The sequence below is a fragment of the Ammospiza nelsoni genome, chromosome 13, assembly GCF_027579445.1.
Source record: "Ammospiza nelsoni isolate bAmmNel1 chromosome 13, bAmmNel1.pri, whole genome shotgun sequence".
NCBI lineage: Eukaryota > Metazoa > Chordata > Aves > Passeriformes > Passerellidae > Ammospiza > Ammospiza nelsoni.
The window spans coordinates 19,021,982-19,082,929 of NC_080645.1; the positions used below are offsets into that span (position 1 = coordinate 19,021,982).

Below are 60,948 nucleotides of genomic sequence, written 5' to 3' on the forward strand. Positions count from 1 at the left end.
ATCGTGGTGCCACCTTCAATATCCCCTCCCTGACATTAACATCTACCTGAATCCATTTCCTGCTCTGTATTATTTTGCCACTAATTGCACAATAATTCTTCAATTACTGTGGGCTGCAGAACAGGGAAATCCATCTGTCAGTGCTCTGTGTCCTTACGACTGTTCCTGCCCTGAATTTGGGAGGGCTGCACTTTGCACCTCCTTTCCGTTCCCTTGGGGCATCCCCTGCCAGGCACTAAGGGATTAAATTGAAGCTCCAAGCCCTGCCCTGCCGAGCTCCCAGCAATTCCTGGGCTGGCAGAAGGCACAGATGAGCCACATATGAGGCAGCATCTGAATCAGGCTGTAATTTGTAGCCCAGGATGTTCAAGTTGTGAAACCAGAGCTGTCTGCCTACGTACACAAGGCCAGAAACTGGTGATGTAAAATTCCCTTTCTGCTCGGAGAAAAGCTTTGGATCCCAGGGGATTTCTTTAGGATGAAACTGGGAATTTGAATTAGATGATGCTCCTTTTTTTCCTCACCTGGGCAATCAGAGGGATTTGGACTGTGGGATAAAGAGCAGAGCATGATCCAGGGTCAGAAGGACTCAGCATCCAGCTGTGTTGATGAGTCAGGAGTGGTGTCTGGGATTTATTCCTTTTTAATATATATTTTTACCCTGTAACTTTATGATTCTGTTGACTTTTCAAATACAGTAATAAGCACTGTAACATCTTCAAAGTGCTTACAGATAGTATCTCACTTAATCTCCCAGGGAAGGAACATAAGAAAATAATCAGTAACAGATAAGAAAATGTTTTAATTTTGTAAAAGAACTTGAAGGTTATGACAAATTAAAGACCTGATGTTGAACTAAATCAAAGCAATGGAAATGAGCTGGAACTTGTGTCCATCCAAGGTTTCTGGTATCCACTCTGTGAGTTTGGGCTGGGTGTGGAGTCCCTTGTCTGGTGAAAGGGCAGAAGAAAGAAAGACAGAATTGCACAAAGAGCTGAGCTGATATCCCTGGGGGAAAGGGCTCAGGCTCCAGTGCCAGCAGGATGGTGGTGGCCCTGCAGGAGCAGAGAACTCCTCTCCCTCCAGCCCCTTGCAGTGGCCGTTTGAGCCCTTCCAGCAGGGCAGGGGCTCATGGCTCTCTTGGCAAGTGCCCGCATTGCCCTGGCCAGTGTCACTGTGCTGGGAATAAATGTCACATGAAGGAATAAATTACAGCTGGGAGTGCCCAAATCCCAGAGAACTGCCCAGTTTGCAAATTAACACAAAGATTCTGGCTTATTTTGTTACAGAGGAGGCCAGCTGGATGAAAATATTTCTTTTTGGATAGTAGTTGTAGAAGAATGGGAGGACTAGGGTCATAGAAAGCCAGAATCTTTGCAAGTGCCAAGTGCTGGTTTGAATGCACTCTTTTCTTTCAAGACCTTCAGCTGTTCCCTGCATGCTGGGAAACACTTTCTGAAGGGCCATTTTGAAGTAGCACAGCACAAAAAAAGCATTCCTCCTTCAGAGAGCACGGAATACTAATTTAGGGTTGGTAAGCTGTGAGGAAAAATGCTCCTCATGGTCCCCTTTCACAGGATGTTTTTCTCCTGTCCTTTTTGAATTTAATAATGTGTCAGATTAGGGTTAAAGTGCTCTGTTTCCTGTGCTCTGCTCTGACTTTGATGCTGTACAAGACCTCCCCAATTCTGCTTTTCTCTGGCACTGCTCAGACATGAGAAAGCTCCAAAGGCATTGTGTAAAGCTGCTGGTTGAGCAAAGGAGAGCAGTGAGGGGAGCATGTGAACAAGGCAGGCAGCAGATCCACCCCAGCACCCTGCCCTGCTCTGAGCACTGGCACCAGGTTGGCATCACTGGCTTTGGCTCTGCCTGGCCAGCACATCCCAGTTGGACACAGACTGGCTTGGAACCTTTTTGTCACCTGCTCTTGAATAGATTTTTAGTGAGTCCACTCTCTGATATTAAACATCTGTTTGGATGAAGGATGTCTCTGCTTTAGGTTACAGTCCTTAGATGCTGAGTGTTCAGAATTCTGCTCATCAGAATTCCTTTAGAACAAGATGGATTAAAAGAAAAAATAAAAAATAACAAATTTCCTACATGGCTCCTCAAGCTTTCCACATCTAAAGTTCCCTCTATCCTTGTGGCACAGGTCAGGGTCCTTTTGAAAGCCTCAGTACCACTGCACCTGAGTGGTGCCCATAAAAACCCCCTTGGTGCAGAGCTCAGTCCTGCCCTTCCCCACAGAAATTTCCCCATATTGCCCCAAACCCATACCCACATTGCCTTGCCAATACAGACCCCAGGAAAGTCTAGACTCAAATTGGAAATATTTCTGTGCCAGGCTGGGTTTTATCTTGTAATGATGGTTCACTAAATTATGCCCTTAATGACATCTATGAATCAGTTTAATCTTTCTAAAGAATTAATTATGAAGACATTCTTGATTTGTGGAGTTTAAGTAGGAAAGTGCATCTACAGGTGTCATCCAAAATGTAGGTTATAGGATTATATATTATCTTTGAGAGCCATGAAAACATGGAAATTAGTGTTCAGGTTTTCTCCCTACCACACACAGGACAATCCAAATGTGTGAAATGCCTTGGAAAGGCTTTAACAGTGCTGTGTCTGTGATTGGCCATAAACCATGTACTGATTCACTGTATAAAACACATCCACTGCATCCTGCACCTCCATAAATCTCCAGATATTTACAGGAACAGTTTCCTTTCCTTACCTATGATCAAACAGTGCTTTAGAGCAGGGCTGGCTGCTCCCTGCCCTGTCCAAACCTTTCACACAGACAATAAAACTGATGTACTGTGAGAAGCAGGGACTTAAATCCCTTCTTATGAGATACTGAAATGACTCTAAAGGGCTGTCATTGCCACACTTGGTGTGACCCAGAGCTGAAGGTATATTCAAAAATCAATCAAACTAAAGAAAGCTTTTGGAGGGAGATAGATGTGAACTGGTGTTTGGTTCTTGTGCTCTGCATTTTCCAGGTATGGGATAAATAAAAGGTTGAATGAGGAATGATCAATAAGAGAGTAAATTGCAGGTACCCAAGTAACTCACTAAATCCAAGGCTTTTGGTAACATAATTGTAACTCTGATGTTATAATCTTCTATCCTGCACAAGCAATGTCAGGAATGACACCCTGGTATTCATTATATTGATCTGAACTCATGCACCAAGCATTTCAGATCCTGTAGGTTTGTGGAGATGGATTGTACACTGAGATTAAAGAGAATGACCCTTAAAATCACTGGGCTCTTTGTAAACCTGCACTGCACACGTGGCTGGGGAAAAGTTACCTTACATTTTTCTTTTTCTCTTCTCTGGGGGAATCCATTTTCACACCTGGAAGTGTGTCAAGCCTGGAAATCAATCCTGGAAGTCAATCCTGGAAATGTTTCCCAGTTCTGGATGGTCTCATACTGGAACATGCAGCTTCTAATGTGCACCAAGACTTCTCTGATCTTATCAGAGAGCCTGAAATGGGACCAGAAGGTCTCGTTCTGAAATTCAGAGCCTCTCCCTGGCCTTTGGCATGACTCCCATGTTTATATTCATCACCATATGTAGTTATTACATGAATGATAAATTTATTTACATAGTTAATATCCACATATATAATCTGGAAGGAATCACAGAGAGCAGAATTGTATCATCCCAGTGTTTAAAGCTGCCTTTTGAAATTACATGATGTGCATGAAGATATCCTGAGCTGACAGCAAGGCTCAGCTGGTGTGTCAGGCTGTGGCCTTGGCCTTGTCCTGCTCCCAAGGACAATTACAGGGAGTCTGTGGTACATGGGGAGGAATTGTTTGGGTTAAGAACTTGCTTTTCTTGGTGAAAATCAGAGCCCTGCCCTGACTTAGCTGCAGCAATTGCAGCAGAAATTCCCTTAACCCAGCAGAGTGTGGGTTCAGTTCTGTTCTCTTCCATCTTGCATCTCTCAGTGTTACCTCAGTTCCTTTGGGATCTTTTGAAAAATACAGAAAAAAAACCTCATTCTCTCCTCCAGCCTTTATTTAGGTGTTTTTTTCTTCTTTTTCTCCTAATACCTTTTCAAACTCATTTTCTCTTTTCCTTCTCATTTCATCTAGGCTCTGTTTCATGTTGAATAAAGTACATCCCCTGTAACAGGCAATTTAATTTAAAAAGAGATAACACCTATTTCATTTTTCCTTTTTGTAGCAGTCTCCTTCAAGCAGGCAAAGGTTCTCTGCACTGTGTTCTGTAATTAACTTGTCTTTGAGTCAACCCATATGCTCAACTAATGCAAATTATTTTCTGGCTAAGATCATTTATTGCTTGAAAGAAAATTAATATTTTAATCAAAGTGACATTAAAAAGTAATTCAGCTGGTTTAGTGATTCTGAAAATTTGGTGAAAATAATAAAAAATTTCTAAAGGATGTCAATATTCAGGGAAGCTTTGATTGTGTCTGAATGGGGTTGTGGTTTGCATCCTGCAGTTTTATATAAGCCACATTATATTTCATCTTCCAAAATATTCCATACTGCAGTAGAAAGGATCTTGAGCTTTTCAAAATGTCTTGGAAAGGAATCTGGGGGAGAGATGGGAGAAGTGGCTTTTATCCAGCTCTGACTACTTACTCACTGGCTGGAAGGACACCAATGGCAGCCTCAGGAGGATTAGAGATCCCTTTCCAAACCAAGGATCATTTCAGTGTTTCGTGCTTGCACCAAGGTGGGTGTGGGAGCATCAGCTGCAGCAGTGGGGCACAAACCCTGCAGAGTGGCTTTGTCAGAGAAGGGGGAGGGAGAGTTGAGGACGCTCAGGGTGCTGGTGTGAGCCTGCTCCAGCCCCCATCCCACCTGGATGGCCTCTCCATCATTCTGAGAGAAGGAATGTCCTCTCCTTGAAGCCTCAGGCCAGAAATTCAAGCCACACCAAACCTGGTCCATATGTTCTCACAGAGAGTTCACATTTCAGAGATCAAGTGGGTTTGTTCCAAAAATGAATACAGAGATTTGCTGTTGACTTCAGCCTGACCCAGGTTCCACTTGTAAACTGCCTTAAAATCTCCAGCACTTGGCTGCAGTTCATTTCTCTCACAAATCCCTGAGGTCATGATTCAACAAAACAATAAATCCAGCTTAAGGGCTCCTTGTGCCAGCTCAGAAAAGTCATGACACAGAATCACATCACACTGATCCAGAGCAAGCAAACCTGCCTATTTGAATGTATTAAACAGTAATGAGAAGTTTATGTTGGATCAGAAGTCTCTGTGCTGATGAGGCATCTCCTGTAGCTACTGCTCCAGCATTTTTCCTCTATCAGAAATGCTCTGTCCTCTTCTAGGCAGGAAAAGTGAGAGTGAATTCTGTGTCCTGCACTCAGCATTTCACCAGAAGCATGATCCCAATGGCTGAGCCACATCCAGTGGGTATTGCTGGCTCTGATTATTTCAGAGCTCTGCTATCAATTACCCCAGAACCAGGGCCTTGCCCCAGCAGCCTGGAAAAGGCTTGGAAAAAGCAGCAGTGCTTTCACAGAGAACATCAGGGCACCCATTTCTCCTGCTCCTTCCATCAGGGAAGTCAGCAAAGCTGCCAAGGGCAAATCACTGCAATGAATTCTTCCTGAAGCTCAGAGAGACTCAAGAGTCCAGTGAGATATCCCCAAAAGGGAGAGCAGCTGTGAAACATTCCAGCTGTGGTGGAGCAGGGAGCTTCACTCCCCAGGCCATCCCTGAAGGTTCCCTCAGCTGGCCCTGCCAAACACACCCTAGTAGTAAATCCCTGAAGTCAGGCCTGAAATAGTTTAAATTCTTTGTCCCAGCAAGGAGAAGCTCAGCAAATCCTGGAGATTCGTTTTTTGAAGTTCCAGACTGAGGATTCATTGTTAGAAGTTCCAGACTGAGCTGCTTTTGGGAAACAGGATTGATCCCTGATAGCAAATTTGCTTGTGTTTTCTGGATTTTCTTTTGTAGCCTGAAGCCACATTTGCCTTACCTATTTCAACATTTTTTTTTCTGTGAGTTGTGTTCTTGTGTCATGAATTTTCTTATCCATTTCCATCTGGGCACTTTGACTGACACAGGCACCAGGTGAACATTTCACACTAACTGGGATCATTCTTTGTTGGCCCCTGAACCATGCTGCTAAATCCTCTCCCAGCTAGAGAAATCACAACTAAGACATCTGAGGTCACATGCAGAACAGCCAGAACAATCCCAGAGTCTCTTCCAGAAAATGAGGAATTGCAATAAACAAGGGAGAGGCTTCCCAGAAAGTCATTTCACAGTGAGCTCAGTCCATCCTGAGCCCAGGGAGCTGCAGCAGTTTGTGCCAGCCATCCTGAGGGAGAGTGGGCAGGGAGCTTTGCACATCTGAGCAGGGAGCTTTGCACATCTGAAGGCTTTCAGTGACATTTTTAGGGCCAGAGTCCATTCTGAGCTCTGCTGTTTTTCACCTACAGATGTTTTGGCTTATAGCTGTTAAATATAATCTGTGCTGAAAGGGAAAAAATGGAGATGAATTCATTAGTGATAATGCTCATTGTTTTCTTGCACAGTTTGTGTGCAGAGCACACAGCTCAGTGCAGCCCCAAGGCTTTGCCCACTGGAGAGGAGCTTTCCCATGCCACAGCACTGACCCCCTGCAGCACACAGGGGGGTTTGTTCTGCTCAAGCCAAGGTCAGCAGGCAGATTATCCTAAAACCTTTCCAAAAGCAAACAGAATTAAATTGTGTCATGAAAGACAGTAGTTTAATTTCTTAGAGTCAATCAAAATAGCAGAACTCTTGGAGTGGATGGATTCCTGGTAATAAAGCAAAACCAGAGAGGCAGGGAAAAAAAGAGAGAATGACAGCTGAGCATGTAAAATAATCACAATAAATATTTAGGGAAGGGAAGGGAAGGGAAGGGAAGGGAAGGGAAGGGAAGGGAAGGGAAGGGAAGGGAAGGGAAGGGAAGGGAAGGGAAGGGAAGGGAAGGGAAGGGAAGGGAAGGGAAGGGAAGGGAAGGGAAGGGAAGGGGAAAGGGGATTACAGAAACATTGAGGTGGTCAAGATCTCATTGCAGTCTGCAGCTTCCTCCTAAGGGGAAGGGCAGACACTGATCTCTTCTCTCCAGGCCTGTGCCAGGGCAGGTTTAGGGTGCATATCAGGAAAGGCTCTTCCCCAGAGGGTGCTGGCACTGCCCAGGCTCCCCAGGGAATGGGAACATCCCCAAGGCTGCCAGAGCTCCAAGGAGAGGTTGGACAGCACTCCAGGGATGCACAGGGGGAATTTTGGGGGTGTCTGTGCAGGAGAGTTTAGACAGCACTCCAGGGATGCACAGGGGGAATTTTGGGGTGTCTGTGCAGGGCCAGGAGCTGCACTGGATGATCCTTGTGGGTCCCTTCCAAATCAGGATATTCTGTGAATCTCTGAAAATTGCACCCAAGCTAATTGTACTTCCTTTGGAACTCCTAGGATACCCATATTAACCCCAAATTTTGGGGTGTAGAATGAGTCTCTGTCTAATAGTGAAAACATTAACCAGGGATAAGTATTTTAGAAATCTCCATGGAGATATTGTCATGGCAAATCAACAATGCCTGGTGTGTGACACACTTTCATATTAATACCTCTAATTCATCCAAAATGCCCTTTTGCCATTATTGCAGCGTGCTAGAAAGAGCTGTCACGTGTTGGATGGGATTCTAATTGCAGAATACTCAGCTGTTGACAGACATGGCTTCCTGTTGGAAATAAATGTAAACCAGAATAGGAAAGCTGACCTGATCCAACTGAGGTCTTTTGGAGGTGAAAAATAGAACAATTACCGGATGCAGGTAGATAAAATTTTTCCCTATGGAACAAAAATTCTGTGGGATGTGGTGATTTTGCAGAGCTAAAACCTTTCCTGGGAATGCATCAATTCAGCTTAGCAGGGAAGAAAAAAAGATAAGTTGAATAGTTTACATTTTTTTATAATACTTGTTATTATTAATCTTTGAAGAATTAACAAGGAAAGAAATGTCAGTGGTAAGACAAAATTTCTTATACATAATCAAACAGTGTATAAAAATAAACACAAAATTGTTTGGTTGTGTAAAAAAATATTTGGCTTTGTTTTAAGCATCACAACTTTCTGTGGATTTTTATTTTTCCTCTAAGCAATTTTTTAATTGCTATTTTTTAAAGTTTTGGCTGTGTTTAAAGCTTTCATCTTCTGAAATATAGGCAAAATAAAATAGTCAATATAGAATATATAGTCAATATAGAGTATAAGGTCAATATAGAATAAATAGTCAATATAGAATATATAGTCAATGTAGAATAAGTAGTCAATATAAAATATATAGTCAATATAGAATATATATTCAATATAGAATGTATAGTCAATATAAAATATATAGTCAATATAGAATATATATTCAATATAGAATGTATAGGCAATATAGAATATATAGTCAATATAGAATATATAGTCAATATAGAATGTATAGGCAATATAGAATATATAGTCAATATAGAATATATAGTCAATATAGAATATATGTCCTGTTGTCCTTTTATCTTGTGGGTGCATGGGGCAGAGAGAGCAGAACTGATGAATAAACTGAAAACACTTCCAGTTCCTGTTTCCTGCTACTTTGGGCTGTAGGACAGTACATGAGACCTTGAGCATTTTTCTGTTTGTTGATTTTCCTGCCCCTAAAGGGCCATGAAAGGCTGAAGATTTCCTGGCTGCCCCAGATTGCTCATCTGATGGGGGCTGAGGTTTCTCCTGGGTGTAAAGAGGGAGAGGAGCAGCAGAGGCAGCTCTCAGGAGAGCCCTGGTTTCCAGGAGCTGGTGCTCAGAACACTCAGAGGCCAGAAATAATAAACACCTGCTGAGGGAAAATGTCAAAATGTTCCTTCCTGGCTTTTAAGAAAACAAATTCTGAGGGCTGGAGAGAACATGCCCAAAATCAACATGACAAATAAATTAACAGCTCAATTACCCAAGTGCCTTACATGAACAAGGACAGCTCTCCATGGCACAGAAGGAAATTAAAGCCCCTACCAGAGTGGGATTTTATGTTGCATTCAGACCCACCCAGGAGAGGAGAATATTGAGACCCCAAGAGGGGATTTTCTGTTAAACTGGAGCAGACAAAGCAGGTTCCTCTGCTCCTTACCCTGTCATTGCCTTTGAGAGGTGCAGGAGGGCAAACTGAGGAGCTGTAGCACAGGCTCCAGCCCTTGTTCAGGTCCTTTAGCAACCAAATTAAGTTGACAGCACCCTCAGACAGGTCAGAGCAGGTACAAGGACACTGCAGGGTCAGTGGGAATGGTGTGGAACAGAATAATGAAATTCAGGGGTCTCCAGATGAGCCTCAGTGATTGCCATAACCATAAATCACATAGCTCTGTCACTGCTGTGTCCTGCAGGAGAGAGACAGGCACTGGAATGATCAAACAGGGGTTTTCCACAGCAAAATTCTCTTGTTCTGCTTCCTTTGAAAAGGACTGTAGGTATAGCATTATTTCCACCTTTGCAGAAATATTTTATCTTAAAAAGAGTCCTATTAAATAGTCTCCAGCTGGGATTGGCTTACAGAGGGGCGTTATCTGAGCACTCCAGAGGGCTCTGAAAATAGAAGAGGAAAAATGCTTCAATGAGAGAAAATATATGTCTGCTCATAAAGGTTAATGTGAAATGTCCCAGTGTGCTGGAGACACAGAGAATTGTGGCTATTGAATTCATTTTCTCACTAAAAATATTCCAGTCAATTCCAAATAATCTCCTCTCCTCACTTGAGTTTCCAAAAGCCTTCTAAAGATTTTACCTTTGAAACCAACTTTCTTTTCATCTCCTGCTTTATCATCTTTGCTTTCGGGGTCAGTTTTTCTTTCTTAGTTTCTTTCTTTGCCAGGCTGCCTCACATGGAACCATTGCTGTGTCTTCCATTGAAAACACACATTGCTTGTGGAGGCATCTCCAAGTATGAACCAGCTCCTGAATGAGGAGTTCATTTTGAGGAACTGTGTTGAGAACTTTTATTTTCATGTGTTTTCAAGCTTGGGGATCCCTAACTGATCCCTGACCATGTCAGTGTCCAAAGAGATTATCACAAGCACCCAGAGAAATGTTTAATGCTAATTTAGAGGTTCTGATTGTGTCCTCTGAATTCAGCTGCCTCTCCCCACTGCTCCAAAGGGAATAAAAGCTGGGCAGGAAGGTGATCCAGCCTGTGCCATCATGTCCAGGTGTACAGGAACTCTGGATGTCCTTCCCTTTATCACTGGGCAGCCAGCAAATACAGAAAATACTGATTTCTTTAAAGGCTTCCTCAGGCAAAGCTTGATGACTGAAGAAAACAAAACCCATCATCACTCTGCATTCTTCAGTTAACCTCAAAAACCACTTCCTCATGTAGGATTCTGCTCCAGGAGCTGCATCAAAGAGGAGATTGCAGCTCCAGAGCAATCCCACCCATGGGGATGGCCCTTTGGCAGTCTGAGCCTGAAGTTAATCGACAACTGTCACACAGAAAAGAGGGTGAAAAATGCAACCACACTGCAGTGATGTGCTGCCAATGCCAGAGCAGCATACATCCCTTTGAGGGGTCATTTTTAGGGATCATTTCTTCCCTTTTAGGGATCATTCCTTCCCTTTTAGAGATGATTCCTTCCCTTTCAGGGACCATTTCTTCCCTTTTAGGGATCATTCCCCCCTGAGCTCACCATCTTGTACATCCTGGCCTGGTGCCCTTGCAAACACCATTTCCATTGAATGGATCCCCACATTCTGCACTCACTGCTTGCAAACCAGTTCAGCACCCCTGGCCTGTGCTCCAGATTAATCAGAGCTTGTTTTTAGCCAGAATATCAGGGGAGCTCCATGGCACTGCCATTAATCTTTGATTCTCTGGGCTTTTATTAATGATGGTGACACCAAATGCACCTTCTGGTGTGAGGGGAGCTGCAGGAAAGATAATGTTATTTCTGAATCAAATTATCCTTCCTCTTTATACTTAATTAAGAACACAATCTTGCTGGAGGCTGAAAAGCTTTGGCTTCAGTTTGCACAGACACATCATATTTGTCTGCCTGTCCAAATATTTTACCCTTACATTTTACAGCAATAGCGGGGCCTATAAAAATGATGGCAAAAAGCCTATTGATTTCATCTGAACAGGAGCCAGCAGAAGCTGATTTTACCTGGACAGTGTTCTCTAACAGATGTAGCTCAGTAATAATTCATGTTCTTGAATCCAACACAGAGCTATGAATGCACAATAAATAAAAAAATCACAGTTCTGAGTCTGTTACTTTCCTCTCTGTTTAATCAACAGGAACAGAGAGAAGGAGCAGATGACCTGTAATAAAAGATTTTAGCCATTTCTTCTGCACTTCTTTGCTGAAATGAAATAATCTTTCACTCTCCAGAGTGAGAGGGTAACCCAGCACCCTGTTACTATTTATGAGACATTTTCTTTGGTGATGCTTTCACCACACCACATTTGTAACTGCTGAAAAATAACCTGGAAAGCCTGGAGGAGTAAAAATGTTGTTGTTGTTCTGTAGGAAAGGAGAGAGTGAGGTACAATTTCGGAGCGTATCTCAGATGATGCCAGCAGAGGAGATGTGGCTGTAATTTCCTTGCATGAAATAATTTGCAGAGGCAATTAATTAGTGTGAGTGTGTAAGGAGACAGACGGGAGCTCTCCAGTTGTGTCGTGGAAAATACCAGAGGTCCCTGGGAGAATTTGGGTACTCCCAAATCCCTCAGGAGGAGAATTTTCAGGGTTTCATGTAGGTTTGCCCCAAATCCATCTCATGCCCCAATCAGCCTCACACATCAGGCTGCTGAATGGGAGCTCTCTGTCCCCTCAGTGTTGAGTGAACACAAACTGGGGTTGTTTTTTCCTCCTTTCCCTTGGAACAGAGGAGAAGGGCAGATCTGTCTGTGGGTTCAAATCCTGAATTTCAGTATTTGGTTTGTATGATTTTTCTGTCTATCATTTGTATTGGTCTGTCATGCTTAGAACATGAAAAGTGCTCTGTTTAATGAGAATGGACTCTCTTTCTATTCCAGCTCCCAAAGCCCTGATTCCATCTAGACCCCATTACCCTCACAAAGAACCTTTCAAAAGCAAAGAATTTCAAAAATCACTGCTATGAGTGGTTCAAGAATCTACTCAGTAAAGAAGTCCCAAAATGATCTGTCCTCATGGCAGATTTTTTGTTAGCTTGAATTTCTTGCTCCAGAAATGGGTCAATATTCACACACATACAAAAAGATCTTTTGTTTTCCCAAGTATGTGTGAATTTTGTGGAATTCTTTTAGGATACAGAAAAGCATATCTTTATTTTCAACATCTAACATGCCAGAACCAGTTGCTTTGAAAACATCCTCTCCTCTAACGTGGTTTTCATTAGGAGAATGCACTCCCAAACTGAAATCAGTGCCAGTTTTCAGAAAGCAATCCCGTGTGTTCTTGCCTTGACATCTGTTGGTATAAATAATGTAGTAAAATGAGAATTTGGAAGAATTATTTGTGTATATTTGAGAAGATTTGTAACTGGGTGGTGATTCTGACAACCTGCTGCTACAGGCAGAGCTGCACTCTGTTCAGATATTGAAGGCAGCAAAAAGGAACACTGTGATTATTGCTGGATCACTCTTGCAGCTCAGATTTACAAGTTGCAAGCAAATAAAAACAAGAAATGTCAGACTGGCATGGGAGTGTCACCAGGAGCAGCCTTGGGAGCAGTTAAGCCTGGAAAGGAAGTTTACAGTGAAAGCTGTTTTGTTGCTTGTTGGGATTTACATTTCCAATCAAAAATCAGGAGGATTTTGTCCTGTGGGGGATGTTTGCAAACTGGTGAAAGCAGAATGGGGACTTGCTCCTCTAAGCAGATTTTAAACTCACAAAAAATATCCTTGTGGATTGGAAAGCTGAGAGCTGTGCACTGATATTAGGGATATTTGCATTACCAGGGCAATATTTAATTGGCAGTTGCCCTAAGTGGACCTTTCTGAGCTTAGGTTGACATTTATTCATTATCATTTTGCACAGGATTTGCCATGCAGAGTAACCAGTGAGCACCTGCTGTGCTGCCCAGGGGATGGGTGAGTAACTCCCATTCTTTCTGCAGAGATCAACTTGCTGGGAGCACTTTAAAGCCTTGAATTGAAAAGTCAGAGAATTTAGCAAACATTTCACTGCTTTTCCGTCAGTTTTTGAGCACTGTGCCCTCCTGCCTTGTCCTGTTTGTGATGTCTGGAGCAGGAGTGCAGCAAGAACCCCTCACCAGCTCTACAGACCCTGGAGTGGCTGCTCTGCTTTGTGCCTCTGTTGAGTGAAGGATTTGTTATTTCTTGCTCAGACACTTTCAATTTCTATTCCTGTGCTGAGAGGGGCACTCAGTGATGTGCAGGCAGGTTCTGAGCTGTTTGTCTGGGCTGCCAGGAGGGCAGAGCTGATCAGTTCCATACCTTGTTTTAATCTGTCACAGCTCTTTCCCAGCCCATCTTGCAGATTCTTTTCTACATTTTGGTCCAACATGCACTAAAATCAAACATTGTTGGTTTCTTGCCTGGCTTACATTTAAGGGGATGAGCTTGTGCTGGTTTATTTTCATACAACATCAGTTCTAAAATACTTTTTCCACTGGAAGACTCCAGCTTTTCTGGCTGTGCTGAAAGTAGCATTTGGTATAAGCCATAAACCCTGCTGCAAACAACTTAATCTATTCAAAATGAGGCTGGAAAGGAAAAAGAGCACTACAGCAAACAAAGGCTTGTGTGTCCTTGTTTAAGGCTGGGAATCCCATGGCTCTGAGAGATGAGTTTTGCCCTTGGAGCCCTCTAACAATTTAAGACATTTTTATTCCAGCTGTTTGCCCAGCCTGGAGCAGAGCTGCCTCACCACTGAAAATGCATCTGAGCTCTGTGAAAATGCACTTTGAATCATCTCTTGTGTTATTGCACCTGAGACAGGGAAGATGCTTAAAGTTCATAAGGGAGCTGAGATCAAATTTAATCATCTGTGCACTGCAGACAATTGTATTTCCCATTTGCTAAATCCAATTGTTGGTGTTTCATTCAAGCATCTACTGAAGAGTGTTCTGGCTTTGCCTTGCAGTGAAAAGGTGAATCAGTCAATTGTTTTATTTCCTCCAGAGGTTAATCATCTTTCCTTATAAAATGTTTGTGTCTACTTTGATGTTTCAGTCAATGTGTCTTCAGCCTTTTGCCACTGGTTCTTGGTCTGTCCTGCAAGACACCAGTTCAGCCCCCAGTAAAATTCATCTTCTCTCTTCACCCCCAGCCCGGGTCCCACTTACAGCCTGGTGTCCCACCCCTGCAGGGTTTAATTGGGCAAAATTGTGAGTTGAATCTCCTCTACAGGTCAGTGATTCTCAGAATATTCCACCCCACTCACTGCAATTAAATCAGCAGCCAGGGCAAAAAGTGCTCAATTTATGCCTGACTCCTCTGTGCACCCTGTGATAATCCTCAGCTAAACTGATCATGAGATTGTGCTGCTTAAAGCCAGTGTTTATCTTTGCAAGCACTTAAGGCATTAAGTGTCAGTATGAGAGGAAAATGAAACGTTGGCAGAGAGTTTTTGGAAACAAACATCAACTGGAATATTAAGAGGCTTGATGCAAGGAGCAGATTTATGGTTTCATCTGACAGGTTTGAGTCTTAAATAAGGGAGATAAAGATAATAAATGTTGTAGCATATTTGATTTACAGCTCTGATGTGAGATAAGTTGGCTGCTCTGTGCAGATCACAAATGAGTTTCCCTATCAAATCACTCCATAGCTGTAACTACTTAAACAAATATAATATTCTCGCATTAAGTGAGAATCCAGAATTGGGATTGTCCAGAAACTTTGTTTTTTAGAAGGAAGATACGGCCAGATGCAAGATGCTTCCTGGAAAACATCTTAAAAGAAGAGGAAAGTGCTGATTTCTGACTTAAAAACTAGTTTTGTGATTGAGCCCAAAAAGTTTTTCATCAGCCCTGTCATTTCAACTGAATTAAAGGTGTTAGGGGAAAAAAAGGCAAATAATTCTCAAACAGAATATGGTATCTGGGGACAGCCAGCACATGGATATGGAAAACAGCTGCTGGTCTGGGTAGTGCAGGGAATTTTGACACATAGATTTGGGCACTGCAAATTAGACAAAGTCACTTTGCACCTAGAAAAGAGAACTGTGCTTCTCTTACTCTTACCAGGTGTTTCTAATAGCCCACAGAATAATTTGTGACCTTGTAATAAGAATCTGTTTTAGGACCAGGAGTTATGGTTCTTGCCTGAAAAAATACTGGGAATTTTTGCATAAAACTTTAAGGACTTTTGCAGGATTGTTGCTCTCAAGAATTGTAACAGCTTTTAGTTTTATCTTGGTTTGGAACTCAGCAAAATTGAAACACTGACATTTGAGGTTAAATACACTTCTGGTGCTCTTTGTTATGGTAGCACCCCCTTCAGTGCTACATTCAAGAAGAGAGCTGAAAATTCACACTTTGCCACAGCACACTTTAAATCTTGTCTGAGCCCCGTATTCTGTAGCCAGATTTCACTGAACTTTGCTCACATGGAACTGTTCTTGGCTCGCAGAAACCCAGCAGTCCCGGTGAGGAGCTCACACCTTTGCTCGGGGCTGATCTCACCACAGCTCCTTTGCTCTCAGTCTCACCCTGCTGAGGACACCCCTGAGAGCTCCTGCAGCCCTGATTTTGGCAAAACACTTCTTCCCACGAAAACAGACATCATCCTTCAGTGGGACGAGATTCAACTCTTATTATTTTTAGATCATGTCACCAATCTACTCATTGGAGCCTTGCCCTGGTGTAATAAAACCAAGTTGAAATTGCTGAAGGGCTCAGCTGCTGCCTCCAACAGCTGCCTGGCTGTAATTTGCCAATAGGATGTATTACATCCTGATTACAGCTTCTTTTGAGTGATAGGCCAAAATTACAAGGCCGAAATGTGGCTAATCATGATAAAGGAGATAAGTCTATTCATCTCATGCCTGCATTTAATATTTGCACAGCAGATGCTGTTTGTTCCCTTCAGCTTCATTTCCACAGAAATTTGCTCTCATTCTGAAGAAGTCGTGAGGTTAATGAAAAACTTTATTGGACATTTTGATGGTGGAGAGAGGGAGGAAGGTGGAATATCTTGGAAGGTTTCTCTTTGTTTCTCAGCCCAGATAAACTTACACAAATCAACCAGCCCTTGAAAGAAAAGCAAAGTGAGCAACTCCAGGCCAGAAACAATTTTTTCACTGAAAGGATTGTCAGGCATTGGAAGTGGTGGAGTCACCATGCTTGGAATTGTTCAATAAACAACTGGAGATGGCTCTCAGTGCTCTGGTTTAGGTGACATGGTATTGTTGGACCAAAGGTTGGACCTGATGATCTTGGAAGTCTTTTCCAACCTTAATGATTCTGTGATTCCAGTCTTCCTAAAACACTTGGGAACTCCTGATGAGCAGTGTTGCAGCAAAAATAGGCATTATTAATTCCTTCTTTGCCTCCACCACTGTGGGTGAAAATACAACCCACAGCAGAGTCCCTGATGCATCAGATCAGAGCAGCCACTCACAGACACTCAGCTCCCCTGGGGTCTCAGAACAGAGAAAAATTCCAATTTATTTTGTGTTCTTGTGATATGCCAAGCATGAGACCCCAAACACAGCACAGATAATTGATCTCAAGCTTTTGCTCTTCACATCCCAACCTTTCTGCTGCTCCATTTTTGCCAGTTGTTCTTTGCATTATTAACTGTAAGCCCAGAAGGAGAATGCCTGCAAACACTGTAGTGTAAATATTTTCCAGCCTAGTGGGTGCAGACCCCAGGGATGTGTTTTAGGCTGCAGACAGATTGTGAGTTAGGCCAGGCTTGTGCAGCCCCTGGACCAGCTGAGCTGCTCCCACCACCAGTGTAAGGGTTTGACACAACACCAGTGAAGTCACTCTCCTGTGGGAAATGAAAACCATTCCTACACTGAAATATAGTCAACATTCTAGAAACAAAGCTATTTAATGGCTAATTCAGCTTATTCTTCAGGAATGAGAAGTAAAGAGAAAATGAAACATTTCATTCTGGAAACACATTTTACCCCAAACTCTCCCAGGCATCCCCCTGGGATGTGCATCCATCAGCTTGGGCTGGGTGTGTTTCAGGACGTTCTTTGTGACCAAGAAAATCTCCTGTTTGACTGAGGCTTTGACAGGCAGGGGTTTGATTGACTTGGCTGTGGCAGTGCTGCCAGAGGGACAGGACAGGACAGGACTGCACAAACAGGAGCTCCCTGCTGGTTTGCAGCTCTGACCCAGTGAGGCCGGGGCACAGCAGCAGCAGTGTTCCCGTGCATCTCACCCCAGCTTTTCCCCACAGAGTGCTCCATAGCATCACCAGGGTGGTATCCCTACACAGCCTGCCCTGAAAGATGAAATTGAGGTTGGAAAAAACCCAGCCCCACATGTTCTCTGCTATTACACTCATTCATTATGATTTTCTTTTTTTTTTTCCCACAAGGATTTATCCTCATATTACAAATCAGTAATTCCTTCTCATTTTTCTCATGTGTTACCATGCAAACTTGATATTCCTGTGCTCAGCATCAGAGTCCATGTGCCTGTACACCACAGAAGTTATTCAAAGAGGGAATGTGGGATTTTCCATGCTCTAAGGACTGGATTAAAGATAGCAAAGCAACCAGAGCCAGGGTGATGACTCCTCTGCCTCCATCCCTGGACCCAGCTTGCCAAAGGCAACACAAGTGCTCAATTTGTCTTGCTGAGATTCCTTGGAAGGCTGAGAAAGCTAATTTGCCTCTGCTGAGCTCTTTCTTGAGCCCCCACCACAGCTGGTGCTGATGAACTTCTTGTGATGGTGCTGCCAGGCTTCACAACCAGGCAGAGATTTGTGCCACAGGGTGTCAAATTCGAGTTTATCGTGGTCACTGAACCAGCAAGGCAAAGCCTCAGAGCATCACAAGCTCTCTGCAAAGCCTCTTCCCATTAGTGATGCCTGTCCCTGCTGTCAGTCCTGTAAAAAACACCCATTTCCTTCTTTCAGGGCAAGGTTTAGGAAGTCCTGTCCAGAACTGTAATGCCCCATGTGACCCTGTGCAGGAAGCTGCAAAACTTGTCTGAAAGTGTTGTTCTTGTTCCCAAATCTATTCCTGACCTCTCTACATTTATTTTCCGTGGCTGTGAAATTCTCTTTGACCTAATTACAATTCCCACTTGGTGTTTTAGCACTGGAAATGGAGAAGCAGAGCTGCTGAACAAAAAAGTGTGTCAGGTGCACTGTGGTCACCTCTGCCTCTCGAGCAGAGAGGAGCAGACAAGGGCTGGGATCATTTTACATCTAAGCCAGTGTTTAATTCTCCTAATAGCCCCAAGATTGCAGCAGCTCAAAGCTTCCCACCAAGGATTAAGAAACCTCCTAAATATGGGTTTGTTGCAGGGATGGTAAAAAGAACAACAGAGTCTCTGAGAACTGTTCTTGAAAAACATTTATTCTGTCATGGATTTACAGCTCTGACTCCCAAGCCCCACAGCCTCTCCCAGCAGGTCATTCTGGGCACAGTTACCCTGGATGGAAAAACAAAAGCCATACAAAGGAGCCCCCCAAACAAACAGCTTGGTACCAAAGTGAGCCCAGGTTCTCTCTGTGCTGTTGGATATTTAACCCCAGCTGGGATGGAGCTGCCCTGCCCCATCCCTTGGGCCCAGCTGGAGGATGTTCCCTGCCAAAGGCCCCAAGGAACTGAAGATGTTGTGTTTAACTGCAGAATAACCAGGGGGGACGGGTAGGGAAGGATTCAGCAGCTGCTGTTTTTTTCAGACATCATTGAAAAAGAACATCTATGCATTTCAGTTTCACCTCCTGAGCCCCAGCATTAGCAAAGTCAGATACAAACCCAGAGACCAACGTACACAAAATAGTGACCAAGATCCAGACATTTCTAAGCCCCTCAGTTTACTGTGCTGTGACACCTCCAGAAAGCAACAAAACCCACTTTAGGATTGTGGTGGATCTTATTTTTAAGAGGGAGGGACAGAGATGCAGCACAGAGCATAGCAACTGTCAAGCAATGTTTAAGGCAAATTTATTCCCATTTATCGGGAGTCAAAGAAATGGTTTTGTTTGTTGGCTTTGTTGTTGAAGCTGTTAGATAACATCTCAGCTGGACATTTCTGCTTAGATGATTTAATCAGAGTTTGAGGGAAGTCATCTCAAGCTGATCTGAGCCTGGAACAGCAAATAATGTTATTCCCAAGAATATCAGTCAGAACAAATTTTTCAAAAACTAAAATAATTGATGTTCAGAACTCCCTCAAAACTTTCTTCCCTCAGAGACCAGGTTGAGCCCAAGTAAAACACACAGACATGAAGAAGGACACAGTGGCAAGCCTCTACAAACACAGGGCTGAGTAGGGCCAAAGCAGAGCCAAACCTAAATTCCACAGGTGTGAAACAGAGTTATGAGTAAAAAAAGGGGGAAAAAAGAAAAACAGAGCCCCAGAGAGGAATGTTTCATGACAGAGAATGGAAAATAAAAGTCCTCTGAATGCAAAAAAGGGAGTTCTTAGGTGCAGCCACAGAAAGCTGGGGAGTTCAGTTGCCTCATCTCTCAGGTGTGTTAGTTTGTTGTGCCTTTGCCCTCCCTTGGAGATGCAGGTGATGGTGCCAGGAGGTTCCTGCCTTTACTCAGTCTGTGCATCATAATTAGCCCCCCCTGCTTTCTTCAGCTCGTTCTTGATGTAATCCTCATCCAGCTCTTTGTGGTCACTGATCACAAATTCTTTGGCAAAGTTCTGTAAGAGATAAAGAAAAAGCCTGTTAACAAAGGGGGGTATTTTAAATTAGCTGATTGAAGGTGGGTTATCCAGCTTCCCTGGGTGTCTGAGCTGCATCCCCTGATCTCCTGTGGCTGGGATGATAAATAGCAAGCTGTGGATGAGACAGAGGGCTGGTGAAGGCAAAACCCAACAGTTAACCTGGAAAAATGTTATGTATTCCACAGCCACTGGCTGCAGGCCCAGTGCAGGGGTGCAGGGATGCACAGGCCAGGTTAGGTCAAGTTCCCTAAGCAGTATGAGAACTGAAACCCTCAAAATTACTGACCCCCTGACCACCAGTGACCCTCAGCATAATCTTGGCCAAGTCACTAATCCTCTCTGTGCCCTTTTTAGGGCCTCTTCTCCTAAAAAAAGAACAGCACAACACCAGAGTACACCCCAGTGTCACACCTGAGAAGGACTGAGCAGCACAGGGATGCTCCCAGGAGCAAACACAAGGCAGACATTGCCCCAGACAGGCTGTGCACAGGCTCTGCCCTGTGCTTTGTGTCCCCAGTGAGCTCCTGGATGGATGCACTTGTGCGTGCAGGGCACTTTCCTCCCTCTGGAGAGCTCTGCAGCTCCTGGAGCTGGGCAAGCCCCAGGCAGTGCTGGGATGAGAGGCTGGGACACAGAAAACCTTGCTGGGAGCAGAATGGGACCCAGGGTGCCTTTAGGGCTCCTGTCAGAGCAGTGGCAGCTCAGGGATTTTTTCCCTTGTTGGGGCCTGTCCTTCCTGCCTCCCAGCAGGGCTGGCATGGCATCCATGTGTGTGCACAGCCATTCAGCAAACAGCCTGTCTGCTGCTTGCTTTAGCATTTTCCTCCCCTTCCTAACCACAACTGAGATCACTGCTTGAGCCTCCCTTCCCCCACATGACAAACACAAGCATCCACTGCACTCCACCAAAAACATGAATAAATATCCCAACAGCTTTGCTGAGACATCTCAGGGAATCTGCAATGCCCCAATCCCTGGGCAGTGAGTTCCCCAAAAGGTGATGGAGAAGGAGGGAATGCTTTGGGAGGGCAGCAGGAATCTTGTGTGCGTCTCCCTGGCACTGGCACAGGGGGGCTCCTAATTGGTGTCAGCCTCTAAGCCATGGGAGAGCTCTTTATTGGCAGCATCCCAAGGGTCTGAGTTTGGGATCAGAGTCAGATAAAGGAGGGGATGGAGGAGGATGCAGCTTGAAAGAGCCTCAGCACCCCTTTCATGCGGTGGGAGAGATGGAAAGGAGAGGAAAGCAGCTCCCTCCTCCCCCCTCTGGGCTGGGGCTGATCCTGTTTCACACTCAGGAAATCCTCGGAGCTGCTCGGGAGCCTCGGCTGCTCTGCTGAGCCCGAGGGGCAGCTCCAGAGTGCTCAGCAATAACAGCCCTGCCTGCAGTGCCCGCCTTTCCTGGCCATGGGGACAGCACAGGCACTCACCCACGGCTTGGCAGAGTGCAGGGAAAATGGGAAAGACATTGCTTTGTAGAGAAAAACAAAAACCAAATCCTTTTCTTTTCTTTTCTTTTTTCTTTTTTTTTTTTTTTTTTATAAGACAGAAATAAAGATTTACCCCAAACCATCAGATTTAGTCATGCTCACGAGTGTCCTACTTCCAGGTCTCCAGGGTGACATCTCTGCAAAGCTCAGCCCTTGCTAAGACCCACCCCAGCATTTTCAGCTGTTTGATGCTCCTATGTGAGTTTTGAGCTGAGTCTTTTCAATTCCTTTTCTATGGCACCAGGTTTAACACATTTTCCTCACCTTGGGAGCAGATTATCCAACACTATATGATTTCAGGGTGAGTCTTTGCCCTGCTTTAGTGAGAAGTGAGGCAGGTCCATAAAACCATTTCTGAGAGGGATTCCATGAAAAGTGTATTTTATAAGTGTGGGGAGGGTTTTCTTCAATGCAAAAGTGTATTTTATAATGAAAAGTGTATTTTGTAAGAGTGGGGAGGGTTTTCTTCAATGCCCACTCTGCAGAATCCAGCTGATTCTGAAATTGAAACTACAAGTGCACTCATGCCCAAACAGAGGAGAATTCATCACATGTGCCACACAGTAAATATAATTACTCAATGCCTTCTCAAGCAGACACTTATCCAGATGACTCCTGGGTGATGATCTGTGGGCATCAGCCACCATTTCACCAAAACACCCTGCAATGAATGAACAGTATCCCCCTAGCAGTGGCCAGATGGGTTCTGCTCTCAGCCACTCTTAAATATCCTCTTAGCTGACTGGGCCACCTCTTGTGCCAGATTTGTACCCTCAGAGTGCAATCTGGGTCACTGCTATTAATAACTCTGCTTTATTCCATTCTCTCAGGGTGCTCCTTGGTTCCTCACACCAGCTCTGACCCACCATGGTGTCTCCTCAAGCCTGGCCCCAAGGAGGGAAGATGCTTTTGGTGAGTTTGGTGCCTGGAATTTGTGATTTTAACATCCTGCTTGACCCTCTCCAGCCACAGCCTCCCTCATCACTCTGAATTTACTGTCTGAGCTCTCTGAGCTTTTGTCCAGGCTGCAAATCCTAAGGCACAGTGCATAACTCTGATGCTTGGGCCCTTGATTTGCTGACATGTGTCTTCATCTTACATCCTCCACTTCCTTTTCCCTTCTCCTCCCCCCAACCCCAGGCTTTCCACAACCACAGCAAGCCCTGCCAGTGAATTCTAGCCTTTGTCTTCACCCCAGTCAGCAGCAGCCTCCAGATAACAAAAACAATGATGCCATTTATCTTTATCACTCTCACAACACAGCAGTGACCACAGGCTCTTTGCTTTGCCTCTCAAATCAGTGACCAGCACACAGAAATACTGAGGTTCACTCCTGGTTCTCCAGTGCTCCTCTCTGCCTCCAGCTCCTCTTTGTGCCTGAGGTCACAATTTTGAAATCCCACACCAGGCACAGACTGAGAGGGCTCCAACCATGCAGGAGCAGAGAAGGAGCCTGCACCCTCCATGGGAAACATGAAATTTGTGCAGAAAGCTCAATCCTTCTCTTCCAGCCAACTTAAAGGGGGAAAAAAGGGTGGAGTAGATTTTCTTCCTCTCTTCCAAGCCCTGAATGTTTAGCATATGGGCCATAAAATTTCCCTAAATTGCTCAAGGGAAAATCCATGTGATGCAGATATTGTACCAAACCAGGTCTGCAGAGGCCCTTACAAATCCCAGCTTGGGGAGCTTGAAGCCAGGAGTAAAATCCTTGTATAGTCCACAGACACTTCCCAGCAGCCACAGATGGTGCCAGGTAGCTGAGCAGCTTCTTGCCATTTTTTATTTATTTTATTTTTACTGGGGCTTCCAGCAGCTTCTGCTGATGTTCAGAACCCTCAGTTCTACTCTGCTTAATGTCACCACTCCCATGCACTGGTCACCTCAGCCTCAGTGCAGATGCAGAGCAGAGGAGGTGACATCTCCCAGGTTTCTTTTCCAGCAGGGTCTGAGTCCCAGCCCTACAGCAAACCTGCTCCTGCACTCAGCTGTCAGACTCCAAGCTCAGCAAAAACCCTCTCTTCAAATCCACTGCCTGCCAATTTTACATGGAGCAGTTCCAGACTGTGAGAGAAGCCAGTCCAAACCTCTGGCAAACACTTGTCTCAGCAATGGGAGCTGCATTTCAGCTGCTCTGCAAATTCTCCCTGCTGTGCTCCATCCCACTGCAAGAGTCACAAGTCTGTGTGTCAGACACAGGGAGATGAGAAGCTGCTGATTCTGATCCTCTTCTCTAGACTTGGAGTTCTTGTAAATCCATATCCATTGGGTATGGTCATTACAGTAAACCAGAACAGGAAAAAACAGCCCAAAAGGAGAATTTATTTTGCCTTCCCAGCAGGATCTCACTCACCCTCATGAGTAACTGTACATAGCTTTTCCCTGTGAGTTTGATTTCCTGCCTCTAACAAAGCTGTTAAACTTTCTACTTTAATTCAGCTATTTCATCTTCTGCTCAGGACTCTGTACTCGTATGAGAAAACCAAAGCACATTCAGAGAATTCTGTGGGATCCCAAAATCAGGGACAGGGACCCCATCAGTGGGGCTCCCTCATGGGACACATCATCAGTGCAGTGAGAAATCCAGAGGAGAAGGGAAAGGTGAGCAAAAAAAAAGAACTGGGTATGAGCTGCAAAACAGGAACCCAGTAGAGCTGTTGACATCATGAAAGCCAGATGAATTCCTCACCAAAAATAATGATGAATAAAATGCCTTGAATATTTGCTCACAGAAACAGAGCTGTTTTACCCTGAATATGAATTAGGGAAATAACAGAGCACATGATTTTGTGGGGGAAGGAGTGCTGATGAAAACAGAGTCAAAATCCATGGAAAAATCTGACAAACTGGCAAAGATTGGGCAGTTCCTTTGCTGGGAGAGTCCTGCAGGACATGAATTCAGCCCTGTCAGGAAAAAGACCCCAGTGCTGCCTAAGGAAGAGTTAAAATCTGGTAGGAAATGCAGTCATGAAGGGACAGAGTTCACAGAGAGGAAGGAGCACTCAGAGGGAAACCAAGTCCTGGCTCCATTTCTTTGGTGTTTGCATCAGAACCACCCCACTGCAGCACCAGGGGCCCCTCCCAGTGCCTGGGCTGGTCCTTGCTGTGGGTCTGGTGACCAAAGTGCAGCTGGCAGGGGACATCAGGGCTGTGGGTGGCTCTCTGAACACATCTGCCAGCTCACCCTGGGCACTAGGTGACACATGGCTGCTGCCAAAGCAGAAATCACTGCTCCATGAAGTTCCCAGTTGCTTAGATTGTTCTAGGGGCAGGTTTAGACTCTACCCCAGAAATTATCTCCCAAATATCTTAAGCAGCTGCCTGCAATGGGAAATTCTGTGCCATTCTTCCCCCATTAGACCTGGCCTTGGCATGGAGAGGAGCCCATGGGTAGGAGGTGGGATTGTGCATCTCCTGTCTCCATTTCACAGCAGTCTCACACAGCAGGACTTAGCTAGACCCATTTTTACAGATAAATACTTGTTCCCCATCCTGGCCTTACTTCTCATCTGCTCCCAGCTGAACCAGGCTGCAGGCTGGAGCCAACATTTCCTGCTGAGTTAAGGAGGAAAGGATGGAAAAATAAATGGCTGTGGGGGAAAAAAAATAGCTCCTGATAGTTCCTTGAATGGATTTGTCTACAATCCAAAAGAAATACAATAAACTCAAAACCCATTTTCCAGCAACAGTAAAGAGCTAATGAGCATGGGTCCAAGTAGGGCCAGAAGATCTGGCTCCCATCTAGCACAGATCAGAAGAACTACAGCTATTTGTAGCAAATGAGATCCATCCCTGTCATTTTACAGTTATTACAGCTAAAAATCAATTGTTCTTTCTTCCTGAGAGGTTTTCTGGCAACCTCCTGCACTCACTATCAGCACTCCAGAGCCACCTCCCCGTGGATTTCACAGCACCTGCTCCTCCTTCTAAGGGAGGAACACAAAATTTGCCAGGGCAGCCCAGTTCCTCCCTCTGCTCTGTAATAGTTCACAGCCCATAATCCCCTCCTCACCAGTTCATGTGCCTGTGTTTTCCTGATGGCAGGTGCTTCTGGGAGCCCAATAACCATCCCTGGTGGGATCCTCTTTATCCCAGGGCTGGCAGGACGTGCCTGAGCTGACTGGCTCTCCCTTGGTCTCACAAGAACAGCAACATTTATTGGTGTTTGCTGAGCCCTGAGCAGAGCTCAGCCCAGCTCATCAATACAGCACAGGACATAAAACAGGAATCCCCTCACACTTGGCTGTTAAATAAATACCCACAGGTGCTTTGGCAAGTAGTACAAGATTGTGAGAGCCCTTCAGGGTTTGTTGAGGGCTTCTCAGAGTGAAGAGCTGCTCTTCTGGAACCCCAAACTGTCCCTTGTGCAGATCAAAGCTGTACAAAATCCTCCTTGTGCCACCCTTCCACAGGGTGGCTGCACCTCTGGGCCCAACTGCACCTGCTTAGGGTTTGCAGACCAAAAACCTCCCACCTTAGGGCACTGCTTATTCTAAATGATGAACCAACACTGCCTCAGATTTGGAGTTTATCATTAAAGAAAAAAACAAGTGTATTTTTCTATGTACAACTCACATCTCAAATAATCTTCATAAAAAACAGAACACTTAGAATGTACCTGAAGGTCAAGGGAGCTGCTAAGAGTGAAATAGCTCTGGGATAAACTCCCTCCCTCCATTAAATTTCAGCTGGACTTTCTTGTCCTTGTTTATTCTGACAGATTACCTGCAAGGTCACAGGCATACAAAGAAGAAAGTGGTTCTGCTTTATCTCACTGCACTCAGAGGGATTCAGTTGCATATCAAGAACTATTCAAAATACTTGTCAAGATAATTTCTTCTGGACAGGAGTTCACCATTGCTGTGACATTCAGAAATGCTTTGCAAGCATTTATAGATAAGGCTGCTCAGTAAAAGTGTATCAAGCACCAGTTGTATTGTTTTTGTATTTTAGTACAGACTAATTGGAATATGAAAGCTTTTAAGTAACAGCCAAGAGTGGTTAATGCTCCACCAGATTATTAACTTGTACAGACTACTAATCAAAGATGAAACAAGTGAAATTGCAAATTATATGTAACAGACCTAGGGACAGAACTGAGCACAATACTCAGGAATGCTGTTCAACTCAACAGGAATACATTGTCTAAACAGATTTTAAAGAAAATTTTGGGCTTAGTGACTCATATGAGAGTCATTCATTAGTACTCTATAATTTCATCTTCAGCTACAATTACGCAGTTTCAGCTGCTTCCTATGAGCAGAAACTTGCTTTCATGTCTCTCAGGTGTCATTCTGGAAGTTTCTTTGGAGAACAGGCCCCTCTGAGTCGTTATTCTGAAACATTCAGCACCAGAGTTTATCCTCTGGAAGGACAGGAATGTATCATCTTCATTCTTCTTATCTAAATGCAATCTTCTGTATCATATAAACTACCAAAGAGTCGAGAGGGCTTCATTCTCACCCTTCCAGTGTCCTGTTGGGAGGTTTCTTTACACTGGCAAGAGCTCAGTTATTGAGGGAGATTAATTTAATCATCAGCCTGTTATCCAAGAGCATAAACAAAACCATTTCTCATGCTCTGGTGAGCTGGTTCTGTGTTTCAATGGAAGAGCTGATTTTGCTCTAAATACTCCTCCAGAAGAAACATTCCTAACATCAGCATCCTCTCCATCACAGCCAGGTCTCAGCTGTGCCTCCCAGAGTCCCTTCTCTCCTGGCTGTTGTTTGTTCTCACTTGGACTGAGCACATTTCTCTTTCCCCTGCTACGCCCAAGGCCAAACAAAGCCTGTTCACATCTAGTTAGCCATTAAGAGCTGTTAGTTAATTGGTGCCACGGGGACTTCAGACTTTGGGTGATTAGCTCCACAAATCCACCGTGCAAAGGCAAAAGGCCTCTGGAGAAGTTTAAACAAGGGTGTGGGTTTTCCTGTTTAATTTTACCTGCTGAACTGAATACTGCTGATGATCACTCAATAGTGAGTTATTTCCATAGCAAGGAAGGGGATGGGAGACATCTCAGCGGTGCCAAGGAGGGGAGTGCAGAAATTCCCTCCTCATGAAATAGCTGAGGCAGCCTTAAGCTCAAAAGATGCTTCTTTATGCCTGAGTGCTCAAAGGGCAGATGTTAAGCCTTCCTAGGAGGAAGACAGGCAATAGGAAACTGTCTTCTTTTTAAAGGATTAACTCCTAAGTTGGAGGATGAGCCAACCCTTCCCTCTCTCTGCCTCCTGCTGCTGTTGGTACAGAGAACAGCGACGGGAGCTGCTGGTTAGGAGCAAAAGGAAGAGCTTACCTGTACTACTTCCTTGACCAGAGTCTTGTCAGTCCCAGTTTTGGCTCTCTGCAGGCCACTGACATCCTCTCCAATCCAGGTGATGAGGGCAAACTTGACTCTCTTGCTCATGGCATCGCCGGTGGTGAATCGGACAAAGCCGAACAATCGCACATCGTCTGCAATGAGGCAAAAAAGGGACCAAAGGATTAAAATCAGCAACATCCCTGCCTTCCCTTCTCCAGGGTGAGCCTACTGTTCTCAAAAACCAAGGCAAGGCACTGATCCTGTGTTCAGTGCCAGCATTTGGGAATCAGGGGGCAGGACGGGGCTCTGCTCACATGCCCTGTGCTTGCAAGGTGTGCTTTGCCCGTGTGGGCTCTGCCCCTTCTGGGTTCTCTGAGTTACTGGGAGGAAAATGGCTGTGCTGGACACCCCACACCACAGTGGAAATGGCTAAAATATAGTCAGCAGGCAGGTCAAGAGCACAGTTACACATTGAGCCAAATTATTCATCTGCAGGTCTGTTGAAGAAGGGAAGACAGTGATATCCTGGTGTCTCTTTCTTACAGAACAGCAGGATTAGGGTCACACTTTATAACATTGCTAGAAACCATTACCATATCCTCATGTCTCTTTCTTACAGAATATCAGGCTTAGGGTCACACTTTATAACATTACCAGAAACTGGCCATTGTGCAAGTGTGAGCTTTCTCCCTCCTGCCATCCATTTCTGGCTCACTTGTAGTGTGAGTTTACAAGAAGGAGGGGAGAGGAAGGAGGAAAAGAAAAATCTGCAATGACTTGCCCAGGTGTGTTTTTCTATTCCTTCCAAATCCCTGGAGGGAAAAGCCCTGGACTTTAGAGCTGTGCTGATCCCTGTTTCACAGCTGGCTCGTGCTACATCACACCGGCCTGATTTAGCCTGGCCATATGTGTGACAACCTTGCAGACTCTTATCTCAGAGAGCTCCTTCCTCCATCTCCTGTGACTCATGGAGCAGTTGGAAGCTTCCTGATCAGGAGCAAGCACCATCCCCCTGCATCCCCAGGTCCAAGGGATGCTGGAACCTTCCACCAGGAGGGCAGAAAGCAGAGCAGATGGACACTTGTGCCATTGTGGGATATTCCTAATAATCAATATTTCAATCTTCATCTCTCAGAGGTCACTTAAGGCCTTTAAAGGAGGTGACTCAAAGCAGAAGAACAAACCTGCTGTTAGAGAAGACTCCTGGTAATCCTGGCACACTTGTTGTGGCCAGTTCAATGTGCCTTAGAGGGATTTGCTGGGCTGACTAATTGCCAGGTGAAAATGCAGGCTCCAGGTGTAGGAATGACTGCCAACATCCCCAGCAGACTCTGTGAGCAGCCAGGACAGCCCCAGGAGCTCTGGAGACAGGGGAGAAGCAGCTCTAAGTTGCTCATCCCCTGAAAATAAGCTGCTAGAAATCAATGCTAGAAAGAATTTGGATATTCTCTGCAAGCTAACAGATCTCAGAGCTTCTTTAGCACTTTGATTTGCCAAAGCGTGGACAAATACAAATTCTCCTTGATAAAAGCAAAGACTTTTTTAAGTCTGAAAAAAATACACCTCTGCTCTCCCTGTTTTATTCTCTTTGTTCTTTTTTATTTTTTTGTCACTGACTGAGTAATACTGGGCAAACTGGAAAATGGATGTAGGGGGGTGTGTGAGCCAGTACAATGTTCAAAACAAACTCCTCTGAAGATTTCAAAATAGAAACAAAAAGAAAGATCTTATTCAGAGGAAAAATCCAGATGGATCTTTGGAAGGAGAGAAAGAGTCGTGTATCAACAATGCAGGCAAACAAAACTTCTCTCTCAGCTGCCCTGCTGCTGGTGAGTGTAGGAAATGCACGTGGGGGCTGCTGGTTCTGACAGCAAATCCTCTTCCCAAGATTGATTAGAGCCATAAATGAAGCGACAGCCAGGAAATACCCAAGGTGAAGAGAGACAGTAAATCCCCTAATGTTACAATTAACAGCTCCAGGAGCCAGCCTTGCTTCCCCTGCTCTGACAGCAAAGGAGGCCACACTGCCCAGAGCTGTCCTGTGCCTCCTCTGGGAACGGTCCTGGCAGTCCCAGAGTGCTGGGAGCTCCTGCACTACAATGGTGTCACACCCTTCCCCACAGCCCTCTGTCCCCACCTTGGGTTTTCATCCCTGTCACAGAGGCTGAACACTGCAATGTGCCCCTTTGTGATAAAGATAGTGGAAAAAAGATAATGGATGTGAAAAACCAGTGCTTTTTCATAGCAGCACAGGGATGCCCCATGACTGGAAGGGGCTTGGAGCAATCTGGGACAATGGAAGGTGTCCCTGCTTATGACATGATCTTTAAGGCTCCATCCAGCACAAACCATTCTGGGATTCTGTGAATTTGTCAGTCAGAATAACTTCCCTTTGACATTATCCCACAGTTCACTGGCAGCAGCAGGATTTGCTTCTCAGCAGAACTCTCAGTGCTTGCCCATCCTGGCTGAAGAGAGCCAAATGCAGCAATTCCAGCTTTCATCCATGAGATCACCTGAGCATGAACAACCCTTTACTTCACCATGTCCTGTAAGTTTAATGAGCACCTGAGGTTGGACTGGGGCTCTGAGTCACTTTTGGGCAGATTTTCCTGGGGCTGCCTCACTTGTGGGGGCTTGAAGGGGTCACACCCAGCTGGGTCCTGTCTCCTCCTGTCTCCCCATGGAGTTTAAACCCCACTGGAGGCAGAGCAGGCTCTTCAGCACAAACAGGATATTTAGCACAAACGTGATGCCTTAGCTGCTGCACACAAAGCCAGAGGGAATGTGAATTGGAGCCCTGAGCAATTAACATGTCTCAGTTCCTAAAAGGGCATCAGGGACGGATGGAGAGGTTTTTAGCACTGGCTCAGCCTGGGTATAAGCCTCTCCAAGTGCAGGTCAAAATCCCCGAGCAGAAGTGGCTGAGTTTCACAATTAGTCTGAAGCGTGTTCAGAGTGATAAGGGGATCAAAACGCAAGTTCTTCCCTAGTCTCAGATTTCCTCTTTCACAGTTCATCAGTTCTGCCCTGCCACATCAGCTCCCCAGGAAGTCATCAATGCCATCAGTGCCAATTCCCTGAGAAATCTCAAGGCATTAACATCCAGCAGCCCCTGCTCACACAAAAGCACTCACGGTGGTTTTAGGAATTTGCTGGGAGTGAGGGGAGCAGAACAAATCAGAGAGAGACAGCACAGATTGCCCCTGAAGGAGGAAATCCTGCCCAGAGCTGTGCCACCCCTTCCCAGCCACTGAGATGTGAATTTCAGGGCAGAGAGAAGTGAATAACTGGTCTGGGGAGAACGGAAATAGCAGCTTTATTTGAGATCACACAGGATCCAAACAGCAGAAATTAACAATGTTTATTCAATTAATACCACGGCTCCCTTCACCATGGCTGGACAAACAATGAGCAGCACAATGAATGCCTTAACCAGCATCACTTGGTATTTCTCTCCAAACTCTTTATTTATCACTAAGACAGGCTTTTCCAAATATTCTGCTTAAGCTGCCCTTGGCTGTCAACAAACCTTGATGCCAAACTACAAAGATTTCCTTCATGGTATCCTTTCCTTTTTCTACATCCACTCAAGTGCTTTGGTTCAGCTGTGCTGAAAAATTCGCCCTTAGATTAAAATGCAGTGAGTCATCAGTAAAAGATAATAGCTGCAGGAAAGAAATTCACTGCCAAACCATCAGGGTTCTGAGGGCTCTGAGTGGCCAGGCCAGAGATCTGCCACAATAAAAACCCTGCTCCATGATAAAACCCCTGCTCCCAGCTTCACCTGCCTGCTGAACCAAGGTCACAGGCAGCCAGGCAGGTGATGGACTGACCTGCTTTTGTCTTCTGTCCAACATGAATTACCACAGCACATGACAGGTTCCATGAAGATTTAATTTGTTTGCTTCAATTGGATTAATATTAGATTAATTTGTCAATTTTCCACCTCTTCAGTCAGCCCTGTGGTCACGTGCTGCAAGTGCAGACAGAAACGTTCCTTCCCTCTTCCTACACTGTTTTTTCCTCTTAAACCCTGCACTGAGCCCCCAGCTCTCGTGCAGGGCTGCCTTGCTACACCCCAGAGTGTTCATTAAACCATGTCAGACGTGTCTGACCCCACCACAGGACTTTGCTGGGCACCAAACCTTCTCCAGGTGACTTGGGGTGGCCCATGTGAGTGCAGGGACACAAGTGCAGGGAAAGTGACCCCACAGTGGCTGCTCTGCTCCCGGGGGTGCTGCTACCCCAGTGACAGTCACAGCTCCTCTCCTGACCTGGGTGGGTGCTGAGGGCAGAGTGGGAGCAGAAGGGGGACCCAGCTCTTCCCTGAAGGAAGGAATGGTGCTGTTGGCTGGCCAGAAGGGCCAGGCAGGCCCCAAAACACAGGGCAGGCAAAAGGTACAAAGCTCTTCTTTCCCTGCTCCTGTGCCCGCCATGGGATGGCAAAGGCAGACCCACAGCCATGATATTTAATTAAACACCACAAAACCCAGAGCTACCATCAGTTACCACCACAAAACCAGAGTTACCATCAGTTACCATCACAAAACCAAAGAGTTACCAAGAGTTACCACAAAACCAAGAGCTACCATCAGTTACCATCACAAACCAAGTTACCATCAGTTACCATCACCAAACCAGTTACCAAGAGTTACCAAAAAAACAAGAGTTACCATCAGTTACCATCACAAAACCAAAGAGTTACCAAGAATTACCAAAAAAACCAAGAGCTACCATCAGTTACCAATACAAAACCAAAGAGTTACCAAGAGTTACCAAAAAAACCAAGAGTTACCATCACTGCAGGCCCTGACCCCATGAGTTACTCCCACAAAAATCAGTGAGACTATTCCCTGAATCCACCCCCTGTCCACAGCAGGGCCAGGCTAAGCCTGGGCTGCAGCTGGCAGCCAGGAGATCTCTGTGACCCTGCCAAGAGCACGTCCACACCGGCAGGGAGGGCACAGGGGCAGGGTGACAAACTCCATAAGCCACCCATGGCCCCAGGTCTTCCTTGAAATAGCCAGTAAGGGAAAGCAGGAGAGATGAACACTGAGGAGGAAAAACAAAAGCAGTAGGAGATTGATTTACAAGGCCCATTTTAGCAACTTAAGATGCAGCCAAATGCAGATAAGCACCTATCTCATTATATGTCCTCGTGTGTTTTTACAATCTTTTCTACAACCTCAGGTGCCAACGTTACCTTGGTGATCTCTCAACTCACAGCTCCTTCCTTTTTAATGTGCAGCCCAGGCTTTCTGGGACAATTGATCTAAACCCCAAAAAAATTGTATTTTTATTAGGAGCCAATTTTATTTCTGTTTTCTAATATTTTATGTCAACCCCAAATGATTTTATAGGGTATTTATTTTCTGTTCTTCTAAAGATTTTCTGTTCTTCCTGCTGCTGAATGCCCAGTGTGGTTTTGGGCTGATCTTTTCAGACACATGAATAACTATCCCATTTCATGCTGTCATTGCAATTATTTATCTGCACTGAGGCTTTCCAAATAAAAGGCTCATTATTTCTTTTGTCAGAGATGCATTGAAAACAGCTGTTCACATATGGCATGGGGGGAGGTGGGGGGAAATCCAGCCTTCTGACCACTCCATTTTTTTAATGGCAGAATACACGCTAAAAAAATTAAATTGAACCACAGACAGAGCCAATGTGATGCTCTGCTGCTTCATAATAGAGACACTGAGGCAATGTCCAGGGCAGTCAGGTACAACAGACACACACAAAAGTTCACAGGATGTCATTTCAGTTGTAACTCATTCTGTTCTTCTCAGCAATAGCATCACCAGCCCAGTTATAAGACTTTGAAATTAAAAACGTCCCAAAAAAATCCTAAGAGCTGTCACATCCTTCCATACAATAACCTTCAACTCTTATGTATTTCTGGCCTCAAATGCACCAGCTCAGCTGTTTTTGCTTTGTTTTTTTTTTTTTTTTCAAAGTGTCCTGATGGCACTAACCACCAAATTAATGCTTCCTCTGGAGCCAGGCCATCTGCAGAGCAAGAGATGGAACTGGGGAGTAAAATGGATCAGAAGCCTTGAATCAAGTCCTTGTTTAATGCAGAGGTAATCTGTGATGTTAAACCCAAACAGTCTCAGCCAGCAGACACAGGGGTGTCCACAGCAGGTGTTCAGTGGCCCTGACACAGTGAATGTCCTCAGCTCTGTGTCCTGACTCTGCGGGTCAGACCAGGGCCAGCACAGGCAGGACACTGGAAATTAGACAGGACACTGGCCCTTAGGCAGGACATTGGCCATTAGGCAGGGCTGCAGGAGGAAGAGCCCCCAGGAGCCACCTCCAAATCACCCAAGGATGTGCCAGTGGCCTGAACCAACCTCCTTGGCTTAAACCAACCTCCTTGGTCCAAACCAACCTCCTTGGCCCAAACCAACCTCCTTGGCCTGAACCAACCTCCTTGGCCCAAACCAACCTCCTTGGCCCAAACCAACCTCCTTGGTCCAAACCAACCTCCATGGCCTAAACCAGCCTCCTTGGCTTAAACCAACCTCCTTGGCCCAAACCAGCCTCCTTGGCCTAAACCAGCCTCCTTGGCCTAAACCAACCCCCATGACCTAAACCAGCATCCTTGGCCTAAACCAACCTCCATGACCTAAACCAGCATCCTTGGCCCAAACCAACCTCCTTGGCCCAAACCAACCTCCATGACCTAAACCAGCATCCTTGGCCCAAACCAACCTCCTTGGCCTGAACCAACCTCCATGACCTAAACCAGCCTCTGTGGCTTTGCTGTGGGATAGGCTGGAGGAGAGGTGTCACACACTGGAGCTGCCTTTGGGGGGCAGGGAAGATGGATGTCTGGCTCTAAGCAGGGTCTGCTGCCTCCCAGACAGTGTTGGAGTTGTCTGAGACAAACAGACCTTGACAGGGACACCACAACAGTGACTGACACACAGAAGTTCAGGGTCAGGCTGTATTTGCAGTATCACCCCAGGACCCTGAACAAGAGGGCGCTGAAGGAGCTCTTCTTTCCATGTGTCCTTCCTCTAGGAGTGGCAACTGCTGTCCCCAAATGGGGATGGGGAAATGTGATAATTTAATGATGCTGTTTGTACAACCTTGCTGTTCCTGCACGAAGCTTAGTGAAGATGGAAGGAAGAAAAGACCCCTGGGCCAGGATCTGTAGGACGCAGGTCTGATGTGGGAGGTGTATCTGAGAGCACAGCAGAGGACAGAACCCACAGCAGGGCCAGCAGCAGCTCCTGGCTCAGGGCATGGGCCTCCCTGCCCCAGCTCAGCACCTGTGGCACGTGTGCTCCCCCAGCAGCCCCAGAGCAGGGCTGGAGGTGTGCAGAGCTGGTTTGTGACACAGCCTCCCTCAGCTGCTACTTCCTCTAAAAGAAGCAATTTCAGTTTCTCTCCTTTCCCTTTGTCCCCAGCCACTCTGGTTCCCCAAGCAGGTTTGCAGAGGCAGTGATGGGCATGGAAAGGGTTATGGATAGGGGGGGAAAAAAGCAAAAGTAGGGGCTGTTACCAACAGCTCCCTGACGTCTGTCACTGTACAAGGCAGGACATGCACCACAGGCAAAGAGATTCCAAAGTGGCACAAAAGCCCCTCCAGGTCCCAGAGCCACAGGAGGCAGCACTCAGCGACCCCGCCCAGCAGGGGAGCAAGGGGTACCAAGGTGCTTTTCATGAGAATGGCTCTTAAAGAGAGCAGGAACACGATGTTTGCAGCTCAGAACAGCTGCTGCAGAAAGTGGAGCAGAGAGCTCTGACGGGGACTCTTTGCACTCTGAGATTTCAATCCCAGCTCCTGCTCTCACCTCTAACCACCAAGTGATGCTCAGCTTCTACCAGAGGCAGCTGCTGTACTTTGTGGCTTTCAGAGCAGCGTTTCTCACACAACAGGAATTCAAAACAAAGAAGTTTTTTCTGATACCAAGGTTTTTAAAATTTTTAATTGCATTTTTTGAAGCTGTTTGATAGCAGCTCCTCTCCTCTCCAATGAAACATAAAAGGAGATGGAAGAGACCAGGACGAAAGAGATGGAGCAACAAGAATAAATAACATTCAACAGCTTTTCCCATCCCTTGCTACTCTTTTTTACTGACTTTGTTTCAGTAGAAATATTCCAACCAACTCTACTTTCTTCCAGATGGGAAGGAAGTCTCCAACTTCACTGCTGGCCCAAGGTTTGATCCCTGACTGTGTCTAGCAGGCCAGGTGAACATTTGCTGCACAGATGGAGGCTCCAAAACTTGCATCTCTTCCTTCCCCAACTGCAGCACCGAAATTTTTGGGTGGAGGAAGATCTTTTTCAGCTCTCAGCCATGGACCAGGCACCTCAATTTGCCTTTTTTTTAAAGCCTCCAACAGCTGTGCTCCAGAGGTGCCTTTGAGGACAACTTCTTGGTCCTGGTGCGCCAGGGAACAGCCCTCAGCAGGTGCACAAGGGAAAGGGAAAGGTGGAACAGGGAGCAATGGAGCAGCTCTAAGGAATTTAACTCCCCATTAATGGCTAACAATACTCCACAAGTGCCCTATATTTAACTCTTTCCTTACTGAGCTTATTTCTAAAATACAGAAAATTTCCTTTTTTTCTGTCTTGGGGTCAGCTTGGTTTGAGCCCTGTTTATAAGCCCTGTTAAGAACACAGATGTGGCCACACTCCAGAGTGCAGTGTGTGCCTCCACCATTTGTCATCCTCATCCTCCCCAACCCAACCCCTCCCTGTGCTCTGCCAAAGCCCCTCTGCCTGCTCAGCCACCCCAGGAAAGGATTCTCTTTGCCACAGGATGGAGGAGAGGAAGTTCTTAAGTTCTTTTCTCTTCCAGAAAAAGCACTGAAAATCAGCTCAGACAAAAAGAAAGACAGGAACTGTATAAAGGCAAGGAGAGAAAATAAATGGGGAAGGTTCCCCTGCAAGCCTCAGGTGTCTGGAGACAGCAGAGATGCTCAGTTAAGTTGTTCAGGAGAGGAGACAGAGAACTCAGATCCTGAAGTCATTGACCTCCCAAGGGAACAATTAACCACTGCCACGAACTTGCACAGTGCTGAGCCCTGGGATTCCCTGGGTTCCAGGTAATTGCTCTTCCCTTCTGTTGCCCACTAAAAAGAGATGAGTGGGAAGGAGTTCCTGCAGTGCAGGATCAGCTCTTCTGACACCAACCACAACAGGACCTTTCCTAGTTCTGAGAATTTCCCTGCAGGTTCTCAGGAACAGCTGGAAGCAAGTGGCTGCATTAATCTCAGTGAGACCCCACTGCCAACATCGTAGCAGAGCAGCCTAAACCATCTTCATCTCATGGCTCCTTTCCAAGGACTAAAATACACTTTTCTCCTGTCAGATCAGAGCTGTCCTGCCCTCAGTTACTTTCCTAAGAGTTCTCCCCTTCCACTCAATAAAGCCCAGCCAAGCCCTGGGACTGCCAGCCCCACAGTGTCCCCATGAACTGCCCCACCTTGGGAGGGCAGAGACTGCTCAGCACAATTCCTCCACAGCTCAGACACAGAATTCTGAAAATGCAGGTGATTGACTGTACAGGAACTGGCTGAGTAAGTCTTTGTTATAATCCAGTATTAGTAAAAAATACTCCATATCTCACCTCACTTGGTGACATTGTTAACTAGCAGCCAAGATAGGAGGAAAACTGATAAAAACTGAGATAAAAATCAAACCCCCTCCTTTGTGAAACTCATCAAAAGTCACGATCAGAGGCAGTTAAACACTCCTGAATTTATCTTCATTTTCCCCAGGCTTTGTTCCTGCCCTGAACGTTCCACAGCCGGCAGCTCCACAATCCACTGCCACGTTTGAACCTGGAGCCGCAACAGTTGCGGTTGTGCAACGCCACATCTGCGATTGTTCGATTGTTTGCAGGGCTGGATTGTTGAGCCCAGCTTTGCAACGACCACCCTCCAGTCAGGTTTTGTGTCCCTAAAAAATCCCAGCGAGCCGTCCAACTGCAGTCACTTCAGTGTCTTTAAAAAGATTTTCAGAAGGATTTTATAAGTATTTCATTCCCAACGATCTGCACGACCGCATCTTTCTAGCCACAACCGAGTCGGGTTTTGCCCTGAAATTGCATTGCTAACAAGGCGGCCGTTGCTTATCAGGCGTTTTATCTGGTTTATAACCGGGGAGCAGCGAAAGATTGTGCAAAGAGGGGAGGAAGAGCCCAAAGGACGTGAAGTCTAAGGGTGAGACAAAGGAGCCGCTGGACTCTGGACTTGGGGGAGCTGCGCTGTGTGGGGCTGAAAGGCGATCCCGCAGGACAGGGCGGGCAGGGAAGCAGCAGCAGCGCTAATCCCGGTCCCCCCAAGTTTCCTCCCGTCCTTTCCCCTCTCAGCGGGCACCCCTTGGCAGAAAGGGGCCAAGGCACGGAGACGGAGCTTACCTGTGCACTTCCTTTTGAAGGTTTCATAGTCTACCCCTTGGTCTCCAGGGACGATCGTAGAGCCATTGTACTTAAACGTCACCCTTCGGGGAGGGAGAAGACAAGGGGAAAATACAGTTAAAAGTCACCTTTCCGGATGGGGGGAAGGAAAGGGGAACAACACGTTTAAAGTCACCCTTTGGAATGGGGGAAGGGAAGGCGAAGAATACATCGAACAGTCGCAGTCTTTAAGAAGGGAAAGGAGGAGATGGGGAAGAATAGGCGGTGAAAAACCCATCCTTTAGGAAGAGAGGAAGAGGAGAAAGGGGCGAGATCTGTAGAATTCACCCTTTGGGGAGCGGGGAGAGAGGACAGCGAACCCCAGCGCCCCACTGCCCGTCCGGGGGGATGCCGGGGGGCACCTACCAGTTCACCTCGGTGGCATCGTCCCTGACGAGGTTGTACGCCTCCCTGCACGCCTCCTTGTCGATTTTGGTGGCCATGGGGGCGAAGGGGAGGGGGGGCAGCGCGGAGCGGCGCGGAGCTGGGTGGGCCGCGGCCGCCGCTGCTGCCGCACCGCGCTCAGCGAGCCGAGCCGAGCCGAGCCGAGCCGAGCCGAGCCGAGCCGAGCCGAGCCGAGCCGAGCGTGGCCCCGCGCAGCGCGCCCGTCCCGCCCCCGCCGCCGCCGCCGCCAATGGCTCAGCGCGGCCTGGCCCGGCCCCTCCCGGCCCGCCGGGGGCACCGCGGTGATGCAATAGCCCGGGCACGGGGGCGCGGGGGCCGCGGGGCTCGGCCCGGCCCGGCACGGCACCCACCCGCCCCGGGGATGCTTTTCCCGGCTGTGGGGATGCTTTTCCCCGGCGCCGCCGTGCTGGCAGCCCCCCGATGCTGCGGCGGCCGCTGAGGGCCGGGAGGAGGAAGGAGGCAGAGCCCGGGATGGAGCGGCCGGCGGCGGCGCGGAGGGGCCGGGGAGCGGGCCGGGAGCACGGCAGGTAGCGCGGAGAGGAGGAGCAGGTGAGCGGGGATGGGGGCTCGGGGATGGGGATGGGGCTCCGGCTCAGGGCTGTGCGGAGCAGCGGGGGCTGAGCATCACCCGCATCCCGGCCCCAGCGCTCAGGGCGGCCCCGGCCTCGAACGGCGGCTCCGGGGTGACTTTGGGTGATGACAGCCGCTGCTCGGCCAGGTGTGTGTGTCCGTGTGTGTGTCCGTGTGTCCGTGTGTGTGTCTGTCCGTGTGTGCGTCCGTGTCTCTGTGCGAGCGGCTCGCCCCGTTGCAATGCAGCGATCTCCCCCTGCCGGGCTGCCGGCGCTGCCCAGGAGCGATCCCGCATCCCTGCGAGTCCCCGCGCTCCGGGAGATGCGGGCGAGAGCCTGAGGCTGCCTGTGAGGCCGAGCTGCGTTCCCACAGAAACAGAGACAGAGACAGGATTTGCAGACAGAATTCTTGCTGTGCAGAACCCGCGGGAATAAACAGCGCCGGGTGATGTCGTGCCCAAGGACTGGAGTTTTACTAACCAGCCCTTCGGCATTTTAGTGGGCTTCTACCCAAAACCCGTAGGATTGGATTTTCCATTCAATAAAAAACTGCATTCCTCGATCAAAAGTATCACATTTTGTTTCTTTTAAAGTTTGCAGGGGATGACCATTGCTTGTCTCACATCAGTGCTGTGCCTGTGAAGGCTGAGCAGCAGGAGCCCCATTACCACCCTGTCACTGAGTGCTGTCAGACGGGTGGGACAGAGCGAGCCCTGAGTGCCAGGGACCCTTTAGTGCCACCAGGGCTGCCCCAGCTCCTTCCAGCTGCATCCCCGGCCCTGCATGACGTGAGGCTTGGGGCCCTGCTGCAGTGCATCTCTGCCTCGATGAGGTCATAGGGAACAGGGAAATATTTCTGAAGTCAGTACAAGTGGAGGACGCTGAGTGAATCACACTTGGTATCTGCAGGCTGTAGGCTCTAGATGATAATATAATCACACATTAATACTTCTGGATTTATATTGATTTTCTTTGCTTTTAGGAACGCTTTCATTTTTTCTAAAGCCTTTATGCTGAGCATTATCTGCTCATTTATGTATTTTCGTAGTCTGTGTTTATCATCCATTGGCACTTGCTGCTGTTTATACCTGTAACACTGCTGCTTGTCCTTGTCCTTGTCCTTGTCCTTGTCCCTGCAATCCCTGACCCTCAGCTCCTGATGTTTCCTAGGGCAGAGGTGGGTGACTCCAATGTCATCCCCTTAGGAGGAGGGAATCTCATCCTTGTGCAGCTCTCTGTGACCCAGTGGCTGGAGAATTAATTCTCTTAATTAGGGACTTCATGCCTCACACTTTTCAAAGCCAGATCTAACATCAGAAATGCACATCTCCCTTGTGGGACCAAACTTCTTCTCTTTGCTTCTTTTCCTTGTCTTTCCTCACTTTTTAATGGATTTTTTTTTAATACATGGAGGGATAAGTATTGTGCACAGTTTCATCAGGCTGTAACTGGAGTGAGGAAATCACCTACTTTTTTGACTTTGGTGAGCTCTGATTTAATTTTTATATGGCAATTCTGAGACCTCCAGAACATGGGGCTTTTCATGCTGTGAGGGAGGTGTCACTGGCCTGGCAGAAATACCAGAAATGCCTCAGAAATACCTGTCCATGTCACAGGATTCCTTGGAGAGGAAACACCAGAGAAAGGGAGGATTTATGGACCTCCTCAAAAAAACATCTCCAGCAGGCATGGAGTTGAGTCTGGAGTGACCTTCAGCGGTCTAGAATGTACCATGAGGTTCAGGAACGGTCTCAGAACATTTGGAGGGAGCTGAGCAAACAGGATGGCTCTGCACAGCCATGGGCCCCCATGATCATTATCGTTATCTTAAATTACACCCCTGCAAGTGCCTTGTCCCTGTGTCTCTTTGCCATCTCCCCCACTTTTTGCTTCCTCTCCAATCTCTCTATGTGCCTGTCCCCAGTCCTGCTTCTCCATCCCTGACTTTTCTGTGCAGCAGCAGAGAAAGGAATGGAGAGAACAGAGAAAGGAATGGAGAGAACAATGCTCTCCTTCAGGAAGAGGCTGCCCTGAATTTTCAGGTTACAGTTGGCATTGGGGTTGTCAATTTTCAGATCACAGTTAGCATTGGGGTTGTCAGTTTTCAAGTCACAGTTAGTATTGAGGTTGTCAGTTTTCAAGTCACAATATTGGGGTTGTCAATTTTCAGGTCAATGTATAGGGGTTGTCAATTTTCAAGTCACAGTATTGGGCTGTCAATTTTCAGGTCACAGTTGGAATTGGGGTTGGCAGCAGAGTGGGATTTCACTCACACAGCCGAGGGTCTTTACCCAGGTCCTCATGGTCACACGAGGAGAGACCAAAGCTGGCAAAAACCACTTCAATCTCCAGCCTCAGTAATCAATAAATGAGTACAGGCCCATCATCCCCTCTGGTTCCTGGGGTGTCCTTGGGGCTGGCTGGGTGCTGCTGCCCCTGCACTGGAGGGTGGCAGAGGCTGGGGCAGGTGGAGGTGCTGGCACAGGCAGCCATGGCACAGTCCCCTGGTGTCACACATCACCCTGTGCAGCTGTGGCACACTCCCCTGGTGTCACACATCACCCTGTGCATCCATGGCACACTCCCCTGGTGTCACACATCACCCTGTGCAGCTGTGGCACACTCCCCTGGTGTCACACATCACCCTGTGCATCCATGGCACACTCCCCTGGTGTCACACATCACCCTGTGCAGCTGTGGCACACTCCCCTGGTGTCACACATCACCCTCTGCAGCCGTGGCACACCCCTGGTGTCACACATCACTCTCTGCTGGCACACAGCCCTGTCACCACCTGGGACACGTCTCCAAGCTGGGCTGTCCTTGGTGAGAGCAGATGGAGCCTGCACACACACAGCCTTCTGCTGTCCCTGTGATCATCTCTGGAGGGTACCCCGGTGCTGGGTGAGCAAAGGACTTTTCCCCTTGGACCACTGCCCTGAAACTGGACCCGGTGGCTCTGTGCAGTGTCTGCTTCTGAGTTGCCCCTTGAGGCAGGGAATTTTCAGCCTGCTGCTCACCACGGGGAGTTTCTTCATTTTGAGCCTCCTGGGCCGTAATGAATGAGGGAAAGTCCCACAGAGGCAGGGAAAGCCCCACTGGGGAGGTGAATTTCTGAGGTCAGGTAGTGTCATGCTGGGTAAGCAGGAGATGGTGATGGAGCTTCAGGCTGCACCTCCCACAGCCACTGCACAGTTTATCAACACTGTGCAAACAAAACACAAAAAAAAACAAATTCCCTGAAGCCAGTGCCTCTGGCACGGCCACCCGTGTCTGCCTTGCCTCAGGCCCTGCCAGCGCCATCCCTGACCCGGCAGGAACAGCCCCGAGCTCCCGGGTGTGTCCGAGCATCCCGGGGCAGGGAACAGCCCTGATCTTCCAGATGTGTCCGTACATACCGGGACAGGGAACAGCTCCCATCTCCTGGGATGTGTCCATGTATCCTGGAGCAGAAAAGAGCCCTGTTCTCCCAGATGTGTCCGAACATCCCGAGGAACGGAACAGCCCCGATCTCCCAGATGTGTCAGAGCATCCCGGGGCAGGGAACAGCCCTGATCTCCTGGGATGTGTCCGCGCATCCCAGGGCAGGGAACAGCCTGGAGCTCCCGGGAGTGTCCGAGCATCCTGGGGAACGGAACAGCCTCAATCTCTTGGGTGTGTCCGAGCATCTCGGAGCAAGGAACAGCCCCGATCTCCCGGGTGTGTCCGAGCATCCTGGAGCAGGAACAGCCCCGATCTCCGGGATGTGTCCGAGTATCTCGGAGCAAGGAACAGTCCCGATCTCCTGGGATGTGTCCGAGCATCCCGGGGCAGGAACAGCCCTGATCTCCGGGTGTGTCCGAGCATCCTGGAGCAGGAACAGCCCTGATCTCCGGGTGTGTCCGAGCAGGGAACAGTCCCGATCTCCTGGGATGTGTCCGAGCATCCCGGGGCAGGAACAGCCCTGATCTCCGGGTGTGTCCGAGCATCCCGGGGCAGGAACAGCCCTGATCTCCGGATGTGTCCGAGCAGGGAGCAGCCCCGATCTCCCGGGTGTGTCCGCGCATCCCCGCCCGTCTCTCGGTCTCTCCCGCGGGTATCCCCGCCCCTCCCGGCGCCTCCCCCGCCGTTCCCGGCCCCGCTCGCTCCCGCCCCCCCCGCTCCCGCCCCGCCGGCGTTTCCTGCCCGGGCCGCGGGCGAGGGGCGGCTGCAGCCCGCAGGAATTTGTCCCCGCTTTGTTTTCCCGGCTGTTTTCCGCCCGGATTTTGCCCCTCCGGCCGATGTAGCGGGGCCGGGGCGCTCCGGCCGGCCCCGGGCAGCGCTCCCGCATACCCAGCGCTGCGCCCGGGGCTGGGCTGAGCCCAACTTGTTGACACCACCGACCTTTGGCAACAGCAGCGAGGAGGGAAAATTGATGTTTTTCAAGCGGGGCATTTCCAGCGCGTTCCCTGCTCGGCTGAAGATGCGGGTGAGCGCCCAGGAGGGGCTGGCGAGCCGCTGAACATCTCCCTGCCCGCTCTTTGTTGCAGGAGCGCTGCGGATCGGGCGGTCATGGAGGGAACCCGGCAGAGCAGGATCTGCCGCCCGCACAAGATCAGCGAATCCTCCAAGGTTCGTACGGTTCGTGTCGCTTCGAAAAATCCTGCTGGGGGTGTCCTTTGGGGGGAATGTGAGGATTCAGAGGTTTAAAAAGAGGGATGGAAATGGTGGCTTACCTGCTCAAGTATTTTTGGTAGAAGTTGCTGCCTAGTGATTAAAGGGGGAAAAAAGGAAAAGCAGCAGCAAATGGGCATCTGCTCATCGTGACTCATAACTCAGAAACCCACATCATTGCAGCACAGTAGTTTCTCTATACTAAAAATCCTGTTATGAAATGCGGTGTGTTTGCTTTTTCAACCGATCCATCTCGTAAAATCCAAGCTCGTAAAATCCAAGCTTACAAAAGCAAAGCTGGGATTGCTCTTTAGGTCCAGTACAAGATGGGAGCCTCGATCCTGCAAACTGTACTTAGCCCAGTGAACAGAACCTGAGCTGCTTTCTTAACTTTGTGGGGTTCATTTTCTTTGTATCAAAGCTCTGTCTGCACAAATACATTGTTTTTATTTGTGAATTCACGGAAATCCATCTCAGGCAGCTCTTTATGCAGGTCATCAGGATGACTTATAAAATGTTAATAGCAGCTGTGATTATTATGTTCACTTTTTTTTTCGTGCCAGTGCAAGCTGCTTTTGTGCTGTAGTTACAGGAAATGCAGAACAGATACCTTGTAATACCAGGAAAAGAAGCTGGAAAAGAGAAACTTTTCAGTGCCTCCTTACCAAAGCTGAACGAGCCAGATCTCATTTTCTTTTGCACCATTGATGAGCAGCAGAGCTGCATTAACAATCTGCGAGAAATTAGATCTTTGAATCCAAGAGAAGCTGAAATTCTGCTCTAACACAATTGATGAAAGATAAATAGGACTAATTTTTAAATGCATCCCTCCCGATATAATCTTTCCCTGAGCCTGTCTGCCACTTAAATGGTTTAGTCTGAATGTAATGATAATTCATCACATTAAAAATTAATTAACTTGACAGCATTGTTTTATTTGCTTGCTTAGACAGCAGCTGTCACTATCTGTTAAACTTAGAATCACTGGATAATGTAAGGCTGCTCTCCAGAATATAAATAGCTTGAGGAAGATGCTCAAGTTCATCATGAAATTAGTCTTGGTTCTGCAATGTGCAGCTCTCAGCTCCATTCCTTGCTCCAAACAAATGAACTCAGCAAGTGGCTGAAATCCCGAGCTGTGAGTTCCTGTGTGCAGGGTGGGATGGGTTTTGGTTCCTGGAGCAGCAGCAGCAGTCCCACACGGCCACAGGGATTCCAGGCAGATCCGAGGGCAGGACTCAGGATTACGCTGCTGCCTCAGCATCCAGCTCAGCACAGAGGCATCTCTGGCAAATCTGATATTCTGCTGTAATCTTGTTATGCGTGATGGTGGAATTAGGGAATATTAGAGAGAAATGATCAGCCAGCTCCCAGGGATCAGAGGGAGGGTGGGTTTGGTTCAATCCAAGGGTTTTTGGTTCAATCCCATCCCCTGTCAGTCAGATTTGGGGGAGGGTGCTGCCAGTTGTTATTTCTTGTCTGTTCATCTGCCACCATCAACTACCCCTGATTACAGAAGTGTGGTTTACCCTTTGCCATATTTATTCTTCTCCCCCTCCTCTCCACCCCCTGGTTTCTGCTTAGGCTCCTGTACAATAACAGCTTTTCCCAACCTCAGGAAAACACAGATAAAAAGCTTTACAGTCCTTGAACACCTTTTTTTTTTTTTTTTCTATTCCTCAGTGGAGGCCACTTTGTTGTCTATGCCATAGATCCCTTTTTAAATTCAGAGGTGTGTTCACAAGTATAAGGCAAATTAAAGAGTTTTGATGCAGAAACCTTTTAATTATTGAAGCCTCTTCCCTTAGACTGGTTTAACTCTGCACACTTGAGTGTTCAGAGCCATTCCAACAGCAGGAGTTTTGGCAGCTTGGGCTCCATTGTTTAAAAGAGAACATAAGGAAATAAAGAGGATCTACTGGGATGTCACAGTAAGAGCAGCACATTTAGTTGTTAATTTGGGTCTCAAAAAGCCCTCAAAGCCCTCTTGGCTTTAAGAATCAAACATTTTCCACCCAGGTGGGTTGAGAGGGTCCCACTGTGGTTTAACCAACCCAGCAAAGCTTTTCCAGACTGCTGTGGCTGTGTGCTCTCTGCCTGGGCAGCCAGGAGAGCCACAGGGCATGGGGATTGCCAGGAGAAACAGCAGCTTGGTGGGGAAGGGAAGGGAAGGGATGGGATGGGAGAGTGTCTGGGAGGCTCAGGTCACCTTAAGTTTGTGCTCAGGTCACCTGTGGGACCTTGTCAGGTGCCACCCCTGGCAATGCAGCCGGGGGGTTTAGGACTGGGCACGATGCAGACAGCCAGGACTGCTCAGAGCTGCCCCTGTAGGACACAGGGATGTGCTTCCATCCCACCCCTTCTCACTGCTCACACAAGTCCTTACAGGCTCTGCCTGGTTTGGATTTGGTAATTAAAGTATTTGCTATTTGCATTTACCCTGGCTTTTATTAAGAGGCCTCACAAGGTACCTGACTGTGCCATCACACATTTAATTCCTCCAGAGGGTGGTCCTAAAATTTCACTTGGCATTCTGGGCTGAGCAGCAGAGTTCAGTTCATGCTCTGAGGTAATTGAGGGGTACACTGAAGTACATTTGAGGGGTAACAAAATGTTTCCAGCTTGGTTCATCCTAAGGCTGGTGATGTGAATATGTAAGGAAAAAAGCAAATGCTGGTGGCCTCAAAAGCTCAGTGACACATCCAGAGCTGGTGGTCAGAATGTGAGGAGCAGAGGGATCCCAGAAGGGCACTTAATGGATGTGTCCTGAGGGCATTTTCCCTTTCCTTTAAAAGAAAAAATTCTGCTCCTATTCATTTATACAAAACCCACCTCAGCTTCTGGAAGCGAGGAGAAGCCTTGTGGGAATCAGCTCTCCACATGTGTGGCTTTGCACAGAAATAAACAGCTATTCCTTCTGAGTGCAGTGTGTGTGCCTGGAATAATGTGGGAAGAAAGAGAGGGATTTTACCCTAACAAGCTTAGAAATGCAGAGTTCTGGGAAGATTTAAGAGGGGGTAGCTGTCAAGCAAGCAGTAACCCAAACAATACATGGGCTGAATGAAAATTCAGAGTTACTGCTTCCCACTCTGAATGCTCTGTGAGCAGCTTGGCTGGGAGAACTCTGCAAGCAGTCATTTGGGGGACAAGGAAGAAAGGAAATGTCAGCAAGATGTCTCTGAGACAATGAGTGGAAGAGTTTCAGAAAATTGTGCCTGTATAACTCATCAGGGAGGAGGTTTCAATGCAGCACTGTGGGGGAAGGAAGAGTAAATTTTATAAAGAAAGGGGAGTAGGAAGCAGTAAAAGTCTCCATAGGCCTTTCAAAGTGAAGGTGAGGAGCTCAGGCTTGTGCTGTGTCACTTGTCAACTACTTCATGTCAGAATTTATTACAAATGTTAATGTGCAACACACAAAAGCTGTCTCTGACTCATGTGTGACTGCACTTAGTGGGAAAACACGTTCCACTCTGGAGCTGATCGTGGTGGAGGTGCCACCTGCCTGATGATGTTTGTGCTCCCCAGGTGTACAGGTGGGATGACCACTCCAGCCTGGTTCTGCAGAGCCTGAACGAGCAGAGGCACCGAGGCCTCTTCTGTGACATCGTGCTGGTGGTGGACGAGCAGAGAGTCCCGGCCCACAGGAACCTCCTGGCTGTGTGCAGCGACTACTTCAACTCCATGTTCACCATCGGCATGAGGGAGGCCCACCAGAAGGAGGTGGAGCTCTTTGGGGCCTCCTACATCGGCCTCAAGGCCGTGGTGGATTTCCTGTACGGCAGCGAGCTGTCCCTGGACGGAGGCAACATCGACTACGTGCTGGAGACGGCGCACCTGCTGCAGATCTGGAAGGTGGTGGACTTCTGCTGCGAGTACCTGGAGAACGAAGTCAGCGAGGAGAACTACCTGTACCTGCAGGAGCTGGCCTCCATCTACAACCTGAAACGCCTCGACTCCTACATCGACTCCTTCATCCTGCAGAACTTCGGCACTCTGTCCTTCACGCCGGACTTCCTGCAGAACATCTCCCTGCAGAAGCTGTGCCAGTACCTGGACAGCAGCGACGTGCAGCAGGAGTGCGAGCACGACCTGCTGCAGGCGGCCCTGCAGTGGCTCACGCAGTACCCGGAGCGGGAGAACGAGGCTTACCAAGTGCTGGACAACATCCACTTCCCCCTGATCCCCAAGAGCGACCTGCTGCACCGGGTGAAGCCCGCCGTGTGCTCGCTGCTGCCCAAGGAAGCCAACTGCGAGGGCTTCATCGAGGAGGCCGTCAGCTACCACAACAGCGTGGCGGCGCAGCCCGTGCTGCAGAGCAAGCGCACGGCGCTGCGCACCTGCGAGGAGCGCCTGCTCTTCGTGGGAGGGGAGGTGTCGGAGCGCTGCCTGGAGCTCTGCGATGACACCTGCTTCCTGGACACCAGGAAGGGACAGTGGGTGGCAGAGACGCCCCTGCCCGCCCGCAGGAGTCACCACTGCGTGGCCGTCCTGGGAGGATTCATCTTCATAGCCGGGGGCAGCTTCTCCCGGGACAACGGAGGGGATGCGGCCTCAAATCTCCTATATAGGTATGACCCCCGCTGTAACCAGTGGATAAAGGTGAGGCCTGAGCTGGATTATTTCTCTGTTCAAAGTCCTTGATGTTTAGTGTGTTTTGCTGGTGGAAGGGCAGGGCTTGTTGGAATAGCCAACGTGGCAGCACTTGCAAATGAAAAGTCAAGTTAGTTATGTTGAAGCAGCTGCTTGAGTCCTTTGTGGGAATGCTTAAATGACACAAAGAGCAATATTCACATATTCAGATATCTGATATTAAATATCAGATATTCAACACTCAGATATTCAATATTCAGATATTCAGATATCTTCATTTGGGATTTGGGGGGGGGTTGCAGGACAATGGAGGGGATGCAGTGTCAAATCTCCTATACAGGTATGACCCCCGCTGTAACCAGTGGATAAAGGTGAGGCTTGAGCTGGATTATTTCTCTTGGTGTTTAGAGTGTTCTCTCCTTTGCTGGTGGAAGGGCAGGGCTTGTTGGAATAGCCAACATGGCTATTCCAGAGGCATATGAAAAGTGGCTATTCCCACTTGCAAATGAAAAGTCAAGTTAGTTAAGTTGAAGCAGCTGCTTGACTATTTTGTGGGAATGCTTAAATTACAAAAAGAGCAATATTCGGATATTCAGCTATCTGATATTCAATATTCAGATATCTTCATTTGGTGTTTGGGGGGGATGCAGGACAACAGAGGGGATGCAGTGTCAAATCTCCTATACAGGTATGACCCCAGCTGTAACCAGTGGATAAAGATGAGGCTTGAGCTGGATTATTTTTCTTGGTGTTTAGAGTGTTCTCTCCTTTGCTGGTGGAAGGGCAGGGCTTGTGGGAATAGTCAACGTGGCAGCACTTGCAAATGAAAAGTCAAGTTAGTTATGTTGAAGCAGCTGCTTGAGTCCTTTGTGGGAATGCCTAAATTACACAAAGAGCAATATTCAGATATTCAGCTTTATTTGGGATTTGGGCATCTCCTCTGAGAAATTCAGCATCTGCCCATAATTCTTTAGATTACTTCTGGGAATAATTCTGGAATGGACTTAGAGGTGATTGCTTGGCTCATCTTCCTCAAGCAGTAGTACATATAAATCAGAAATGGGTGTGATGTAAAAAGGAAATGTCTCTGACAATTGTCAAGTGTCTCTGTGGTAAACGTCCCTTAGAACGAGCTCTTTGCTCCCAGTGCTGCCACAAAACCCTTCATGTGTGTGGGTTACTGTGTCAGCCTCTCCTTGTTCCCATATGGAGCAGTCATGGTTTCCATATGAACCAGTCATGATTCCTCTATGGATCACCCATCCTGATGGCTCACTTGTGGTTTTCAGTGATTCCAATACCTGTTTCTTGCAGAGTTTGGGAAGGAGTTCCTATAAACACAAATATTTATAGAGTAACCTGTCTCTTAGATGTCTCCTGTTCTCCCCTTGTTTGAAATGGATGCTACTGCAGAAAAACAGAAGTGCTTCATGAATATAATAGTCAAAACCAGAATCTCTCCTTACCAAATAAAAGGGAAGGAGCAACTTCCCCACTCTCAGATGTTAACAGTCCTTAAATCCCTTTCTTGCCCAACCCTGGAAGATGCCAGCAGCTCGTTTTTCTTTGCCAGGTTGCCTCCATGAGACAGCGACGAGTGGATTTCTACCTGGGAGCCATCACTGACATGCTGGTGGCTGTTGGTGGCAGGAATGAAAACGGGGCCCTGTCCTCAGTGGAGACCTACAGCCCTCAGAAGGACTCCTGGACCTACATAGCAGGACTGCCCAGGTAACTGAGCTGTCTGGAGGCTCCCCTGTGTTTGAAGGGGGGCAGCAAAGGGAGCTTGTGTGGTATTAGCTGATGAAAGGAGCCCTGGAAGGGAGGGAAGGGATTTAAAACCAATGTGGCATCAGCCATGCCCACCACGGCAGCAGCTGGAGCTGAGCAGGCAGTGCCTTGTGTCAGCAGGGTTTGAATTTTCATCCCAAGGTGCATCTGGAGGATGGGAGGGAGAGCTCTGATTTCATTTCACAATTCTTACAAAGCTTTTCCTGAGGCCTCTTGGAGTTGAATATTTTCAGAAACACTTTTCACATCTTGGTCAAAGGGATTTGTCATTTTTTGGCCTTACTTTGTCACCTTGGTGTAATGATTTTCCTTGTAGGGTGTTTGTGTTGGGCTGCTCAGGCTGGCTGTCACAGCTAAACACATTTATCTGTGTTGGAATTACAAAACCCTGGCAAATGTGAGCTCTCTCTCTCTATATCTGAGTTAAAACGTGGCTGTTCTCTTGTGAGAGGTTTAAGCCCTGCAGCTCTTGTTGTAGCAGACAGAACATTGCTGTGTCTTGAATCAATGTCAGAGCAATGACTTTGGAAGGACAGCAGGACAGCATTTCATTTGCTGTGATCAGATTTGGTGATGTTTCACATTTGAGGGGATCACAGGCTGTGTGGATGCTGTTTCCATCATGCCTGAAAGCTCAGCAGCAGTGCTGGCTTTCCTGGTGCCATCCCAGAGCAGGTTCCTGCAGTTTGTGTGAGAGTTCGGGGATTTTCCCTGCTCCCTGAGCTGCAGAGCTGCAGAGCCAGAGGCAGCCAGTGAAGGCACAGAACCCTGTTGCCCAGTTCTATTTTGGGCAGGTGCTGCAATGCAAGGCTGATCCAGGCTAGCAGCTGGGCTCGAGTGCTCTTCACAAGCAGGATGCTTTTTATTTCTGCTCACTTGGGCAGATCCAGCAGTTGGGGCTAAACACCACAGCCCTGCCTGGGAAGCTGTGTAGGAGAGTGTCTTCAGGTCTTAAATCCTTCTCTTAACTGGGGTCACCTGTGAGGTGTAGCCTGTGTGGATATTTTTACTCATAAATGATCCTGGGGAAGTTCACACAGTTGGCTTAATCCACCCAGACTCTTTAAAAAGCAGCAGTTTGTCTGCATATTCCAACTGCTGCCTGTGTGCTGGCTTTGGGAATTCTGCAGCTGCAGCATTTAAAGTGAACTTTGACTTGTGGGTGTTAATTTTTTATTAGGTTGCCTGGCTGGTCTGCTTGGATAGGCAAAAGTCCCCCCCTTTAGGGGACAGACCCCTTTTAGGATGAATTATTCCTGCACCCAAATAAATGATTCTGCATCTTCTGTCCCTGTTGCTCTGTCCTTGTGTCAGCTCAGCTGTGTGGTGACAGCTCCCCATTTTTCCATCCAGCTGCAGTTTTGCACATTAAAGTGTCTTTAGTTAGATTTTAGTGGACTCTTGGCTGCTTTGGATTTTTTTGTCTTTTCAGCCCTTTTTTTCCATTTAGTGCTGGGCAGTGAATTGTTTGAGTTTGAATTGTTTCTGCACAGAAGGAATAAGGCAAAAAGAACTTCGTGCAGGTTGCAAAAGGCCAGACTCAGAGGTGAGCTACAGGAACCTTTCTGACACACATCCACTGCTGGAGCTGGGTGCCCTGGCAGATTTGGGGCTGCTGAAAAGGCTCTGGGCAGCCCCTCCGTGAGGTACTTGAGGTGGAGCAAGTCCAGAGGAGGCACCAGGGTGATCAGAGGGATGGAACAGCTCTCCTAAGAGGGAAGGCTGAGGGAGTTGGGATTGTTCAGTCTGGAGAAGAGAAGCTTCAGGGTGACCTAACTGTGGCACTCCAGTGCCTGAAGGAGCCCACGGGAACGATGGAGAGAGATTCACAAGGGCCTGGAGGGGCAGGACAAGGGGGAATGGCTTCCCACGGGCAGAGGGCAGGCTTAGATCAGATATTAGAAAAAATTTCTTAGGTGTGAGATGGTGAGATCCTTCTCTGTTCGCCCAGAGAATCTGTGGCTGCCCCATCCCTGTGAGTGTGTGATTTACTGGCAGGGGAGGAAGGAAGAGAGAGCGTTCTGTGATCCATTCAAGACTGAAAGCATTCCAGCTACAGTTCCTGCTGCCTGCTCCACTCTTCCCTTCAACGCACTCCTCATCTGATCTCTGTGTTCCCCAAACAGATTTAAGTTCCTGTTTCACTCAGCATCTCCCCCAGCCCTCTTCCAGCAGCAAGACTTCTCATGTAGAGGAAACAGAAGCTCCAGTCCTCTGCTTCCTGACTGCCTGATCAGGCAATATATCCCAACCAAACCTGTTCTTTTCTTATATTTTTCTGTTTTCTTCCCTCTGAAGAGAACATGTGCAGGTGTTTTGGTCCTCCTGGGAGCATGACCACCAGCAGAAGATTTTTGGTGCCATTCCTGACTGCCCCAAGCCAGCAACTGCCTGGATTCTGTTCCCTGGAGTGACAGGCTGGTGCTGAGCTCATCCTGGGGCGTGGGCTCATGTTGTTCCACTCGAGCTCTGTGGGGTGGGACTCTCAGAGGTTGTTTGTTAAAGCTTCTATGCTGAACATCCAGAAAATGGGTTTGTTGTGTTGCTTCCCAAGGGTCAGAGCTTGCCACGTTGTTACTGTTAGGTCAGATTGACATACACACATGTGATTAGGGTCTAAGAAGAAAAAAGTTTTTTATTCTGTGTGTTCTCCTGCTTATATACTTTTTAACAAAGCATGGTCTTAAGTCATTAACTACATCACAAAAGCTTATTATATTCATTGGTGCAAAGCAATTAGCATCAATATAATTGGTAAAAGATTTACAGAAATGTAATAAGGCACATATACACATCTACTTATGCACGCAGTCTAGCTTACAAAAATTTTCATGTATCTTTTCTAATCTGTTTCTATGCTGATGGCCTTGTCTTCTTCTTTGCTATGGATACACTTGAAAATCATCAATTGTGAAAATCATCAACCCCGTGTCCATGCTGCTGTTCACAGTCTTGCTCCTCTAAGGAAGAGCTTTAATTCTTTATCTTCTCTCACCCCCCTCTCCTTCCCACCCTATATGGCCAAAACAACATGTTGTTTTCCCTAAGCACTCTCTTGGAAGGAGCTGAGCTGTTTTGACTGAACTTGGGCTGTCTTGCTGGAGAAGCAAGCAGCCTCTTGGGGAGATGCTTTGCAGGGAAAACCTCAGCCAAGTTGTCTAAAGGGTGGAGCCTGCTCCAAGGGAATTCAATTTGCCTGATGCTCATTGAGGTCCTTGCTTGTGGGATGCCTTTCCCTTTCTTCAGAGAGGTTCTATATTTTTTGCCCCTTTTCCCAGAAACTGGGGGCAGTTTCTGTCAGAGTTTCTAGCCTGGCAGGGAGCAGTGGTGCTGAGGAGTTGGCAGAGCAGGAGGTGGGGCAGTGATGATGACACTTGGATGACAGAGATAGCAGAATAGTTTGTTTCAAGAGCTGAAGCATCATTGAACAGCTTAAAACCTTGTTGAAGACTAAATTGTTAATTTTGTTAGTGATTGTAATTATTACTCTGTGTCTCCCTTATCTGCTTGGATTTCTGCATCGAACCCTACAAAAATCCTTCTCAGCTGTGTTTGTCTCTCAAATACAAAAAGGGGGAAGTGTGGTGGGGCTTGACAGCTGGCCTGCAAGCAAAGCTGAGTCAATAGAAGAAACAACAATTGATGATTTTCAAGTGTATTCATAGCAATGAAGACAAGGCTGTCAGCATAGAAACAGATTACAAAAGATACAGAATTTTTGTAAGCTAGACTGTGTGCATAAGTAGGTGTATACATGCCTTATTACAATAATATAATTGGCAAAAGTTTTACAGAAATGTTAATTGCTTTGCACCAATTAATATAATAAGTTATTGTGATGAAGTTAATGACTTAAGATCACACTTTGTTAGGAGTATATAAGCTGGAGAACATGCAGAATAAAAAACTTTTTCTTCTTAAACCCTGATCATGTGTGTATGTCACATCCAGCCTAACAGTAACAATTAGGGTCCTTGCTTGTGGGATGCCTTTCTATTACTGCGACCTGTGTGGGTCGCTGCTGGTGAGAGAGAGATGGTGAATCTTGTTTCTTGAATTAGAAGGCTTGATTTATTAATATATGATATTATACATTATAGTTATACTAAAAAGAATATAGAGAGAGGTTTGCAGAGCAGCTAGCTAAGCTAAGAAGAGATAGAAAAGAACTCACAACAAAGTTGTGGCTAAGGACTCAGTCCCCTGGCTTGAATTGATGATTGGCTCTTAATTATAAACATAGAAAATGAGTTAATTAAGGTGAATTTTATTGCATTCTACAGCAGCTGATAATAATTGTTTACCTTCTCTTCGGGGGCCTCTGGCCTCCCGAAGACACAGAAATCTGAAAGAAAGGATTTCTGTGAAGAAATGTCTGCGACACCTTTCCCTTTCTTCAGAGAGGTTTTATATTTTTCCCCTTTTCCCAGAAGCTGGGAGCAGTTTCTGTCAGAGTTTCTAGCCCGGCAGGAAGCAGTGGTGGCTGAGGAGCTGCAGGTGGGGCAGTGTGTTCTCATCCTGAGCACACCATGGAAAGGTCTGCTGCAGCCAGCAGTGAAATTAATGGAGTGGCCCTAGGTTAAAGCTTGGCAGAAGAACTGAAAGCTGCTGTGTGAGGAGCTGTGCTGGAACAGGTTGGGCAGTGATGCTATCTGCTCTGCCAGTTGGGTCATGAATGATCTCTCAGGGCTACGACAGGTGGACACCAAGATTCAGACCAAGCACAGCTCACCTGGACTTGGGTTGGAGTAGGGGATTCCCAAAGTTCTACTGAGTTATGTGCTCTTCTGTCCTGGGCAGTAAATGGTAGGTTTTCTGGCACTTGAATCGTGTTAATGGGTCAGGAACTAATTTTTCAGCACCGTATCTGGGTTAAGGCATTCAGAATTGGTGCCAGGCTCCAGCAGATGTTAAAATCAGATCTCTTTTCTTTAATGCCTCTGCTTTTTTTTCTGGCCACTCCTGCAGACAACACTGCCAAAATGCTCAATGCTCTCTGTTGGAGGATGTCTAGACCCACTCTATTGATGTGCCTGTTCTGTTGCCCATTTAGAAATGCCCCTCTCTCAATCACAGGCCTTGTAGAAAAGATTTGTATTGATTGGTTTCAATTTATGCATCTATTTCATGCAGCTCCTAGGAAAGTGATGCTATTTTGGATGAGCTTTCAGAAGTGAAAGTTTCAAAGTGAAACACCTCTGGTGCCTTTCAGTGGGTAATTGCCCTGTACTGGACAATAACAAATTGATGGTCGATTTGGTGCTTCACATCTGATGGTTTCTGTCAAAGCACTCTCTGGCTGTTGCTGTTTCCTAGACACAGACATTGACTGTGACAAAATAACATGAAATCAGTGTTTTTTCTGCAGCTGCCTGTGCTGGGCTGCATGCCTGTGCTTCAGACACGATGGCTGTTGCTTGCTTACCTGCACAGAGCTCCAGAGCAGGAGAATATTTAACCTACTTCTCCAAAAGCCAAGCAGGTTTTCATTAACTTAGGGTAATTTTTCCCCTGAATGGTGAATGCAGTGTGATTGCCATCAGCAGTGCAGGGCTCTGGGGTGCACTGCATGTCCTCACATTGTCCCCCTCCTGACTCCTCCAAACTCCCTGGTACAGCACAGCCTCCAGGCAGCTCGGCTTCATGTGGGTTTAAAGCCTGCTGCAGTTTGAAATGAACTGAGCTCAAGCTGTTCACCCCATCCCCAGAGTGAGCATTTTTAACCCATTCCTGTGGATGTAGAGAAACACAGGCTCTGACAAGCAGCCCAGGAGCCACTGGAGAGGGACAGCCCCTGTTTTGTCTGGGAGAGACCTCAGCCAAGGAGCAGCATCTCTGGGCACTTCACCTGCCTGGTGTTTCTGTCAGGGTGAAAGCCAGGGGTCCATGTGCTCAGGGTACATTGTGTCCACCAGAAGCACTGAGCTTGAATTAACTGCTTCCATCATGAGGCACACTGAGAGCTGTGGAAATTCTGAGTTGCCTTTTTGGATAAAGTCCATAACTGCACCAAAGCTCTCTCCTTTTTTCTCCCTATCTTTTCCCTGGGAGGCCAAGGAGGAGAACAGCAGTGAAGTCACCTCTGCAAGATCTCCAGCCCCTGTAGCTGAACAGACTGTCCTGGTCACTCAGCACTGTCAGCCCAAGCGTGTCAGGGGTTTTTCTGCTTCTTGTAGCAGGAACCTATTAAAATATCTGATTCAGACAGGGATCAGAGGTTTTGGTAGGCATCTAGGATAATAACCACCTTGTAGCTCATCTCAGAAGCCTTGTGCTTTCAGGGTAAATGTGGGGTTTCTTTCCTAGGCCATCTTCTCCCTTGGCACACAAGTGCTGGCACTCAGGTGCGTGGAAGATGTTCCGATAGCATTTGTGTGGCTCAGAGAAACCATTAGCCTGTGAAATAAAAACAGCTCAAGGTTCTCTCCACACGGAGCTCCAGCGTGTTCAGGCACAGTTCAAAGGCTGCAGCAATGCTAACAGAGCTCTGTCTGCCGTGGAGGCTGCGTGCTCTGCAGGGCCTGACTACAAAGGATGGTGGTAGAGGCTGGTGAGTGCAGCCTGATGAGAACATTGCTCTGTGCCCTGTGGGGATTGAATCCCTCAGAGTCCTTGTGAGAGCCAATTTGCTGTGCCTGGTGCTGCATCTTTTGACACCCTAACTCCCCCAAAAGAGGGGAAAAAGGACATATAGAAACGATGTGTTCAAAGCAGCTGATGCTGTTCATCACCTTGGCTGTGCACTTCTGAGAACTCAAAGGGTTTTGGTCAAGAAAAGCCTAGCATGAAGTTAAGAACAGTCTGGAGATTTAGGTTTGTAGTAGTTTTATTATAGATGATCAAAGAGGGCTCCTCTCTGCCCTGTGGATGCAGCATGCATGGTGCTGCTTCTACTACCATCTCATTTTCTCTCATGATCTGTGGTGGGCTGGGGGCTGCTGCCTTGTCCTGGGGTGACCAAGGAAGTTCCCAGCTGTAGGGCAGTGGTGGCAGAGCAGACAGATGGCTCATGGAAAGGACACTGCCTGTGTTGGGACTTCAGGTGAACCAGGCAGAGAGCACCCGTGGGTAAGAAATGTATCCAGTGATCCTGAAGCTGTGCAAGGGCAAGGCAGCAGCAGTTTTCCTCTTGGTTTCTCTTGGTTTATCCCTACTGCTAAGTCTGAGAGGTGTCATGATTATTTCCTCTTTCTGTCACAGAAACCCTTTCTGAGATGTGGATTTTTTTCCCTCTCTGGCCCTCTCAGGCTGATGCAAGCCAAGCACTGGAGCAGAAATACAGGAGTGAAGGTCATGCCAGCAGAGCAGGATGGGCTATTTCTGTTGTGTGACACACTCTAGAGGATGCATTGAGAAGTGATTGTCATGCCTTAGTGCTCTGTAGTGACCAGCTATGGAAAGGGTGATTTAAAAGTGGTTGTCAGGCTGTGCACTGTGCAGTGCAGGGTGAGGCCCTGGGAATGAGAGGAGTTACTGGGTAACTGTGGGATCTCAGCACCTCAGGACTGATGTGCAGAGAGACCGAGACCACCCTTGGGGGGCTCGGGAGTCCTGGAGTGTTGCCAGAAGTGTCTGGTGGCTGGGCTTTGATCCGACACAGGAGACGACACCTGTGTGAGGATGGGAGGATTTCACTGGGGTAAATGGTGAAGGGATAAGTTAATTAGAGTGTAAAACACAGGGTTTAGGATTTTGGTACAGGGGGGTCTAAAGAAGTAAGATGGAGGAATTGGGGCGTGTCCTGTCCTTCTTCTTCTTCTTCTTCTTGGCCTCCATCTTCTGTGGTGATGTTGGCACTTTGGGATTGGTTATTACTAGAAGTGCACTGATCAATAAGGGTGACAGGTATTGGAAGAAAAAGGTAAATATTGTACACGTAACTTCGAGTATAAAGATAGGTGACCGCCCTGGGGGCTCTCAGTGTGTCCATGGCTGACTTGCTGTGCAGACCTCTGTCGGGCCGAGAGAAAATCTTTTAGATAAACAACTAATAAACACTGAAGATCGAGAAAAAACCTGAAGCCTCTTCTCGTCCTTTGAAGCGTGGGCTGTCCCAAGGCCATCCCCGAGCCTTTCCAGGCCATAAATCAGCCGGAAGAAATCCGGCAGGTAACCGCCAGATCAGGGATTCTTCTGCCTTTAGTTACTGTTTATTTGCTTCTTTAGCACAGCCCTTCTGCATGCTGGTGTGTGTTGATAAAACCCTCAAGGACTGCTCCTGTTTGTGCCCCAGGTTCACCTACGGCCACGCCGGCACCGTGTACAAGGAGTTCGTGTACATCTCGGGAGGCCACGATTACCAGATCGGGCCCTACAGAAAGAACCTGCTGTGCTACGACTACCGCACGGACGTGTGGGAGGAGAAGAGGCCCATGATCACTGCCAGGGGCTGGCACAGCATGTGCACCCTGCAGGACAACATCTACTCCATCGGCGGCAGCGACGACAACATCGAGACCATGGCTCGGTTCGACATCCTCAGCGTGGAGTCCTACAGCCCGCAGTGCAACCAGTGGACCAGGGTGGCCCCTCTGCTGCAAGCCAACAGTGAATCGGGGGTGGCGGTTTGGGAAGGCAAGATTTACATCCTTGGAGGGTACAGCTGGGAGGAGGCTGTCTTCTCCAAGACAGTCCAGGTGTATGATAAGGAGAAAAATAAGTGGTGCAAAGGGACGGACTTGCCCAAAGCGATTGCCGGAGTGTCCGCGTGCGTCTGCGCCCTGAAACCCAAAACAGAGGACAAAAAGAAAAAGATAAAAACAAAAAAACATCAAGATCGAGGAAGATGACCACTCCTGGATAGCCACCCTTGGGTGGTGGGCTCCTTGTACTTAGACATTTCTATCTAACCTTTATTCTTTTTCTTTTTAAACAGGGTGGGGAGGGCATCTTCTGAAGCCTCAGAAAATGTACACTTGAATGTGGTTTTTGGATTAAACTCATGTTTAAGGTAAAAACAACAAAACCAAAAACTTCCCATCTTGCTATACGAAGGGTGATGTGGCCAGAGAGGTTCTGCTGCTCTCCTGAATGTTAAGGCTTAGGCTTCTCCTTCTGTGGTTCATGGCATTTCCACATACATCGTATTATATCGACGTTTTAAGGAGGTTTTTAAAAACAACTTTTCTACTTTTTTATATCACATTTTGCTAACTCGGTCTCTCGTTTGCCACATATTACGTTGTTGACTGTAGAAGCTGCAGCTCTGTGCTCGTGACCCCGCTGTTGGCATCAGGAGCTCCTGGTGTGATGATCTTTGGTGTCTGTGTGGCTTGGCCAGGACGTGGTGCAGCTGCTGGAGCAGCGCTGGCATTCCCAGCATTGTCAGGCAGTCAGCTGGAATCGGGACTATTGTCACAATCCCAGCTCCCCCAGAGCCCAGCTCGCCAGCCCTGCCATAAACGCCCTTTATTCAGTGGCTGCTGATCTGCTGAGTGCATTTCAAGGGCTTTGCTTTAAAGTTCAGCTGTTGATCATTGCTGTTATTTTCTCCTCAGTCCTCCTCTCCCATCTCCCTTTCCATGTATTTCAGATTTCTTCCATCTGGTGTATGTGCAGGTGATATCCTGCTACCCTCATTCTTTTGTCCTTTTTTCCAGGTGATATCCTGCTACCCTCATTCTTTTGTCCTTTTTTCCAGGTGATATCCTGCTACCCTCATTCTTTTGTCTTTCCCTCCCCAAACTACTTACCTCAATCATTGGAAAACACTAAGAAAACACTTTTGCACTTAATTTCATTTGAAACTCTGCTAAGAGTTTCTACTAAAGAAAACTACTTTAAGACCTACTACAAGCACATGTGTAAGGAAAGAGGTGACAATAAATTTCTGGAGTGCAAGGAGGTTATAGGTTGTTTCTTCAATGCTAAGAAAACTAGTTGGAATTAATTTTCTGAAACTCTTTGAGGGTTTTTTTTTTGTTTTTTTTTTTTTTTGTTTTTTTTTTTTTTTTTAATTTAAAAAATAGCCTCAGGAGTCAGGCTTTCATTTGCATTAATGGATTTATTTTAAAGCCTTTGTGTACTGCATGAGGTAATGGTTATTCTTTTTTAGCCTAAAAATAAATTTAAAACCAAAAAAACCCAAATTGAACATTTTGGTTATGACAAACTCATTGACAAGTTTTTGGGGTTATTTTTTTTAATATCTGAAATCCTTGCTATGTTGACTGACAACTACTTAACTTTTTGGGGACATTTTCATGTGTAAGTACAGAACAAAAATTTCAGAGACTTGCTTTTTTTCTGTTACTGGGTTGCTTGTTACTATATCCCCTCTTTTATTGTGTTTATGTATGACATTAATGTCTGGGAACAATAAATCCAGTTTAGAATATTCTATTCATCACAGTCTGATGTCTTGTGTATTGATTTCACTGAGCTTTTCCTTTTTGATTAATTGGAAAAAAATAATCCTATAATCATTTTTCAGTGGAATTCATAATGGTGGAAACATTTTAGCAGGAACATAAATTTAACAATATTAAGTAGAAATAGAACTTATTTAGATAATTCATTTTTTTTCCTACATTTTTCTGCTCCAGACAATCAGAAGAGACAAGGGGGAATGGCTCCCACTGCCAGAGGGCAGGGTTAGATGGGATATTGGGAAGGAATTCTCCCCTGTGAGGGTGGGGAGGTGCTGGATCCCTGGAAGTGTCCCAGGCCAGGTTGGACAAATTGGGCTTGGAGCACCCCGGGACAGTAGAAGGTGTCCCTGCCCATGGCAGGGGGTGACACAAGGTGAGTTTTGAGGTCCCTTCAAGCCAAACCATTCCTTTTCACATTTTTGCAGGTCTGACAAAAGATCCAATCCAGTTTGTAGGGTGGTTTCAAAGATATTTATTGTATTTAATGGAGTGTAGATAAACAATTTACAATTTCTTAATGTTAAACGTGAACAAAATAGAGCCTCAGTGCTCA

The 60,948-nt window shown here is 47.1% G+C and overlaps 2 protein-coding genes across 3 annotated transcripts; one reads left to right on the plus strand and one right to left on the minus strand.

Moving 5' to 3' along the window:
- Positions 1-18,484: 18,484 nt before the first annotated feature.
- On the minus strand, positions 18,485-38,618 carry COTL1 (coactosin like F-actin binding protein 1). Its single transcript, XM_059481513.1, has 4 exons — positions 38,405-38,618; positions 38,000-38,082; positions 27,612-27,769; positions 18,485-19,808 (listed from the first exon to the last, which is right to left on the minus strand). Exons 1-4 carry the CDS (start codon positions 38,479-38,481, stop codon positions 19,698-19,700), a joined length of 429 nt encoding a protein of 142 aa, XP_059337496.1. The 5' UTR covers positions 38,482-38,618; the 3' UTR covers positions 18,485-19,697.
- Positions 38,619-38,751: 133 nt separating this feature from the next.
- KLHL36 (kelch like family member 36) lies at positions 38,752-60,375 on the plus strand. 2 transcript variants are annotated; one of them, XM_059481758.1, is made up of 5 exons: positions 38,752-38,992; positions 43,521-43,602; positions 47,170-48,243; positions 49,808-49,965; positions 58,259-60,375. In XM_059481758.1, the coding sequence occupies exons 2-5, from the start codon at positions 43,543-43,545 to the stop codon at positions 58,812-58,814; spliced, it is 1,848 nt and encodes a 615-aa protein (XP_059337741.1). In that variant the 5' UTR covers positions 38,752-38,992; positions 43,521-43,542; the 3' UTR covers positions 58,815-60,375. The 2 variants fall into 2 exon arrangements, with proteins under 2 accessions (XP_059337741.1, XP_059337740.1); XM_059481757.1 differs by lacking the exon at positions 38,752-38,992 and having other exon boundaries at positions 43,193-43,602.
- Positions 60,376-60,948: the final 573 nt, after the last annotated feature.

Bases quoted from the DNA above. Each gene is read 5' to 3' on its own strand.
- COTL1 (XM_059481513.1), bottom strand. From the start codon at position 38,481: ATGGCCACCAAAATCGACAAGGAGGCGTGCAGGGAGGCGTACAACCTC. The intron at 38,083-38,404 runs GTAGGTGCCCCC...CCCTCCCCGAAG, and splicing joins GATGCCACCGAGGTGAACTG to GGTGACGTTTAAGTACAATG. The intron at 27,770-37,999 runs GTAAGCTCCGTC...GCCTCATTGCAG, and splicing joins CTTCAAAAGGAAGTGCACAG to ACGATGTGCGATTGTTCGGC.
- KLHL36 (XM_059481758.1), top strand. From the start codon at position 43,543: ATGGAGGGAACCCGGCAGAGCAGGATCTGCCGCCCGCACAAGATCAGC. The intron at 43,603-47,169 runs GTTCGTACGGTT...TGTGCTCCCCAG, and splicing joins AGATCAGCGAATCCTCCAAG to GTGTACAGGTGGGATGACCA. The intron at 48,244-49,807 runs GTGAGGCCTGAG...TTTCTTTGCCAG, and splicing joins GCTGTAACCAGTGGATAAAG to GTTGCCTCCATGAGACAGCG.